This window comes from Paroedura picta, chromosome 1, assembly GCF_049243985.1.
Source record: "Paroedura picta isolate Pp20150507F chromosome 1, Ppicta_v3.0, whole genome shotgun sequence".
Classification (NCBI taxonomy): Eukaryota; Metazoa; Chordata; class Lepidosauria; order Squamata; family Gekkonidae; genus Paroedura; species Paroedura picta.
Genome location: NC_135369.1, coordinates 89,131,281 through 89,203,092, shown reverse-complemented (window position 1 = coordinate 89,203,092; position 71,812 = coordinate 89,131,281). Strand labels below are relative to the sequence as shown.

Here is a 71,812-nt window from a genome sequence, read left to right as displayed (position 1 = left end):
ACACTCTTTTTCCAACAACCCAAGAGACGACTCAACACATGGACATCACCAGACGGTCAACACAGAAATCAGATTGACAATGTGCTCTGCAGCCAAAGATGGAGAAGTTCTATACAGTCAGCAAAAACAAGACCAGGAGCTGATTGTGGTTCAGATCATCAGCTTCTTGTTGCAAAATTTAGGCTTAAATTGAAGAAAGTAGGGAAAAGCACTAGGCCATTCAGGTATTAACTAAATCATACCCCCACGAATATACAGTAGAGGTGACAAATAGATTTAAGGAATTAGATCTGATAGACAGAGTGCATGAAGAACTATGGACGGAGGTTCGCGACATTGTACATGAGGTAGCAACTAAAACCATCCCAAAGAAAAAGAAATGCAAGAAATCAAAATGGCTGTCTGAGGAAGCTTTACAAATAGCTAAGGAGAGAAGGGAAGTGAAAGGCAAGGGAGAAAGAGAAAGATACACCCAATTGAATGCAGAAATCCAGAGAAAAGCTAGAAGAGATAAGAATGCCTTCTTAAATGAACAGTGCAAACAAATAGAAGAAAACAATAGAATGGGGAGGACCAAAGATCTTTTCAAGAAAATTGGAGATATGAAGAGAACGTTTCATGCAAAGATGGGTATGATAAGGGACCAAAATGGTAGGGACCTCACAGAAGCAGAAGAGATTTTAAAAAGGTGGCAAAATTATACAGAAGAACTATACAAGAGCGAGCTTAACATCCCTGATGACCACAATGGGGTAGTTACTAACCAGGAGCCAGACATCCTGGAATGTGAAGTCAAATGGGCCTTAGGAAGTCTAAGCAACAATAAAGCTAGTGGTGGTGACAGCATTCCAGTTGAACTATTCAAAATCTTAAAAGACGATGCAGTAAAAGTGCTACACTCAATATGCCAGCAAATTTGGAAAACTCAACAATGGCCACAGGATTGGAAAAGGTCAGTTTACATTCCAATCCCAAAGAAGGGCAATGCCAAAGAATGTTCAAACTACAACACCATTGCACTCATTTCTCATGCTAGCAAAGTTCTGCTCAAAATTTTACAAACTAGGCTCCAGCAATATGTGGACCGAGAACTTCCAGAAGTACAGGCAGGATCTCGAAGAGGCAGAGGACCTAGAGATCAAATTGCCAACATACGCTGGATCATGGAGAAAGCTAGGTAGTACCAGAAGAACGTCTACTTCTGCTTCATCGACTATGCTAAAGCCTTTGATTGTGTGGAGCACAACAAATTGTGGCAAGTTCTTAAAGAGATGGGAATACCAGAGCATCTTATTTGTCTCTTGAGAAACTTACATGCAGGTCAAGAAGCAACAGTAAGAACCGAACATGGAATCACTGATTGATTCAAAATTGAGAAAGGAGTTCGGCAAGGCTGTATACTGTCGCCTTGCCTATTTAACTTGTATGCAGAGCACATCATGAGAAAGGCGGGATTAGAGGAGTCACAAATTGGGATCAAGATTGCAGGGAGAATTATCAACAACCTCAGATATGCAGATGATACCACTCTAATGGCAGAAAGTGAAGAGGAACTAAAGAGCCTGTTGATGCGTGTGAAGGAGGAGAGTACAAAAGTTGGCTTGAAACTCAACCTTCAGAAAACAAAGATTATGGCATCCAGCCCTCTCAATTCCTGGCAAATAGATGGCGAGAAATGGAGATAGTGACAGATTTTATTTTCCTGGGCTTCAAGATCACTGCAGATGGGGAGTGCAGCAAAGAAATTAAAAGACGCTTGCTCCTGGGGAGGAAAGCTATGGCAAATCTAGACAGCATCCTAAAATGCAGAGACATCACCCTGCCAACAAAAGTGCGTTTAGTCAAGGCTATGGTATTCCCAGTTGCAATGTATGGCTGCGAAAGTTGGACCATAAGGAAGACCGAGTGTCAAAGAATTGAGGCTTTTGAACTCTGGTGCTGGAGAAGACTCTTGCGAGTCCCTTGGACTGCAATGCGAACAAACTGGTCAGTCCTAGAGGAGATCAGCCCTGACTGCTCCTTAGACGGCCAGATCCTGAAGATGAAACTCAAGTACTTTGGCCACCTCATGAGAAGGAAGGACTCCCTGGAGAAGAGCCTAATGCTGGGAGCCATCGAGGGCAAAAGAAGGGGACTACAGAAAATGTGGTGGCTGGATGGAGTCACTGAAGCAGTAGGTGCAAACTTAAATGGATTCCGGGGAATGGTAGAGGACAGGAAGGCCTGGAGGATCATTGTCCATGGGGTCACGATGGGTCAGACACAACTTTGCACCTAACAACAATAACAAATAATTCTGTCTTTAATAAGAGTTTTTACTAATTACCCTGGGAAATATATTAGGCTGTATTTTCCTTGTTTCCATGTGAACCTCTTTAAAAATCAGTATACCGACTGGTATATGTAAGTTGTTGCTAAAATCAGCGGACTGGAAAACAGCAAATGTTACACTAGAATTTAAAAAAGGGATCCAGAGGAGAACCAGGAAATTGATTAAAGTTTACTCAGCAGACTCAGTCACACATTACAGAGTCCTTGTGCCTACTGCTTGTCTGCCACAATACTGGACCTTTCAATCACATTTCCAATCACACACAAAATTTTAAAATATATTAAAATTAATTAACCTCCACTCATTAGGGAAACCCTTCCAGGTCTATCAAGAATCCACAAGATTTCATGAAACCCTGGTCAAGAAAGCCTGCTCTAGACCATGAAGGCCTGCATTGGAGGAGGGACATGGAGAATGTACTTCTGCCCCTCACCCCTGGTACTGTTTCCCCAGTTTGAAATTATCCAAGTGTGAGAGTTTTTATTAATCCTGGTGGGCAAAACTGAGGCATCCCTTCTAAAAACAATAAATTTAGGTGTGTAGCTATGTTGGCCTGAAGCTGCAGGACAAAGTTTGAGTCCAGTGGCACCTTTAAGACCACCAAGTTATCTATCTATCTAAATTTACACTACAATGGTAATGATAATAGTAACAATGATATAACTAAACAGAGCCATGGTTGACCAAGTCAGGTGTATGAGATTCCTGGGAGGGGGGTTTAGTGGTTCCAGAGGTGTTGTTGGTTCCAGTCAATCTCAATATCAACTAAATGCATGGCAGAGAAGCTCCCTTTTGCAGGCCCTGTGGAAATGTTATAATTCTGTTAGAGTCCTGATCTCTTCTGGGAGCTTGTTCCACCAGGTGGGGGCCAGGACAGAGAATGCTCTGGCCCTGGTTGAGGTCAAGTGGGCTTATTTGGGGCCAGGGATCACTAGACAGTTTTAGGTGGTGCAGTGTAACGCTCTTTGACGGGTAGCCACTGCAGTTGTTGGAGGGTGGGCTGGATGTGAGACCTGCATGGTATTGCAATGAGGATCCTGGCTGCTGTAGTTTGGACCAGCTGTAGTTTCTGGATCAAGGCCTTCATAGAACAAGTTGAAGAAGTCCAGTCTAGAGGTGACGATCGCATGGATCACTGTGGCCAAGTGTTCCAAGTAGTGCACTAGTAATTTGGCTTGACGAAGGTGGTATAACCTCCATACCAGTTGAGCAAGAGGGTGCATGGTTATTAAATAGGATTGGAGAGAGGAGCACTGTTTTTGCAAGACTCTGCATAAGAGTTGTCAGCAGTTTGATGATCTCTCTCCTATTGCTACCCTGTCCATTGAAGGGCTGTCCCTTGTATTCCAGTGTAGGTGAGGCGGTGAGCTAGGAGCTCATGGTCTACTGTGTCAAATGCTGATGAGAGATCTAGTAGTACCAGCAGTGCTGACCTGCCTCAGTCCAGCATTGTCTCTACCTCATGGCCAAGCCAGAAACCTGACTGAGATGGCTGTAGAACAGACGCTTCTTCCAGGAGTGCCAAAATTTGGTCTATGACAGCCCCTTTCACCATTTTCCCCAGAAACGCTAAGTGCAAGATGGGTTGATAGTTGTCAGGCTCTTGCAGATCCAGAGATGTTTTTTTTTTCAGTAGCAGGCATAGTGTGCACACACACACAAACTTATACCCAGAATAAATGTGTCGATCTTAAAGGTGCCACTGGACTAAACCTTTTTTTAAAACTATAAAACTAAAGAGATGGACAGTGTCCTTTCATTTCCTATCTTTTCACTACAGTGATGGGTTCTCAGCTTTTAATGAATGTCACCCACATGTGTCAAATTTCTAAATAAATAAAGCATCTCAAACACTAAAGGCGATATTAAAATAATTAGAAGTAAGGCTAGTCTGTTATGATCCTCACAGATGCAGATGCAAACTCACTTAACAGAAGACATTATCCTGTTAAAGAATGAATACAATGAAACTCAAATGTCTGACACTAGAACAGGACCTTATTGCAAAACTGAGGCTATTATGTCAGGTAAATAAAATGGATTAAGGATTATGGATTTGGAGGGGAAGGATTGTGTAAAATACATCATCAGAGAGATTAGAAGGGATCTCTTGCTAGTCTTTTTATAAATGGGTTGGGCAAGCTTTGTCTTTAGTTACTTGGGCAGATCCAGAGAAGGAAAGGGGAAGAGAAGATTGGAAAGCACTGCTAGATAATTGTACCTCACATCATTATCAGCTACTTGACCAAACAATACAATATCCTTTTTCATGTCAGTGCCAATATGTTAGGCATCCACATGTGAATCACTTGAAAACAGGCGTTCATTGAGTTGTTTTGTGATTCTTCAGTATGGTGAAGATTTATTACTTTATAGGAACAAGTCTTGTTTGCTCCTGTACCACCTTCTTGGCCATTTCTGGGAACATCTGAGATTTCCTTTTCAAGTTTCTTGTAAACAGCTCTGCCTGAGGGCTGCTGCAGTTCAATGGGTCAATCAAATAGCAGAGAAGATAAAGAGACTCCTGGGTGTCCAAAGTCCCTTGACATGGGGTAACACAATGACCAGCTGATCAAACAGTCACATATCACCCAAGGCAAGAAACACTGGCGGAAGGAGGCAGCTTGTGGCTGCCTGTTGTTTCAACTTTTGTCTGACCCTAACCATTGCAGGTCTTGAATTGTAAAGGCTGGGGAACCAGGAGGCCCTGAGCATGATAACTTTTATTCTTCAATGGATATTTGGCTGTTTGCACCATGTCTCTGTGTTTTAAACACTGGGGGTTTCAACCTCTTTTTTTGCCTCCCCCTCTCCCTCTGTTGGAGTCACAGAACACAAAGTGGTCAAAACTGGGAATCATCAAATATAATAGAAAAGCACAATACTTTCTGTGTTTGAATTTGCCCATTAAAAATTGTTTAAAATTAACCCCATTCTGACAATGCAGTGGTGCTATTAGACTGTGGCGATACTGGAAGCTAAATTGCCTACATCACTCAAAACCCTGAAATCTGGTGTTCTAAATATCAATCTCTTCTACTTTTAAAATGATCGTGCATTGTGTCTCTTTCATGGCCAGATTTCAGTTTGTTTCAGTGCTGCTAAGCATCAAGTGAAAACTGAGGAGAATTGCTTGAATACTGTTTGCCTCAATAGGGGCTGGTTGTTAGCAGGGCTTCTGCAAGGGAATGTTCCAAGAAATCCAGCCAAAACAAGGCTGAATCCTGGACTGCGGTAATAGACAGAGAAGATTGCTTTGGAGTGGGGAGGTGTCAAAGTTCAGAGCCATAAAATAAGACAAGAGAGGCCCTGTTTGTTCCGGAGGCTTATGGTGCATTAATGTCACTTAAAGTACATTATTTATTGTACATTTGATCTGCAGAATAGTCAGGAACTTGGATTTGAAGCAGGTTTGAGTTTAAGCTTGGAACAAATATTTTATTGCTTTTCAAATTTGTCAAGAAATTTTGCATTAAACCTGGAGTTTGTCCCTTACATTATAATTCCTTTTCCATATTATGTATTGCATTTTCAGATGGCCCTGGTGTGGCCCATGGCTTTAAAACACAACACAAACATCAAGAAAAACAAAAATTGTTTCAACAGCAAAACTGTATATTTAAAATCCAGTTCATAAAACACCTTGCATTAAAATGTATGTTGGCAAATCAGCTGGCCGAATCAATTTTAAGGCCTTTAACGGTTTTTAAATTTTAATATCTTAATGTAATTGTATCATATAGCTATGCATGTGATTTTAAAATGACGGAAGCTACCCTGAGCTGGCCTGCTGGGAGGGGCAGAGCACAAATCCCAATATTTGGTAGACAAACAAACAAAAACAAAGATAGAGATAAAAGATCCAGCAAAGTTTTTAAAAAGCAGAATGTCAAGGATTTTGTGTGTGTTTTTATTGTTGTGTCCTGCTGTATTTTAAACACTGGCCTTTGCAGCAGTTATTCATCAGTGGAGAGACTGTTTTCGGGTTTTAACTATTGTGCTGTGGTCTTCTAGACAGTCATTTATTATCATAGTCATTGACCAAATCAAAAAACAAACATAAGTATAAAAACATTCAGTCATATGCTATAAGACATGAAATTGACCATGTGATACAATCTGGATTACAACATTAGGAGTTAACACAAAGTATTCATACAAAGTGTTACTGGTTTTGATAAAACATACATAAAATTACCATATATTTAAAATTAAGTAAATTAGGTGTGACCCTAAGCTCTTTCCTAATCGATAGCCAGCCATATTTGCCAACCTTCCATGTCAGCTTCTCATGGTTATCAGCTAACATAACTGAAAGAAGAGTCCTTCTACTAGGGTAAGAAGCAAGAATGGGATTAATACGAACCTCTCTGATAGTATGGTAGAGCCTACAGTCAAAGAAAACATGTTCTAAAGATTTTGGGATTCCCACTCCACATATACAGTTTTTCCTGGCAGGATCCAGTAGATGTAGTCTCAAGACCTGCAGAGGAGAGCACATTGTACCTTAAAAGAGTTAAAATTCTTCTCTAATTAAAATTCTCTAAACATTTAATATATGACTTAAATGTTATTCTACTGAGGGTATTTAAATCAAATGGAGGGCTCCTAATTCTGCTTATGTCAGTTTGCCTTTCTATGTCCAATATTCTTTGTTTTAAGACAGTTTTAGCCTGGGCGTAGTCCAGTGATCGAAAAAAATGTTCAGAGAATCCATAATAGCTCAATTTGTTCTTTATCTTCTTCTGCTGCAGCAGCAAAATTTTGACTTGCATCATAGTGTGGGCAAGGCCAGTTGACAAGTAAATCAATTTTAACTAATAATAAAAGGCCATAATCCACATTCTCACCTGTACCAAGACCAGGCCTGCTTCAAGGTGAATTGTGGTGTTTTAAAAAGCTGTTGGAACTTGAAAAATAGATCTTAGGAACTTTGATTGAGTTCTTTCAAGTGAAGTCAAATTTGTCTGCACACATACAGGTGGTCCACACAAGTGATGTAGCAGCATCATTGAAAGAACATATTGATATACCAGGGAACAGAAAATAACTCTAAAATATATGGCCATATTTTCAATTTACTTTTGAAAATGTATTAAGGGCTTGCTGAATATTTACTAGTTCTTCAGCCTTCCCTCATGCTCATTTTCCTGGGTGGTTAATTCCTGTTTCTTTTGCTGTTTTTTTCTGTTCCAAATGTGTGTTGCGCCCTTTAGCGGTTGATTTGATATGATACCAGTTTATAACCTGCATGTTTTCCTGCATATTTAAACTACAGAATTTTATGCAGAACAGAAACTGGTGTAACAAAACAAAATCAGAGTCCAGTGGCACCTTTAAGACCAACAAAGATTTATTCAAGAAGAATCATAGAATCATAGAATCATAGAGTTGGAAGGGGCCATACAGGCCATCTAGTCCAACCCCCTGCTCAACGCAGGATCAGCCCTAAGCATCCTAAAGCATCCAAAAAAAGTGTGTATCCAACCTTTGCTTGAAGACTGCCAGTGAGGGGGAGCTCACCACCTCCTTAGGCAGCCTATTCCACTGCTGAACTACTCTGACTGTGAATTTTTTTTCCTGATATCTAGCCTATATCGTTGAAGTTTAAACCCATTACTGCGTGTCCTTTCCTCTGCAGCCAACGGAAACAGCATCCTGCCCTCCTCCAAGTGACAACCTTTCAAATACTTAAAGAGGGCTATCATGTCCCCTCTCAACCTCCTTTTCTCCAGGCTGAACATTCCCAAGTCCCTCAACCTATCTTCATAGGGCTTGGTCCCTTGGCCCCAGTTCATCTTCTTCGCTCTCCTCTGTACCCTTTCAATTTTATCTACATCCTTCTTGAAGTGAGGCCTCCAGAACTGCACACAGTACTCCAGGTGTGGTCTGACCAGTGCCGTATACAATGGGACTATGACATCTTGTGATTTTGATGTGATGCCCCTGTTGATACAGCCCAAAATGGCATTCGCCTTTTTTACTGCTGCATCACACTGCCTGCTCATGTTTAGTTTACAATCCACAAGTACCCCAAGGTCTCGTTCACACACAGTGTTACCTAGAAGCATATCCCCCATCCAGTAGGTATGCTTTTCATTTTTCTGACCCAGATTTAGAACTTTACACTTATCTTTATTAAATTGCATCTTGTTCTCATTTGCCCATTTTTCCATTGTGTTCAGATCTCGTTGAACTCTGTCTCTATCTTCCGGAGTATTTGCCAGTCCTCCCAATTTGGTGTCATCTGCAAACTTGATGAGTAGTCCCTCCATCCCCTCATCTAGATCATTGATAAATATGTTAAAAAGTACCGGGCCGAGTACTGAGCCCTGAGGTACCCCGCTACTCACCTCTCTCCAGTCTGATGAAACACCATTGACAACAACTTTTTGAGTGCGGTTCTCTAACCAATTCCCTATCCACTTAACTATCTGAAAATCCAGATTGCAGTCCTTCAACTTATCCATCAGAACATCATGGGGAACCTTGTCAAAAGCTTTACTAAAATCCAAGTAAATGACATCAACCGAATTTCCCTGATCCAGCAAACCTGTTACTTGGTCAAAAAAGGAAACCAGGTTGGTCTGGCAGGACCTGTTGGAGACAAATCCATGCTGACTTCCTTGGATCACCAAATTGTCCTCCAGATGTTTGCAGATCGCTCCCTTTAATATTTGCTCCATTATCTTCCCCACAACAGAGGTCAGACTCACTGGTCTGTAGTTTCCCGGGTCATCCTTCCTCCCTTTTTTGAAGATCGGAATAACATTTGCTCTCTTCCAGTCCTCTGGGACATCTCCAGTCCTTAAAGAGGTTCCGAAGATGATGGACAAGGGCTGTGCAAGTTCTCTGGAAGAAGAAGAGTTGGTTCTTATATGCCGCTTTTCCCTACCTGAAGGAGGCTCAAAGTGGCTTACAGTCGCCTTCCCATTCCTCTCCCCACAACAGACACCCTGTGGGGTGGGTGAGGCTGAGAGAGCCCTGATATCACTGCTCAGTCAGAACAGTTTTATCAGTGCCATGGCGAGCCCAAGGTCACCCAGCTGGCTGCATGTGGGGAAGTGCAGAATCAAACCTGGCATGCCAGATTAGAAGTCCGCACTCCTAACCACTACACCAAACAAGGCATGAGCTTTCTCAGAAGAGTGCTTGCACTCAAAAGCTCATGCCTTGAATAAATGTTTGTTTGTCTTAAAGGTGCCACTGGACTCTGATTTTGATTTGTTGTGGTGCTTCAGACCAACATGGCTACCCACTAGAAAGTGATGTAATATTGAATCAACCACCAGAGGAAGAAAAATACATGTGGAACAGATAACACCCCCCCCCCCCGCAAAAGCAGGAAGAAGACTGGAAAATAAGAATTCAGAAAACCCCTTAAACTAATTTAAATCCAATTTTTAACCAGAAATATCTGAAATTCTCTTAATAACTTCCCTAGCCTGGAGCTTTTCAGTAATACTTTACTGCCTAGCGAGACACTGGATTCAGACCTGAAAATTGCCATCCTTTTGTACTTTTGTACTTTTGCTATTAGCCATCAGTAGCTGCAGACAGACACACTTACAATCCTAAATCTATTGAAGTAAATCACTTAGAAAGGTATATTCTGCTTTAAGACTGCACAGCGTTGTCAGTACTTGACAGTAGGGCAAGAAGGCAGAGCTCTCTGGCACAGGGAGGAGAATTCACTAGGTTTTTGTGGGCTCAGTGATGGGATCTAGTCCAAAATCTGCCTGTTCACCTAGGATGTACTGCTAAAAAGTGGTTAAGGGGGGGGGGACTGGCTTTGACTCTTGTTTTTCTGACATTTGGCTTGACAGCTAAACAAACCAACCATCGCTAGGCTGCCTCCGATTTTCAGAGTGGCTGCCAACTCTAGGTACGCTTCATGACAGGGCTGGTTGCAAGAAGTAAATGACACCCATAGCTTGCCATCTGGAGCCTCCAGACACAATTCAGGATTGAGAACTCCAGTCTTTAATGGCATGGGTCCAGATTATGGCAGAATAGTTCTTCTCCTCCTCAAATGGAAACAAATGGAAATGGAACCAAATGCACAGAAGAAGTCTTGACAGCTCTTGAGCAAGTAGACCAATTGCATCTTGGTGATGACTTGCCAAAGCTGCACATTTGCTCAGAAACAAAATTGGATTCCATATTTGGCCTTGAGTTTGTGTGGTTATGTGGCTGAAGCAAAATTCTATCCACTGCTCTGAGTAGAAATAATTATTTCTAGGAACCTTTGGGATAGGAAGGAAAGAAAGATATTTTTTAAATTAAAAATTCTGTTTCATTGACCCCTGCATCCTCATATAGAACACCACTGATCATATTGAGCCTGATGATGGTGCCATACCTAGTGTAAGATGAATTGCTAAAGAAGAGGATTACAGCCAAACATGACATAAGCATAGCTAGGGCTCCCCTATGCCCTCTCCGCAGAGAAAATAACTAACAAAAATTCCTAGATCCAAGGAAGGGAAGGAAATAAAGACATTTTAGCTATATCACACACTACTTCAGAGTTTTCTTCTGAGGAAATCTCCATGGACAGATCCAACTCACACAGACAAAGATTCAGGTCTAAAATGGGGAGACAGCACTAAAAATCAGAGTGTTTGGCAAGGCAAGAAGAACAAGACACTGGGATAAGCAGCAGAAGAACACATATTTGTACATTCACAAAAGGCATTCCTATCATCTCCCCCAATAGCTCTATACGGGGAAGTGTGTGGGAAACTGGTGGGAGAGGTTCATATCTTACCAAGAGGGAAACAGGGAGTAAACAAAGTATACCTTTCAGCCAGCAATAAACCAATCAGCCACTCGAGGACCTTTTCCACACCAGGGTGTAAACTGCACAGAGCTTTTATTCCAACCCCAGATCAATTCCGTCCCTTCCCTTTACACAGAATGCAATTTCTGTTTGGATTTGGGGCGTTTTAAAATTTCCTTCTGCAGCAAGAAGGATTGATCTGGAGTGACCCTACCTTTATAGTGTGATATCTTAGAGTGCATTTAATCCTGAATATATTATAAAATCGCATTGTTTTGAATCGGGGCTCTCCTCCATAGTAGAGGATCCGTGATTGGCCACAGGTGGTCATGTGACGAATTTGCCTTAAAGGAGAAGCCCCTAATTTCTCTCAACTTCTGTCGGTTCTGGATTTTTTCTCCCTTCTCTGCCTTTTTCGATCTTCTCCCCCTTCCCTCCAAGAAAAGAAAGAGGCTCCCTGCCTGGCTCCTCTCCCCCCCCCCCCTTCAAGAAAAGAAAGAAAGAGGCTTGGCTCCCCACCCCCTTCTGAACTACCCTAACCACGTGCAGAAGACTTTCCTGTTTCAATGGGGAGGGGGGAAGAGGAAGATCTGAGTTCAAAGCGATCTGAATTCAACAGGATTGACAATGGAATAAACAAAGTAAGTGCAGACTCTGTCCAGGAATCCAGCCAGGAGAGCCAGTTTGGTATAGTGGTTAGGAGTGCAGACTTCTAATCTGACATGCCGGGTTCGATACTGCATTCCCCCACATGCAGCCAGCTGGGTGACCTTGGGCTCGCCACGGCACTGATAAAACTGTTCTGATCGAGCAGTGATATCAGGGCTCTCTCAGCCTCACCGACCCCACAGGGTGTCTGTTGTGGGGAGAGGAAAGAGAAGGCGACTGTAAGCCACTTTGAGTCTCCTTCAGGTGGAGAAAAGCGGCATATAAGAACCAACTCTTTTTCTGGCACAGCACTCATCTGGCCATGGGGCCAACTTCTGCCTCTGAACAAGGTTGGTGCCAGTCCGGGGTTGTCCCAGGCCTGGTGTAATGCAGACCCTCATTTGCCCCACAGCAAGTGAACATGTATTTATCCCTTGCCACAGGGCAAATGACAGCCTCGGACCACCCCGGACCAGTGCCAATGTCATCCAGAAGTAGAAATTAGCCCCGCCACCGGACAAGCGCTGCACCGAGCTGGACTCCTGGTGCATATTGATGTGCCATACATGTGCCATACATTTACAAAAAGAGAATCTGGGATCCAAACCTGTCTTTTCTAAAAGTCCTATGCTTGCTTCACATTATTTAGAAAACCTTTAATTTAATCAAAGCCCTGATAAATACTCAACTGAGTCGTTTAAATAGAAAATAAATTCAGGAGAGCTAAAGGAAAATACTTCTCTTTTCAGTCTGTTAGAAGTCTGACCCCTCTTCTGAGGATGCTGATGGTGTTTCTCAAGTGTGATAAACAGCTACCTGGTCTCCATCTGTCAACAATCAGTTTGTCTGCTATGTAGTCCTTGCTATCCTTCAAAGCAAATTAGGGAACTTCATATCATACAAAAATGCCTAGCACAGACTTTATCGCTAACCACTGGAGCTCCCTTGGGAACTTTACTGTGGACCCTACTACTGATCAGAAGTAAACAGGACAACCTGTGAGTCCCTTGCTGCTTGACAAAGGTGTTATTTTCCTTTCCCTGACTTACAAGACACCATCTGCTTTGAAATCTTTAACTGTTTATGCACTGGAGGTTTCATGCTGGGCTGTAGGCTGAAGGTTTATTTGTGGCAGGTTGCCCCACCTCTTCCAGAACCCACACGGGGGAGCATTTGGCCTGGTGTGCCTCATCCCCTGATTTGTGCTCCTGCATGAGAACTGGGGCAGTGAAGATCCCATTGCATAAACGGTCTTTGGAATTTTTCAGTTATTTGATTACTGAAAGATGTGAAATGAGAACTACACTGGGGGGGGGAGTGTTCATTTATGCTTTGCTTATCACAGCCATGAGGTCACCCATTAGATGTCCAACAAATGTTTTAGAAAAAAACACTGCCTTTTATTATCAGTTTGCAACCACATTGTCTTCCCCTGGGATTTACTGTATTCGCTTCATAAAAACACAAGAATTTCTCAGATATGCCATGGATAGCAACTGGAAAGCTCCATCTGCGTTAATGAAAAAAGCCTGAAGGTTATGGAACCATAATGAGTTCTTCATTTTAAAAAAAGAGAAAAGAATCAGAGCATTAATATAAAAGTCAACTCCTCTAAGTCTGAATGCTGGCTCCATAAGTAAAGTTGTACTCTTGTAAAAAAATTCCCATAACTTACATGCTGCAGGAAACCTGTAGTTCAAATGCATAAATACCATATAGTTTTCTTTATTATGAACTTAAAATTAAAGTAGTTTTCTAAATATCAGTTGCCTTGAAAACCCTAGAGGAGGTCTCCATAAGTGGGCTGCAACTTAACAGCCCTTTCTACCACCTAAGGTGACCGGATTGGATCTTTCTTGGATCCAGATATCTGGGATATCTCCTGTACTGGAGCAGGGTTGTAATTTGGAGCTGTTGCTGGACCCAGGTCTCCTGTTGGATAAACAGGTGGCAACTGTAGACAGGGGTATTTCACTTAAAGACCCAGGTCAGGAACATCCTGGGGTGGAGGGAGAGCTTTCCACTGTGGTGCTCTCTCTGGAAACATTAGATTACTAAAATGCATTCTACATGGGGCTGCCCTTAAAGACTGGAAGCTACAGATGCTACAGAATTTTGCAGCTGGAATGTTGGCTGGTGTGAATCATCAGGATCATATCACTCCAGTCTTGTGCCATCTATGTTGGCAATTCAAAGTGTTTGTATGGGAGTCCAATTCAAAGTGTTTGTATGGGGGTCTAAAGCCCTACATGGTTTGGAAACAGTATATCTTTAAGGCCTGCCTTCTCCCATGTGAACCTACCTATCCAGTCCATCCACTCTAACAGCTCCTGCCATCTGAGGATAGACAGGTAGCAACCTGAGAAAGAGCCTTCCTGATCATGGTGCCAAAACTTTGGAACTCTATCCCCAGGCAGATTCATCTGTCTCCCTCTATTTGTCGTCTGCCAGCAAGTGAAGACTTTTGCTATGTTGGCATACCCCCAGTGACAGTTAATGACTCCTCCTGGGTTTGGGTGTTATGCATAAAACTATATAGTTTTATTATATACACTTTATTTAAAGTTGTTCCAATGTTGAAATGTTTTCCTGTTCTGCTTTCCACCACCTTGGGACCCTAACTGGGTAGAAGGCATAGAAATGTTTTCAATATAAATAATAAATTCTCAAGTGGAGCAGATATCTGTTCACTTGATTTCAGAGGAGGTGTCTGATATTGTCCTCAATAGTCGCCCATGTGTACTGACTAGTGCTGGAGACAGATCCAGAATACTGAGGAGAGGGAGAGCAGCCATTATATCTTCATCCCAGTAGCTTTTAGTGCAACCTGAGACCATTCCTGCAGCTAGCAAAAGTCGACATAACACCTCCTGTGTCCCATTTTAAGACTTTCCTCAGTCTACTTTTCATTATGCTCAATAATATCTTTTTTTCTCTCTCTTCCTCTATTTTTTCCCTTTTGCTTAAAAGCAAGTCTGAAGAAGATGACCTTAAAAGCATGATGACTATTTTAGGTATTTTCCACACAGAGACAGGTTTGCAGCCCTCCCTTGCAACTCAGGGTGGTTCATAGGAACCATGAGAACTGAATAACAAGATACAATGTAAGTTCAGTAACTGCATCAAACTAACAATAACAACATCAACAAGAATAGAACTGTTAACATTTTGACCATAACCCCCCCAGGTTTTTGTAGATCTTGATTGCCCCACTATGTGATTAATGAGTGGATCTGAATGGGAGGGGGTTCTGGGGCCCAATAGATGTTGTCAGTTCACTAACTTCATCCAAATGCCTTGTGGAAGAGCTCCATTTTGCAGGCCCTGCAGAACTGTGCTAGATCTGACAGGGCCTGGATCTCCTCTGAGAGCTCATTCCACCAGGTGGAGGACAGGACAGAGAATGACCTAGCCCTGGTTGAGGCCAAACAGGCTTCCTTGGGGCCAGGGATCACCATCCAGTTGGAGTTGGCTGAGCATAGTGCTCTTTGAGGGCCATAGGTGGTCCCTCAGATACACTGGGCCCAGACTGCATATGGACTTAAAGGTAATTATCAAGACCTTAAGCCTGATCTGGTATTCAACTGGTAGCTAGTGCAGCCATTGTTGTGTGGGTTGGATGTGAGCCCTCCAGGGTGTTCATGCGAGAACTCTGGCTGTTGCATTCTGAACCAGTTGTAGCTTCCAGATCAGCGATAAGGGTAGGCCCATGTAGAGTGAGTTGCAGAAATCCAGTCCAGAGGTGACCATCACATGGATCACTGTGGCTAAGTGTTCCGGAGCCAAGTAAGACACTAGTAGTTTGATTTGTCACAGGTGGCGCTACTATTGTGACCTGTGCCTCCATAGAGAGTGAGTTGAACAGAATCATGCCCAGATTTCTGGTGGAGTGAGCCACTGATAGTTGCACTCCTTCCAGGTTGGGCAATTGTGCTTCCTCATTTGGACCCTTCCTGCCCAGTCGTAGGACCTCTGTCTTTGAAGGGTTGAACTTCAGGTGACTCTGCTTGAGCCATCCCATCACTATTTCCAGGCCTCTGGATAAAGACTCATGGGGTGAATCTGGGCAGCCATCCATCACGAGAAAGAGCTGGGTATCATCTGCATATTGGTGGCACCCAAGTCTGAACTTACACACCAGCTGTGAAAGAGAGCACATAAAGATGTTGAATAAAATTGGAGAGAGGACTGCTTTCTGTGGTACTCCACATGTGAGTTGGCAGCAGCTTGATTGTTGCTCTCCAAGTGCTACATTCTGTTGCTCTACCAAGTGCAACCTCAGAAAAAGAGATCAGCCTCTGGAGGGCTGCACCCTGAATCCTGGCATCAGTGAGGCAGTGAGCCGGGATCTCATGGTCGACTATGTAAAATGTTGCTGTGAGGTCGAGTAACAGGAGCAGCAATGACCCACCCTGGTCCAGCTGCCAACGGAGGTTGTCCGTCAGGATGACCCATGCTGTTTCTACCCCATGGCCAGGCCAGAAACCTGACTGGGAAGGATCTAGGACTGAAGCTTCATCCAGGAATGCTGATATTTGGCCTGCAGCCCATCTGGGGCTCCTCTTCTTCCCACCCCCTCTAGGCCCATTATTGCCCAATGGAGGGGGCAAATAAACATGATCAACTATGGTCATATCACCTGACAACTAACATATATAACATTTATTAACTCCCACTCATTCAGGAAGTCCTTCCAGGGCTGTCAAGAAACCCCAAGGTTTCACAAAACCCGGGATGTGAAAGCCTGTTCTAGATAAAGAAATCGATCCCAATGTGGGACTCTTGCCCTGTATGTTTTTTTGCCTTTCCTGGCTATAAGGACCCATCTTAGTCCTCTCTGTAGTGCTCAGCATGTTTGTTTGTCAGACTCCACCTTCAGTAAAAGGAGGAGGAATTTCACATTGAAGCAAACCACACCACTATTATTCTGTAAGCACACACATCACAGTGAAATATCTGCCATCTGTTCAGACAAATTTCAGTATTAAGCTCCCAGTCATTTTGAAAGAAATGTTTCCAGGAGCTGCAACTGGCAAGGGCTGGTAAACATAATGGGAAAGGCAACAGCTGGGCGTAGTTTCATCAAAGAGAGTGGCACTTATTACTCCTAATGATTATATTTTCCATTACCTGGGGAAAAAAGGCCAATCAGTTTGTTTGCCTACAGAAATGTCGGTCTTTCTTTGTGCCACTTATAGTTTAATAATTTGGGATGTTTCATAATTTCTTTCAGAGATGATTATGGCTCATAATACAATTAAAAGATACAGCCAGAACAGACACAAAGAAGCTATGGTGGAAAGGTATACCAGAAAGTGAACAGTGTATTCTAATCTCCCCCCCCCCCCCCAGTAACGGAAGGAAAGAAAGTCTGGCATGATATTCGGTAGTAAAAGAACCTGAAAACACAATACCTCCAACCTCATTTGGTATAAACTATGAGCCTCTTGTGGTGCAGAGTGGTAAGGCAGCAGAAATGCAGTCTGAAAGCTCTGCCCATGAGGCTGGGAGTTCAATCCCAGCAGCTGGCTCAAGGTCGACTCAGCCTTCCATCCTTCCGAGGTCAGTAAAATGAGGATCCAGCTTGCTGCTGGGGGGTAAAGTGTTTTAGGAATGATAGATACTGAAATTTTGAGAATTGTGTATACATTTGTGATACCTAAGTATGTTTATTAGATATTTTTAGTTGCCACACAACCCAAAGGGTCTTGCAGAGATTTACAGTATTAAAACCATATAAATAAATTAAAAACAACATTAAAAACAGATGTTAAATGTGCCTAGTACCATACCACTAGAAAAAAGTAACTCAAACATGTCAATTAAACTCCAAAGGCCAGCCTAAACAATTTGGTCTTGCAGAAACTAAATAAGATGGGCAGGGCACGAGAATAAAAAATGTTTCTTTGACAATTAGTAGAAACTGAATATTTTGATGTTACTATTTCCACTATTCATTTGTGGGACATACTAGCTGGCATGAAATAATTTTGTTCACACTGTTTTTACTGACCTCATTTGAAGGACTATTCTATCATTTGGCCACCTATTTTCATTTGTCACATTGTCCAGCCCTATGCATCCATTACCATTATCGTGGTTACACTATGTATTTCATTCATCGTTAAGGGATCCTGGCTGAACAGAATTTATTATCACTGAAGGACTCGATATTAATACTGCCCCTGAAAAGGTGAAAGATTATTTCAAACCACACTACCAATTAAAGGCTGGGTGCTCACCTCTAGTCCAGTTGCTATTAGTTAATTACAAGTGGGAACCCACAAGGACTTACAGAAGGCATCTTAATTCCTCTTCCCCACTATTTCCTCTTTCCCTTTCCTGAAACTCCCCATAGCCTTTCTCCTTTTCTCACTTCCTTCCCTCCTTCTAGTATTGCCAACTTCCAGGTGGGGATTGGAGACCCCTGGAATCACACCAGATCTCTGAACTACAGAGTTCAGATTAACAGCTCCAGGTTAGGACATTTCTGGAGATCTGGGGGAGAAGATTTGGGTGAGGATGAGATTTGGGGAGGGAAACAATTTTCAGTCTGCTGGAATGTCATAGCATCCACTCTCCAAAGCAGCCATTTTCTCTAGAGGAACTGATTGCTGTCAGCTGGACAGCAGTTATAATTCTGGGTGATATCCAGACCCCATCTGAGGTTGATAACCCTATTTCCCCTGGAGAAAATGACTACTTTGGAGAGTGGCATCAATGGCATTTGATGTCCCTCCCCTCCTCAAACTGCACCTTCTCTAGGCTCTAGCCCTGTCTCCAAAAAATTCCTAACCAAGAGCTGGAAGCCCGACTTCCTTCCCATTCATCAGCTGATGTACATTTATCTGCCCTTGTCTTCAACTTTCCTTCTCCCCCTACCTAGGAAAGCTGTGATCCACTTGTCTGGTACTGTCCACTGGGGCAGACCCTCTTGCATGGTAGGGAACCCTCAAAGACTTGTGAGGTGGCATCTCACTTCTACTTTGTCCCCTCCCCACACTATTCCCATTTTTGTCCTTCTTAGCTATCTTCATATCCTTTCGTCTTTACCAGCCTCATTTTCTCCTTCTCAGCCATTCACCAGACTTCCTTTTATCTGCCATTCATCTTCAGCTATATTTATTATTTATTTACTTCATTGTTACCCAACTATTCTTCACAGTTCCCCTTGGAGAATCATAGAATCATAGAATCATAGAGTTGGAAGGTACCTCATGGGTCATCTAGTCCAACCCCCTACACTATGCAGGACACTCACATCCCTGTTGCTCATCCACTGTAACCTGCCACCCCTTTCCCTTCACAGAATCAGCATCTCTGTTAGATGGCTATCTAGCCTCTGTTCAAAAATTTCCAAAGATAGAGAACCCACCACCTCCCGAGGAAGCTTGTTCCACTGAGAAACCACTCTAACTGTCAGGAACTTCTTCCAGATGTTTAGACGGAATTTCTTTTGAATAAATTTCATCCCATTGGTTCTGGTCTGTTCCTCTGCGGCAAGAGAGAACAACTCTGCTCCATCCTCTATATGGCACCCTTTTAAATACTTGAAGATGGTTATCAGATCCCCTCTCAGTCATCTCCTCTCTAGGCTAAACAGACCAAGCTCCCCCAACTTTTCTCCATATGTCTTGGTCTCCAAACCCCTCACCATCTTTGTTGCCCTCCTCTGGACACGTTCCAGTTTGTCAACATCCCTCTTCAACTGGGGTGCCCAAAACTGAACACAGTACTCCAAGTGAGGTTGAACCAGAGCAGAGTACAGCGGTACCATCACCTCCCGTCATCTGGACACGATACTCATTTGATACTGCCCAAAATCCCATTTGCCTTTTTACCCACTGAGTCACACTTCTGACTCATGTTCAAAGTATGGTCTACTAAGACTCCTAGATCCTTTTTGCACATGCTCACTGGCAGTCTTCAAGCAAAGGCTGGATACACACTTTTCTTGGATGCTTTAGGATGCTTAGGGCTGATCCTGCGTTGAGCAGGGGGTTGGACTAGATGGCCTGTATCGCCCCTTCTAACTCTATGATTCTACGATTCTATGCCACTGCCAAGACAAGTCTTCCCCATCTTATATTGGTGTGTTTGATTTTTCCTACCTAAATGCAGTAGGAAAATTTGTCCCTATTGAACTTCATTTTATTCAGTTTAGCCCACTTCTCGAGCCTATCAAGATCATCCTGTATTCTGTTGCTATCTTCAGTTGTACAATAAAATCAGGGTCCAGTAGCACCTTTAAGACCAACAAAGGTTTATTCAGGGAGTGAGCTTTCAAGTGCAAGCACTCTTCGTCAGGGAATATATAGCAAAAATCAATTCTGTTACATCAGTAGACTGTGCTACAACCAAATCAGTTGTGACACAGTCTACTGATATAACAGAATTCATTTTTGCTATATATTCCCTGTCATATAAGAAGATCATAGTCTGACAAAGAGTGCTTGCACTCGAAAGCTCACGCCCTGAATAAATCTTTGTTGGTCTTAAAGGTGCTACTGGACTCTGATTTTATTGTGCTACTTCAGACCAACACGGCTACCCATTTGTATCTGTCTTCAATTGTGTTTGCTACCCTTCCCACTTTAGTATCATTTGCAAATTTAATAAGTATCCCCTCTAATCCCTCATCCAAATCACTTATTAATGTGTTGAACAAAGATTCTCTGATTGCCTAGCCACATCCATTCAGGGAATCCATTCCTTAAAGCTACAGGCTCTCATTTTATCACTTTCAGATTATTAAACTCCCACAGCTCCAGTCACCAGATATAAGTATCCAAAGTTTTGGCTCACTTTGCTATTAATTAGCAGTTATTACAGAAATAATCTTCAGCCGAACTTAAGGTAACAAGCAAGATTAATAGAGAATGGATGTCACAGTGTGACTTAATAAATTATTAGCCATTCTAAAGATTGTTGGAAAAGATTACATGGATTTTCTGAAATAACTCATAAGTAGAAACATTTTCTGAAAAACTTTCCAGAAAATTATCTCATTCTATACATTGAGTGTGATCTGATTTATCATGCTTGTTTTGATGTATTTTGTTAACAGGTTTTTAAATGGTCTCATCGCTAATTTTTTGTCCCAATAGCAACAATTACCTAAACTGAAAACTTTAATGAGGAAAAAATTTCAAAGTGTTACATTAAAACTTTTAAAATGGAATAATGCTTATAAAATAGTACAACATGTACTTTCATGGCATGTTTAAACTTAAGTAAAGCACATGCATTTATTTCCTTCATTTATACCATGCCTTTGTCCCCAATGGGAACCCAAGGTGGCTTACATCATTCCTCTACTCCTGTGATGTAGGTTAGGTCAGCAATTTGTGACTAAGATCACAGTGGTCACCCAGTGATCAGTTTGAGATTCTAACTGCTACAACCATACTAATTCACAAAGGCACTGAAAAGTGTTGATGCACTAATTTTAGAAGAAGAGCTGGGTTTTTTGTACCCAAAAGAATGTCAAAACAGCTTACAATTGCCTGTCTTTCCTCTTCCCACAACAGATAACCTGTGAGGTAAGTGAGGCTAAAAGAGCCCGGTGAGAGCTCTGTGAGCACTGTGACTGGCACTAGGTCACCCAGCTGGCTGCATATGGAGAAGGGGGGGGGGATCAAATCCAGTTTTCCAGATTAGAGGCTACTGCTTTTTAACCACTGCACCAGGTTGGCTCTTAACACATTCAAAGAATTGTGTGTGACATGCCATCAATGTGGTTGTTCATTTCAGCTTGGTGTAGTGGTTAGGAGTGCAGACTTCTAATCTGGTGAGCTGGGTGTGATTCTGCGCTCCCCCACATGCAGCCAGCTGGGTGACCTTGGGCTCACCACAGCACTGATAAAGCTGTTCTCACCAAGCAGTAATATCAGGGCTCCCTCAGCCTCACCCACCTCACAGGGTGTCTGTTGTGGGGAGAGGAATGGGAAGGCGACTGTAAGCCACTTTGAGACTCCTTCAGGTAGAGAAAAGTGGCATATAAGAATCAACTCTTCTTCTTCAATAGAATCTAACTCTCTTCCATGGAGGTAAATTGGCACTTCAGTTTTACTGTCACTCTTTGTAGCATTACTTCTTAATTTCTCTTCAGGTTACAATACCAATTCTACCATGTGAGAAGACACATACAAATAAGAGTTTTAGGTTTGGTTTTGAGTTTACCTGCATATATGATCAGTTGGATTATTAAGCGACAGTCACCTCCAGGATTGACTTCTGTAATTCACTCTATGTGTGCCAGCCCTTATCCTTAACCTGGAAATTGTGGCTGGTACAAAATGCAGCAGCCAGGGTCCTCACTGGGACATCTTGGTGGGCCCATATTCAGTCAGTGCTGAAGCAGCTGCATTGGTTGCCAGTTGCAGTCCGGATCAAGTTCAAGGTTCTGGTTTTGACCTTTAATGCCCTTCGCAGTCTGGGCCTCATATATCTGAGGGACTGCCTATTGCCTTATGATCCCCGCACGGCCTTGTGTTCTGTGGATACCAACCTGTTGGTGCTTCCTGGTCCTCGAGAGATTCGCATGGCCTCAACCAGGGCCAGGTAGAATAAGTTCCCGGGAGAGCTAAGAACCTTGCAGGAGCTTTCTTCTGCAGGGCCTGTAAAATGGAGCTCTTCCACCAGGTCTTTGGTTGAGGCCAGGGTATGGGAGATCACAAGGGCCCCTCTACAACCAAGAACTATCAGCATCCTTGGGAATTGGAGGCCCTGAGGTGCTGATGGAGGGGGAACATCGGAGGTTAAGGAGCAGGTTTATTTTTATAATTTTATAATAATTTTATAAGCAAGTTGTTGTTTGGTTTTTATGCATTTTTATGTTTTTATGTATTGGGGTTTTATTCTATTGTAACCTGCTGTGGGTTGTTTCTGAGAGCGGTGGGTAAGAAATATTAATAATAATTATTATGGTTATTATTATTTGTGGATTCAATTATATATTTACTCTCTCACATCAGTCCTAGGGCTAATCACCTGAAAAACATTAATTGCAACTTCGATACTGCCAACCTTGCCTAATACTGCATTGGCAATGGAATCCATGAATTGTTGTTACTTTTATGACACAATAAATCTTTAGGAGTGGGAAAAATAAAGCAGTGGAAAATTTCCCACTTACATCTCTTGTTGACAATGCCCCAAATGTGGCCAGCGGTCCAAACTTCACAGTTACAAGCTAGTGCTCTGGGAACTGAAAATACACTATTAAATATAATTTTATTGCCACTGAAAGCAATAGCTATTTTCTCAGGTTTACCTATTTCTTATTGTTAACCTCATCACGTCTGGAGTTTGGTGCTAGTTCTTCCCCCTGCTTTCCTGTTATTTGAATAAAATATGCAACATTAGATATTTTGATTTGCACCTCTCTGCCCTATGTCCAGTCAGGGCCCTGAGGTGTGAACTGGCAAGACAGGTGGTCATTTAGCAAATCCATGCAGAAACACGGGTCCCATGGAGAATCCTGCCATAAACTAGCACCTTACTTAGTAAGCAACGTGTTAATTGGCCCCGAGACAGAAGCTTTTGTATTCTGGGCATCCTCACCATTACAAAGGCCAATTTGCCAAGAATAAATATTTATTCTCAGAATAAGGTCTATATAAAAAGAGACAAAAATGTGATAATGTAGTTTCAGTATAATTTTGCAAGGCCTCCAGTCACTTAGTGCCTATTGTCATGAATTTCCAGTACTTACAGAAAACTGTAGGGATATCTCTGGATGTTGGAATGTGTAAGAACTGCAGTATGCACAGCTGAACAGAAAATATTTTATTTGTTTGTTATATTTATATGCCACCAATTCCAGCACAGCTGCCTCAAGGCAGCTTACAACAAACAAAATTTACAAAATAAAACAATAAAATCATCATCCTACCTTTCCAACTCCATCAGTCCTGACAAACCCCCAACCCCTGGCCCCTGATCATTTTTCTGGCTCCAAGGAGATAGTCAATGGCATATCAGAGGAGAGGAAGATCTTCCAACCCCCCCCCCCCCCGGCCTCAACCAAAGGCCTGGCAGAAGTGCTTCATCTTCCAGGCCTTGTGAAACTTTACAAGCTCCTGCAGGGCCCTCATCCAGGAGCTCATTCCAAACAGGCTGAGGCCAGGACCAAAGAGGCACCAGGTGGGCTAATGGAGAGATGAAGATGTTAAACAATATGGGGAAGAGTATCATACCCTGTGGGACCCCAAAAGTGAGTTGGTAACTGCACAATCTCTCCTCTCCCACCTCCACCCTCTATGTCCAGTTCCAAAGAAAGGAGTTAAATCACTGCAAGGCTGTCCCATGAATTCTGGTCCTGATGAGATGGTGGAGCAACAACTCCTAGTCAACAATGTCAAATGCTGCTGACAGATGGAACAGCACAAGAATGGCTGATTCACCTCAATCCAGCAGGCGGTGGATATTGTTGATGTGGAACACATCTTCTGGCATGGCCCCTAGGATGAAAATGGGTACAGTGGGTAGCCCCGACTCAGGGAGTGCACCAGAAGCAGCCAGGGAAACTTCTGGGTACCATGGCAGGCAGCTGGCTGGGGAACCCATGGTCTGTGTGGTGGGGAGGTGAGACAGAGCAGGGAGTCTTGGGGGGTGAGGGAGTCTACGTGGTGGGGAGGTGGGATAGAGGAAGGAATCTTGGTGGGAGGAGGGAGTCTGGGCATGTGTCTGAGGGAGGGGGAAGGACCAGGGAGGAGGTCAGACAAGTGAGAGGTCAGGGGGCAAGGACAGGGGGCAAGGAGTTTGTGTGTGTGCATCTGAGAGAGGGGGGACCAAGGAGCCACTGAGCTGAGGTATGTTCCACATACCTGTGAGAGTCTGGCTGTCACTACTTTGATTCATCAGGGCAACAAGCACCATCTCCACCATAGGGCCAGGTCAGAAGCCTGACTGGAATGGGCCAAAATTCATTAATCCATTAATTCATTAATTCATTAATTCATTTTTGACTGTTTCGTAATTATACTTTCCCACAAAGATTTTTCAGTAGGTAATGAGATGGTGCTTGAGGTCTGAAAATGGAGAGGTCTGAAGTTGGCTTAGAAAAGCGGTCAAAAGCCAGGCCCCGAGAGGATGTATCATGGGACTGTGATAGCAGCTCAGGTATTTTCCTTCAGGAGCCAATGCTGTGCTGAGAGAGGCTTACCAGTTGCTTGCTGTAGCCTGTTAATGGTGATAGTTCCAAGAGAAAGCAGGCTAGAAAATGAGTCTTAACACATTCACAGTCATTCTCTTTTAGGGGGGTAAATTATCAGCTGGTTTTGTGGTCTTTAAAGGGAAACGCCTGAGCTCTGTTTTAGTGTGGGAAGGAAGAAGCTGAGACTTATTTGCAAATGTCTTTGGAATCAGGGAAATGGACAATGTACACTGCAAAAACACGTTAGAAATGATAAAAGAACCTATTACAAAGGAAACATCTTGTTTGTTATGCTAATAGTGGTCATTTATGGTGGGGGAGGAATCAGAAGAGGAAGGTGCTGTTTCCTTTTTTGAAGACTTCACCCAGAAATCCCTTCCCACATCTGTTTTAGCTTTCACTGTGCTCCAGAACTGAAAGTAAACCTCCCTGGGGGAAAATAGCCTTGGGAGGATATTGAAGAGAACAAAGGTGGGGTGGAGTGGGGCTGGGTGAAGTACATACCACTTTTGCCAGATGATTCTCCACCATTCTCATTACTACTAGGAAGATGAGCCCACTTGCAGGAAAGGGCTATATAGAAATCTAATTAATAATACCATGGGAGGGAAGCTCGCATGTTTCTTTAGTTTTACTTCTTCTAAGATCTGTGGCTTCTGGTGGGCTACTCTTATTAATGGGGCCATGGTGCAGTATGAAAATTATTTAGCCTTGTTCTATTTACTTTGGTGCCTCTCCTAACTTCCCCCAACTCTTCTTTCATACTATAAAGCAGTGGTCCCCAACCCCCGGTCCGGGGACCGGTATCAGTCTGTGAATCAGTCAGCCGTGGCTCCTCCTTGTCCTCCTTCCTGGCTGCTGCCTCAGGGGCTGCCCTGGCACTCTGCCGCCAGCTCACCTTTGGTGCTCTCCAGTGGCCGCCATGGCTGGGGCTCCCCCTCGGCGGGGCACTGCACAGCTGCGCCCCCCAGTGGAGCAAGTGGAGCAGGGGCTCACGTGGTGGCGACGTCCCTCGGCAAAAGACGCCCCCCCCGGGCCTCAGTAAAATTGTCAAGCGTTGACCGGTCCCCGGTGATAAAAAGTTGGGGACCACTGCTATAAAGCATGCGAATGAAAGAGAGAGAGTGACAGCGAGCTCTAGCTGCTTCTGTGGTTGCAAAAAGGCTGCTGTATGCCATGTTTTTTTTTTTTTTTTGCACCTATGAAGAGAAAACACATACATTCTTGGGGCTAGGTTTTTGTTTCTATTAAGAGGCTGTTTTGAGAGATGCTTAAGCCATGTCCAGCTGGCCAACAGGCAGAGTTTGCAATGGCTTTGTTTTCTTTTGGATGAAAGGGTGTGGAAGAAGAATTTTCTTTCCTTCATTGTTCTGTGAATTAACTCCCCAAATTACTGCTGGGAGTTCCTCTGGGCTCATGTGTCCATGGCAAACACAAGCTAGCCTTCAAAAGGCAGCAGCATAGAAAGGAAACAAAAGATGTTATGTTTAAAAACACCTGCAAACAGACAAGTAGCCAAATGATCATCTGGTTTAAACTACATTGTAAAATATGACTAAATGGGTAGGAAGCACTTGGAAGCTGTTGCATTTGTGAATATAAATATATGGTTTAATGTTCAGTAGCTCAGACTTTCTTTTCCTTGGCAGATAAATTAGGCTGTTGCTTCCTGTATCCAGATTTGATGTCATTGCCTTCATCATTTTGTGGCTGTGGATGATGCTGTAAAAATTACCTTGTATGCATATTTGCAACTATCCAGAACAAACACAATACAATGAAAAACAGGAGTGACAACTGGGGATTTGTGGCAGTCCCAAGGAAATCTTCTTCCTTCACAGGCTTCCAATTTTTCCCCTCCTGTCTGGGATGGTGATCCCACTTCCTCTTTCATTGCCTTCCCTATCCGTCTCCTCCCAAACCTTTCTTTCCCCTCTTCCTTCCCCCATCGCAGCTTCCTTCCCCTTCATCGCTCTCCTCAGTGAGGCAATAGTGTGGTGTCCGGATCAGAGGTGCTTTCCTTTCCTTCTCTCAGCTGGCCAGTGGTGCTCAAAGGCCTGGACCATAAAGCACACCAGATGCACTTTCTGGTCCATCTCTCCCTTGCTTGGAAGGAAAGTTTGGACCACAAAATATATCCTGCACATTTATTGCTCCAACCCTTTTGCTACCACCACCAATGGCTGGCTGGCGTAATGGAGGATTGTAGGGGAAAATGCCTTTAACATGGATTCTAACACCTCACTGGCAGCAGCAAGATAGACTTGGAGCAGAAAGCTTGAATAGCCTTTTCACTTCAGGCTTCCTATCTACATCTTTTTCATCAGGATCAAACAATGCAAGATCCTTCAGAACTCATAGTTAGAACTTTTGAGCCTGCACAGAAATCACGTCTCCAGTTTTTTTTTTTTATAAATCTCTTTAAATGTTGGGAGTTTACAAATTTCTCCAAACTGTACATGGTCCCATTGTAAGGATTTTTTAATCTGCAGTCTGTTCAGAAATAGATATAAAGATTGAATGTGAGAGCTGATCAAAGACAACAGACTGAGTTGCTGACAATGAGAAGTGCTCAGTGTGTTAGCAGCTGATCTTGACCAGTGGAGCCATCTTGATTGTGATCTGTTCTCCAGCATGATATACATTTAATACCAAGGTATGGTTTGACACTGGAGGAAGAATCTTACTCACAAATAAGTTCCCAGGAAAGTGCCCTCATCAGTGCAGTTTTAGTGAATGAATTCAGAACTCTTACATGCTTCCTCTCCTCTCACCCACCTTTTCAAGTAGTCAGAATCAATAAATAATTTACTCCTGAATTGAGAGTACAATTCTGCTGTGCATCCCAACATCAGAGTTTCTGTCATGATGCTCTCCTACCCATCAGTGACTAAATAGGCATTCCTCAGGGAGGTGCAGAGGGAGCTATAAGGGCCTGGTACTGCAAAGCCTCATGCGTCCAATGCCCAGCCTAGTCCTAATCTTCAGTAACAGAGGCAGCAGAAAGCCCAGGACAAAGTGGCATAGTGGAAGTACTAGGCTGACAGCACTCAATGCCAGGGTAGAGCTAGAGCACTGAGGGTGATTCCTTGCTAGACCTTGCTGGTATGCAGAAGCACCTCAGAACCTCCAGCACTTGTTGGCAATACAGGTGGGCTCAATTGCTTCCAAATGTACTTACATTGCAACTTTATTGGACCCCTTGGTTTCCAATGCCACAATCCTTGCCTCCAGTCCTTGCCTGTATTGCAATATGCAAGATCTGCAGTGTGCATAATTGAGCAGAATGGAAAGGGTGTCCTGCAGGGGCACAAGAAAAGATGTATATTTAGCATAGACCTGGTGGTTTTTGAATTATCCCCTCCAGTGTCCTGATTGGCTCAACAAGAGACTTCCGGGTCTTTAAGTACACTTCCCTCCTGCTTGCCTCCAGAACAGCAATTGATCAGATTAATGACTGCAGACAACAGCTAATACTTAGCCGTCTGGATAAGATGATTTTATTTTTTAAACAGCCTGGTGCTCTGCTCTCTCTGCATATTGAAACTCTGCCAACAGCCTGAAATGCACTCCAGTTCTGTAGCATGAGTCCAGGCTGTTGGGGAGATCAGCAGAAGCCTGAGGCTAGAACAATCTCAAACCATGAATAAGGTGTTGTTTGTTATCCTAGGTTTGCTTTGTGACAGAAGGAAGGGAAAAACCATTGTTTGGCAGTTCAGATGAAACACCAAGCTAATGATTTGTGTTGTTGTGGAAGCCATTAATTGATTGAGCACACAAGAGAGAAGGGAGTGCAATCAATATGAGTTGTGCCAACCCACAATTCAGGCTGTGATATAATCTACCTGTAGCATCAGCAACCCAAATTGTGACCTGTGCTGCAGTAATGGTTCATATAAAGGTTATCCTGTGAGAGACGTTTGTATACAGGTACAGCATGATTCATTTTTAGGAAGATGGATCCATGTTTGTCTTGATAATTCCCGGTCAGCAAACTAAGTTGTGGAGTGTCATAGACAGGGAGTTCCTAGAAGGGTTTTGGTTGGAGCTTTAAAGGGTTAAGCTTGGAGAAGGGAATGGCCTCAATAAAATATAGTGCCATCTTACAAAGCAGCCATTTTCTCCAGAGGAACTGATCTCTGTCAGGCCCCAACTGAAGGCTGACAACCTTAGCATTGACTTATAAAATATTTTTTGCCTGTATCTTGTGCATTTGGAAATGTTATGCTCATTTGGACAGGAAGAACAAGCAGACTCTTCTCAATTGGCATGCTTTAATCTAAAGAAAAAATACTTTAAAAAAGAGCAAATATGCACTTAATATGTTTGTGGACAGCCTAAGATAAGTAGGTTCTTGAGACAGACTTTGAACTGGCCCTTTGTTTATGGGTAGGGTATCAATGGCCTGGCTTTACTCTTTCACCTGCTGCCATAGTGCTTATTTGCAGGAAGATGATTTCACCCTGGTGCAATAGAGACTTATTTACATTCACAGCCTGACAATGAGACTCTGAGAAGCCCTTGAGTGGGCTCCTACATGCATTCAAAGAGGTATTGATTTCTAGGCAGCCCCGGTAATAGCTGACAAATTTCTGCCTTAGGGCATGTTAGAGTGAGCAAAGCATTGCTTGGATTAGCTGTTTACTTTAACAATTCTGTAAAGTTTAACTAGAATTTACACCCCCACCCAGCTTTTCAACATCTGTTACTTCAACATTTATTGTACCTTAAAGTTTCTGAATCACCAAGGCAATGTCATTGTGCTGTGATTGTGGTATGGATCCAGCAGAAGGATTGGGTTCATCTTCAGTAGTTTGCATTGAGTTGTTGGGTCATGTCCTACCCATTATGATTACCATTGCTAGAATGAAAAACTAGGCTTCAGGATGGTAAGTGGTTTATATAGTCAGTTTATTGAAGGAAATGGTTGAGCTTCAGCCAAGTAACTGTGTGTAAGGTTGCAACCTTGGGGCTTGATGTAGCCCTCAGTGCTAACACCCAAACAAAAACTACTTTTGTGTAAAGATTTTGATCTATAAAGAGCCTCTTGTGGTGCAGAGTGATAAGGCAGCAACATGCTGTCTGACTCTGCCCATGAGGCTGGGAGTTCAATCCCAGCAGCCGGCTCAAGGTTGACTCATCCTTCCGAGGTTGGTAAAATGAGTACCCAACTTGCTGGGGGGTAAACGGTAATGACTGGGGAAGGCACTGGCAAACCACCCCGTATTGAGTCTGCCATGAAAACGCTAGAGGGCGTCACCCCAAGGGTCAGACATGACTCGGTGCTTGCACAGGGGATTCCTTTACCTTTTTCCTTTACCTTTGATCTATATGTATCATATAACTTCTAAATCAAGATTAACATCTGCATAGTTGGGGAAACAAAGGCATCTTTACAGTTCCTATTGCTGCATATGCAACACCTTCAGTATTGTGGAAGTAATTGATGCTCTCTGTCAATTCTTTCTTATGCTTCTTGTGAGTTTTTGAGAGATAAATCTGCTCTTTTTTGTGAGTATGGGTATTGTGCTTAAGAGTCCATGTGTGTACATGATGCCTAATATGTGATTGGGGAAGGATGTCTGCATTGGAGTGCAAATGAATCTTCTTACTTTCACAGCATACTGTTTGGTCCCCCAGAATCACCCACAGACAAGACTGGGGTGGTCTCTGCATATTTGAAGAACTTCCCAGGTATGCAGAAAATACAGCTTATTACAACTGACCAGAAATACAACTGACCAGAAACACACACCCATGTAAAAACTGCTGTGATGTAAGCTGAAAATTCTGTGTTACTATTGGCTTTGGAAGGAAGAAAGGTAAACAAAAGGCTGGTGTCAATAATTCAGAATGGGTCTCCCACTGTCTCATTGGCTTCACTTTCTGCCCAAATCTTACTGGGCGACTTTGGGCAAGTGACTGTCTTGAAAATTATCCTGCTTTTAAGGGATGTTATGAGAATTCAATGGAATAAGCTCCTGCCACTGCCCTGCAAGTATGAAAAAGCCCACATAAATTTAAGCCTTTCTACAAATCATGTCTCTTTGCCACTGACCATGATTTGTGGTGGCTTATTCTAGGTAAACGAAAAATGCATAAAGTAACATTCAAGCTGCATTCTAAAACATGATCTTATCTGTTGGCTATAGGCAGGACTGCTGCATCCCATTTGTTATCCGTATATTGAAATATACAGAGATAAATAAGAAGAACTGGGGCTATCTAAATGTTCTTTTCCACAGAAGCTGCCTTACCTCTTGGGACACGAGTCCCATGCTGGCAAGTACATCCATGCCCATCCTACTAAAGATACAGAGTCAGAATTTAGTTTGTTTGCTTATTCCTTGGTACCTTAATCTGGTCCAGTCCAGTCATTTTAAGTGTCCTCAATACAGATAAGGAATTATAAGGAAAATATTGGAAGGTCTACTAAGCTGTGCTTTAAAAAAAATCGTATTTCTTAATGAGTTTTGTCCCTTACTATACTATGCAAACCCTCTTATTTTAACTGTCCAGTATAATCACTTTGGGGACTTTTCTATACCATGGAGGTTCTTTTCAGCAGGCATCAAAGATACCTAAAAGCAAAGGGCTAAACTATTTGAGGGTTATTACTTTTCTATTAGCATTCATAGATACAGTCTTGAATCTTTGCTTTTAAAGAAGGAAAGAGGCCAGAGTCCATGAAATATATTGTGGATAAGGTGGACTAATTGGTCTCAGAATTGAAGCATATGGCTTCTTTCAAGATATTGACTTTCTAAAGACTTATTTGAAAGTAAACATTTGCAATTCCTCATGAAAGGCACTTTCCTCCCATGAATCCTCTTGACCTCCGATGACCCAGCTTCCCAACTATACAGTGCTTTACACTTGGGGATGATTAAGTTTTAAGAAGCCCCCCCCCCTACATTCATCTCTAAGGGATGACAGACTGGAGAGCTGGCTTTAAAAAAATAACAACTTTGATCATAAAGATCAGATATACATTGCACCATGCTCTCTCTGAGAACTTAACATCTGCACTTTAGGAGAGAACAGTCTTCATTGTTATACACATCATGTCTCAATTCATTAAAGGAACACATACATAATATTATGAATTGTGAATATAGTTTCCATTAGCTGTTAAAAACAAATAAGTAGACACACACATAGAAATTACATTTCATTGAATTTAGACATCATTCCTTGGATGTTTTAAATACGAGAAAGATATGTCATGTTTACCTTTCAGAATGTAGAACACATATAGCTACTACTAGTGGCTATGATCCCAGAAAACCTCTGCTACTCTTAGGGGCTGTCACTCTAGTCCTAATTCCATATCTGGTGACCATCTTGCCACTCTGAGTCCTGTTATTCCAGTTCCAGAACAGTTTATCTGGGCCCAGAGACATTAATTGAAAATCCACACTGCATTTTCATTGCAACTATTTTGAACTGTAATATATTTCAATGGAGCCCATGTAAGTTAATTGGTATTTCTAGCTCTCATTATGTCCAATGCCTTCAAGCCTCTCCCATTGTTTTCAATGGGAAATGGTGTCATTCCTTTTAGTACATTCCTATGCTGGATACTACTATATTGCAATGCTTCTGTACGGATTTTGCTGGCCTTTCAATCCTTTCCCTTGCTTGAAGTGTGTACTAGATACCAGTCCAGGTGAGCTGGCATTACATCTCTTTGATTGCACTGATACTGCTGGGCACTCTGTACCTTGTACTAGTTCTGCTGGGCTTGCAAAAATACCCCACCATCTGTTTCTACTGCAAAGATTCTTGGGAACTTTGATTTTATCCTGCTGGGCTTCTATTGCTCTTGCTTTTTTGCTGCTATCCTCCTTCTTTGGGGGATGTAACATTGACTCCATAAATCCAATCTACACATAACTCCGAGGGTACGTAGGAGAGTCAGATGGAGATCTTCTGTTAGTTTGGTTTCTCTAGCTTGTACAGGATGCATTCTATACACTACTGAACCTCTTGCTGCAATTCCCCCAGAAACCAGTCCAGTTTGTATGAAGCCTTTTTAATTTGTGATGGTTCATGGTTTGGTTTGTGAGTTCACCATGAACCAAATTGTATTTCCTTGGTTTGCGCCCATCCCTAACTTCATTCTCAACACAAAGCTCCTAAAATAGTTGATCACTGAGTGCATAGGCTTTAATTTTATTCTCTGTGATAATGACAGTGTGTACTGACTTGTGCAGGCAATCACTGTGGTTTTTTTGTAACCAGATGTTGGCAATGAGTTTCACACTGAAAGGTAAAGATGTTTGTCATTGATTTTTTCATGGTAATGACTAGTCATTGATAGTACTCTATCAGTTGCACAAACAAATATACTAGTAAATGCTGATACAATATGCAGGTATGAACATTTTGCTAAAGGGGAAAGTATACCCATACATTATGGCCATTTAAAACTGAAGGCATTTTTACAAAAGTAGAAGATATTATCACGAAAACAGAACAAAAATTAGAAATAAATAGCCTCAGCTCAAAGTAATAAAGAAGATGGTTTTAATATATTGTCTCATTTAAATACTTTTGTTGTTTTTTCCTTTTTTGCTGCAATGCTGCTACTTGTATTGTTTTTTCTTTTTCTTTTGACAGTTCTGAATAAAGACAATGTGTTATATTTTCTTTATAAAGGTTTGTGTAAAAATATATCCAAATTTTTATTTACCATATTCTTCCTCTTATTGGAATTTTAGAATCTGTACTCTAAATTTCTCCACAGTTACCCAAATCTTTCTTTCCCCCCTTAAATTTTCCTGAACTCCCATGTTTTTCTTTTGTGAAAATAATTACTGAAAAATTTTACCTCATTATATAACCTAGAAATATTAATATTGAGTGAGCTGTGATAAAAAATAACACATATTACCAAAATAAAAATATGCACATCATAAACAACCAGTTTAGTAATGAAGAACACTGGAAAATAAATACCACACTTAATAGTATTATGTTAAACTTGAAATACGATGGAGATAAAAACCACATGTGGTGATGACAGTTTCTCAAATTCCTGCCACCACCTTGCCTAGTAGCATCCCCCTTGGGTCCCCTCAAGGGGGAAGTACTGCCCATTTGGAATGGCTGTTTTAAATGAACTAGACTCCCAAAGCTGAATTTATGACAAAATGTCAGGTAAAATCCAGAGTTTCCCCTCTTGAGTGATGCTGTCACTCAATCCCAAGGCTTCTTAAATTGCCTTGAATTTTTAAAATCCAATTTCAGGTTTTTGGTTTTTGTTTTAAATCCAAACTAAAGGAAATTCTTTAAAAGATGAGATTGGGGATGGTATGCGTGTTCGGTGTTCTGTTGGCTCTTGAGTCAAATCTCCAATAGCTTTTGGGGGTGTTTCAAAAGCAGTTTGGGGGCATTTTTGAAAGGGAAACCTGAAGGAATAAAAGGGTGACTAGGTATATGTGATTAAATATGGATAACAGGCAGGGATCAGCTATGTTTCAGCCAACTAGATCAGGCTTCTACCTAGATCCAACTTCCATGAGGACTGACGTAGCCATGAACTAGAAATGGTATCGAATCTGGAAGGAATACAAAACCAATGAATGGTGATTAATGTAGTAATGAATAACGTTCAACAGAGTCTCTTTTCTCAGGGTCAAAACTGCTAATTAAGAAAACCACAAAGCAACCAATTCTCTTTCTTTCCATGCGCCTGTATTTTATAATATCTGGAGAGAGTATAAATCAATCTGGATCACACAGATGCAAATTCTTTTTTTTTGTATGCATGAGTTTATGATAAAATGGGGAAACAGATTTATTAGGTGGATGCACATTTCTCATTAACAAACAGAGAAGACAATTCCTTCTGATTATTTTAATAGTACACTTTGTAGTCAATGTATTCCACACTGATATAGAAACCTAATATACTATCCTGAAACACTGATTAGGACTTTTGTAATGACCTGCATGGTATCCCAGTGAAGTAAAGCAGCTCTAAGAGCCATTTCAGAATAGTAGCACCCCCCTTCCACTTGTTATCAGTTCCAATCTGAATTCGAGACCAATTTGCCAGTTTTTAACATGCTTGGGTATCTCTTAGGAACTCAGTCCCAAAATTCTTGGCATCCTATCCATTCTGGCCAGTAGCCTGGGCAAAACGTGGGGAGTTACGTCTCCTCTTCCAGTATCCTTTTTCCCTGCTGGAAAGCATCCCATAGTTGTCCTAATAAACAAAGGAGATGTAGCACCTGGGCTTCAAGGACGTGAGGTAGAAACAAAATGTGTTGTTCCACCAGTTGATTCACAAGCCTGTGCTTGTCTCCTATCATGTATGCTTGATGTAAATTTCCAATAACTTGCATGCATATCTGTAGAACAGAGTGTTGTGAGGCACAGCAGTTTCATGCTCTCTTGCCGCTTCAAAGCTTTTTGAAGAGAGAGGAAATATTTCTGGACAGAGACATGACAATCTTAGCACTGGGATCAGGCTCTAAATCTAGATCTTAGATCCATAGTTCTGTAGGTCTTTTTTCCCCCTGAGTTCTGATATTCAAAGATTAAAGTCTGGTCTGCACATGCGACAGAATAAAAAGGTAAAGGTATCCCCTGTGCAAGCACCAAGTCATGTCTGACCCTTGGGGTGACGCCCTCTAGCGTTTTCATGGCAGACTCAATACGGGGTGGTTTGCCAGTACCTTCCCCAGTCATTACCGTTTTACCCCCCAGCAAACTGAGTACTCATTTTACCGACCTTGGAAGGATGGAAGGCTGAGTCAACCTTGAGCCGGCTGCTGGGATTGAACTCCCAACCTTATGGGCAGACAGCTTCAGACAGCATTTCTGCCGCTTACCACTCTGCGCCACAAGAGGCTCTATGCGACAGAATAAGAGGGTCAAATTTGGAAGTGATGATGGATTGGGTTATATCATCTCAAGCAAGTAGGGGAGCTATTTTCAATATCCCCATGTTAAAAGGTATGGGATAGTGGATTTCTAGTAAAAGGAAATGGTTTATGTAATTGAATATATCCCTCCCCTACAAATTGTAATGGTATAATTTGCTACCTGAGTACTGTGCTATATCACTGCCATGCTTAAAGGTTCAAAATAAAATTATGAGCAGTGCTTTCCCCTGAAGATTTCATTTGGCCCTATACTCTTTCTAAGTGCCCATTGAACTCCTGGACCAAGGTTTGGGGGGCGGGGGACTCATTGGGCTCCCGCAAGATGAGAAGCAGGAAGGTACCATTTCACCAAGAGTTCATCTACCACTGTGGCCTGGATTTTGAGCAGCATTTCTGCTTGCTCCTGAAATCTTGTACATGTGGAAACACCAAAAACGTATAGCACATAGCTCTTTTGCAAGGTCACCTTGGATTTCCCCCTGTGCAAGTCAAAGTGCGAGGTATACTTTTGCACCACCATCCTGATAATGACCTTCTTGATCTTGAATCAAATCATATCACACTTCCAAACTGGGCAGTATTGAGTGCATCAGATCAACCTTTGATTTTTGTACAGAGAACAGAGGCTTGGACAGGCTGTGCCAGCCTTCTCCCCAAGGCTGCCCTAACTGTCATGTCCAATTGTAACTTCCCTCACTTTGCCTCAGAACACCTGTCAAGCTGGCAGGAGGCTGGTGAATGCTCTCCCCCCCCCCCTCCCTTCAGGCCTGCTGCGAAGGAGCCTCTGACAGCCCCTGACTGAAGGGAGGGAGGTATTTCTGAGAGCAATGCAGGAGAGTCTGAGGGCATGGGTGAGAGCATTCCTTCTGAGGGCGGGGAACTTTCCCCTTCTGCCAAACAGTTTGCTGAAAGAGAGGCCACAGGAAAGCCCCTTCTCACTTAAAATACTGCTTTGGCTGGCCTAGGTGCTAGAGGTTAGAAACAGCCAAGCCATGTGTATTTCTTCTTTGCAACTCTCTGCAGATTTGAGGCCTACTGCACAGCGTTATTCTGGATGTTGTTGCGGAGGTTCTTTTGTCTCCTGTTTCACCTGCACAACAACCCTGTGCAGTAGGCCTCAACTCTTTCAATTCAACAACAACCTGTGTGGGAGGCCTTAAATGTTTCTTCTCCACCACAACCCTGTCCAAAGTAGCCCTTTCTGCCTGGGGAGCTGATCTTTTTACTCTGCAGGTGAGCTGTAATTCCAGGAGCTCCCCAGGCACCACCTGGAGGTTTGCTACCCCTGGTATGGAAATATTCCTGGAGGTTTGGAGGTGGGACTTCAAAATCATACAATGCCTCAGAGTCCAGCCTTCAAAGGAGCCATTTTTGCCTGCAGAGCTGATCATTATAATCTAGGGATGAGCAGCGGTCTAGATACTAAGGTAGAGCCTTGCAGGCTGCAGTTGGGAGGGAGTGGTGCAGGTGTGTCCCTCCTGGGCTATAGCCAGCCCTTACCAGCAACTGTTTTTATTCTGGGGTGCAGACAGGCAGACCAGCATCAGTCCTGTGAGTCTGGAAAGTGAAGGAAGATCTAAATAAAGAATATTTCCTGCCTGAAACTGTAATATTTACAGCCTGAAAATAGTGAACAAGTAAATGGCTGGAGAGACATGGGGACTGACTTGACTTTTTCAACCTTGGCCTGGCAAATAAAAAAAACAGTATAAAAAACCTTACTAAGGTCAAGACTGTTGTGCACAGAGAGACTTCATCTTAGTGTTGCCAGCTTCCATGTGAGGCTCTCTACCCTACCTCCTTCACGGGAAGTCTGCTATGGGGAGAGAAAGGGAAGACGATTGGAAAATGTTCTGAGACACCTGAGGCCTGCTCTGTCACTGCAGCCCATTCCCAGTTCTCTCAGACCTCTCACAGCCCCACATCCCTCACAGGTTGCCTATTTTGGGGAGACAAAGGGAAAAGGTGTTTGTAAACCGCTTTGAGACTCCTTTGGGTGGTAAACAACAGGGTATAAGAATCCAGTTCTTCTTCTAAGGAGCAACCATGAAAGAGGCATGTGGGCACATAACATTTTATCAACAGTGAAAAAATGGAGACAGAAGGATCAGAATAGACACCTGTGTACTGTGACTACCTGTGTTAGGGAAGAGGGACAAGAAGGGAAATGATGTTGAATACAGAACTGGGAGGAATTGGTTGCCATGTAATCCCCCCCCCCTAAGAAGAGTTTCTAGTTATTTTCCCTTCACATATCTGAAGACATGGCTCTGGAAAGCTCCTAAAGGTCAGTCCTTTCCCATATTCAATGAACATTCCAAACCACAGGTTCTTGACACCCATATCTCCACACCCATGCCCTCATTTGACACCACACCACCACAACCTCTCACACAACACACACATTCCACCCCATTCCCTTATAGACTGGACAACTCCTCCCCTTCCTCTTCCCACCACCAATCTCTAGCACCCAGTGTATTCCTGGATACAATGGGCTTTGCCCCTAGAATTAAATAAAACTCAGTCCAAAAATACCCCTCAAACCTTAAGTAAAATTCTAACTTTGCATCTGTAAATGACCCCAAATAACTTCTATTGAAATAATTGCTATTATCAGATAGGTGCTGGCTTTTTAAATTTTTAATTAAATGCTTTTGGGACTGCTTTTCCCCTAGCCCAGGACTTTGGAGGGTCATATTGATGGTTTGTTGTCTATCAAAGCATCAGTCAGAAGCTGAGCAGTTTTCTGCTGGAGACTGCATTACATTTCTAATAGAAAGCTTTTGTCACTGTACAGTGATTCATTTCCTGGAGACCCAGGCCCTGAGTTGGAGGAGTCTGCTTTCTTCATTACATGTATAAGAATTGCTGGATTTTAGGAAGGAAGCTAAAAGTCTTCTTTCCAAAGAGTGCATTGCATGTTACTATAATATGTTTTAATTCATTCCACTCCGTGAGAAACGACCATAATGAATTCAAGTTGGGGAGCATTTGATTACATGCTGATTTTCATATCTTTACACTGAGTAGGGGAGAGTACTTCCCCCCCACCATAGTGTTGTTCCAAGCCCACATAGGTTCTCCTTTAGAGCAAGAGGAAGAAGAGGCCAGTTCCCACAGCTGCTATGTGGCTACAGGGAGCACATGAAAACATTTGCAAATGCATGGAAAAATAATGTGTTGTTTGGTTCTCAGTAAGGTAAATTTTGTTATTTTTCAACATAATCCATGTTCCAGCATTACTGGTAGGAAAACATGAGTTGAGGGAAACCATACGGGTAGGGTTGGGCTCAGTGACAGAACATAACTTTGCATACAGAAGGTCATAGATCCATTTACCACCCAGGAAGTATGTGATGTGAAAGACCTCTGCTTGAGATCCTGGGGAGCTACTGCCAAACCAAATAGATAATGTGGACCCTGACAGGCTAATGGTCTGACACCATATCAGACACTTTCATATGTATTTATATATGCCTTAGAAACATTCTTCAGGCTTTGAGAAACCTTAAAAGTGGCGCAATTATGTAGAATATGGTTGGGATGCATAGCTGTTTAGGGCCCCTCCCCTTCCCATCATCTCTAGGCCCATCATTGGCCATTTTGGGAGGGATGGGGGAGTTGACATGATCATATATGGTCATATCACCTGATAAATGTTTAACACATTTAATAAATATATTAAAAATAGTTAATTTCCACCCATTCTAGAAACCCTTCCAGGGTCATCAAGAAACCCCAGGGTTTCACGTAGTCCAGGTTGAGAAAGTCTGCCTTAGAAGGAAGGCTACAAATCTAATATAGAATACAGGGTCTGTTAGATCTCAAGTGTGTTCATCCCAGTGCACCTTCCCAGCAGAATTCTGAACTGTGTCTTGATTGCATTCCACAAAAAGACCACGTTGACATCAGAATCCCTGGGCCATTTCCCACTTTATTGCCTCTGGGGCTGGTTGTTGTTACTTACTAAAGCCTGATGTTAGAATGCAGGAAGTTTTGAGTGTGGATGTCCCTGAAGTAGCTCAAGTAAAGTTATTCTCTTTCTGTTTCTGTATATTCATTACCAAAATGGGGAAAATACTCTGTGGGCAAAATATAACATGTAGCCTTGTTTTCTCTGAGCCAACTGAATGCAAGTCTGGAAGTGAGTTCTGCCAAGCCTCCATCAAGGTGTGTCAAGAAAACCAAGATGACACCAAAAGGACTAGGAAGGGATTTAAGAGAAGGAAGGAGAAATTTGAGCTGAAAAGAATCTGCCTGTTAAATAGCAGCTGATGTTTGTCAGCTCCAGCATACCAAGAATGTAGAGTCAGGATAGGCAAAGAGAGATTGCCCAATAAAGTATTAACTCTTATCTGATATGGAAGTATTGGTAGGTGCATTCACATTTTACCAGGTACGTAAGATACCCTAGGGGAAAAGAAACTGCAAACAACAGAGCAGAATCTTGGCTATTTTAAGCAACCTTTTGACCAGGATCATTGAATGTTTTCAATACTTTACTGGAATCTGGGTAGGGCGAAGAGACCCTCCTCACCCAAAAACAGGTGCATTTGAACTGGCCAACTAAACACTGTCTGATCAACAAAATGGGAAGACTGGAGGAAATTCATTCATGGTCCCCCAAGCAGGAAGCTCTCATGAATACGTTGGGGGGGGGGGGAGTTTTCTATTCAATAAGATGGCAGTTTTGTGTCCTGTGGCACCCTGGAGTGGAATGACCTCCTGTCAAAAGACATCCCCAGTCTTTTGTCATGCAAGAAGAGCAGAATTTGGCAAATCCCATTATTATGTACAGTAAGGACAAAGGGAACCTACAAAGGCTCCTGCTTCTGAGCACTGGAATGCAGTAGTATCTCAGCTGTACAACAGATGTGTGTAGGCTTTCCAGTAAACTTGCCCTGATTTTTAGAGGGACAGTGCCAGCAGTTAAAGAATGTGTATTACTGAAAAAAGCAAAACCATAGTTTGGCACTGTAAATACAGTCCTTGGTTTGGAGAAATCCATGTTCAAAATCCCTGGTATCCTGGATAGCCTTTGGCAAGTCTTGATCCAATCCTCCAGCTTAATCTAGCCCAAGAGATTGTTAAAAGCTTAATGCTGCTCTGTGGAATAAATCAGACAAAAATGGCTTTTTTCTTTTCTTTTTACAAAGCAAAATTTTCCTCTCAAGTATGGTTCCTCCTGTGCTCCATCTTAAAGGCTATTACAATAGACAGGCTAGGGCTTTACATCATCTCCAACTGGATGACCTTTTGTATTTTGTTTGAATCTAGCACAAGAGGAATGCTAGTGACCTCAAAAGCCTATTGTGACATTCTGGTTCTCACAAGGGTGTGACCTTTCTGTCACAAATAAATCAGAGTGTTACCGGCAAAAGCAACCTCCAGATATTTGTATTAAACAGATACTTTCTATATATATCTGCTATATCTTCAAGGAGTGGGCATATATATATACCACTTGGGCTTACACTGCACAAACACATCTACACACACGCAGAAACAGGCAGAGAAAAATGTAAGTTAAATTTTAAATGTTTAAATGGGCTGATAGGGGGCATGATTGATACATGATGTTTGGCTGCCCTAGGCAAATAAAGGATGGATGGAGTCACCGAAGCAGTCGGTGCGAGCTTAAATGGACTCCGGGGAATGGTAGGGGACAGGAAGGCCTGGAGGATCATTGTCCATGGGGTCGCGATGGGTCGGACACGACTTCGCACCTAACAACAACACCAACACCAACACCTTTGTATTTTAGCAAACTTTGATCAACAGAACAATATCACATCAGCACATGAAGTGTCCTTACGGCTGATTCACTAGTTCTTCTAGCACTGTACTGTGTACAGAACCTGGGCTCCTTAGCTGAGATTCCAGTGCAGTGCAGTGGTTAAAGACAAACAAGGAATGCAGAGACCTTGGCCTCTGTGATTCTGCCCCAAAGCTCACTGGGACACAAAGCTCATCAGGCCAGTAACACACTCTACCTATCACACACTCTACCTATCATACTGCACAGGGTCCTCATGAGGATCAAATAGAAGAGAACTCCTCTTCCACTGACAAATTGGTTAAATACAGTTTGGATCCTATTACCATTAGTTTATTGGTAACTAGACATTTGCCAGAACTGAAAAAAATACCAAAAAATACCTTTCTAAGCCAAATATAGATTCTCTACTCTGTTTTGGGTACTGGTACAGCTGCCCTGAATAAAAGCCAAATTTTCCTGGTCTTTATTTGGACATGGACAGTTATACTGATCGGTTTTCTGTTTCATTCCCCAACACACACACTTCTAATCAGGAGGGAGCAAAAGGGATCATTGAAATGGCTCCTGACCATTTAAACCTAGCAGCTTGATGGTTCATCTGTCCGCTGTTAAGTTTAAATGGCAGTCAGCTATTTAATCCATCCATTTTGCTTCCCCATTTGAAAGAAGGAGAAGTGAAAGGGAGTCCTGAAATGGCTGCTGGCCATTTCAACGTAGTTTGATGAGGCCAGCAGCCATTTAAACTCTTCCTTTTGGTCCACCCCTTTCAAAGAGAGGGAAGTGAAAGCAAGGGTTTAAATGGCTGTTAGCTTTTAAGTTTAAATAGCTAGGAGCTGTTTTAGGGCTTCCTTTCTCTTCTTGCCTCCCCAAACATGTACCCAACCTGCTGTAAGGCTTGCATCCATTCCAGTGATCCTTGTTGCTTCACTCTATTTGGAAGGGGAGGTTAGCAAAAGGGAGGCTTTAAATAGCTGCTGATAATTTAAACTTAACCATTTGACAGGTCTGACCATCAGCTAAAATTTTAATGGCCAGCAGCCATTTAAATCATACTTTTTACTACCCTCTCCCCTGCAAAGGTTCAAATGGGGATCCCCTGCAGACCCCAAGCCCATCCTGTGGAAAGGATTCTCTCTTGCAGCTGCTTTGCAGGCTCTGCAATGTGTGTGTATGTATGTGTATGTGAGACCCAAAGCATTTAAATAGATCTTGCTCAATTCAAATGCCTCAGAGCTGGGGAAAAAAAAGCTTTTCCTAATATTTTCTGAAATTTGGGGTCCGATATACCTGAACCCCTACCAAAAAAACCTCAATTTTCTTTTTGCACATGTCTATTTGTAACTGGTTGACAAATTGCACCCAAAGTGTGCTTGTTCATGGTTCCTAATCCTCTTGGAGAGGCATGACAGGTGAAGTTCATCAGGGATCAGATCTGAGCCCTATGTTGTTCAACATCTTTATTATTTTATTCTTAACTGCCTCTCTTGGCATAGCCATCTTGGGACAGTGTACAACAATTTAGAGAACAATAAACATTAAAATAATAAGAGCGCTAACTAATGACATTTAAAATCATTAACAGTTCTTATGCACTATAGCTGCCAGTCTATGTTGTTAGATTAACTCTGTTCCCATCTCAGTTCCAGGGTGGGACTTCTGTGAAGGAGGGCCCATTGGGTGTTCTGCTGCTCATTGGCCCCAACCAAATACCTGGCTGAAGAGCTCTGTTTTGCAGACCAGAACTGTGGAAGCTCCTGTAGGGCCTAGAGCATATCTTCTGGGGTCTCATTCTACCAGGTAGGTCTTTTCTTCCACGTCTTTCCAGACCCTTCTGCTGCCTGCTTCCTTGTCCCCCACACTGTCTTCTGAACCTCACAGTGAGTTTCTCCTCCAGGTTGTGAACAGGGATAGGAAACCAGGATTGCCACCATCATTGTGTGAAGCTTGCAGCCACAGGCAGTCTGCATCAGAAGAACTATAGTGCTCAGATCATGTGAAATGATAGTATTTGAAGGATTGTCATGTACCAGATGGAGGGGAGTTGTCTTCTGTTGCCCCAGATGGTGGGAGCAGAACCAGTGGGTTGAAATTAAATCAAATGAGTTTTTAGCTAATCATTAGGAAGAACTTCCTGCCAGTTAGAATGGTTCCTCAGTGGAACAGGCTTCTACGGGAAGTCCTTCGGTGTTCTTAAAGTAGAGTCTAGATTAACATCTGACAGCAACGCTGATTATGTGAACTTAGGCAGATCATGAGAGGGAGGACATGAAGGAATGAATCAGTGCTCAGCTCTCATTCTTACAGGCCCAGGGTAATACTGATCACCATTTCAAGGTCAAGAAGGAATTTTCCTTAAGGCTAAATTGGCCAGACATCTGGGAGGGTTTTGTTTTTTTCTGCCTTGCTTCAGGCATAGAACAGGTCCCTTCTAGCTCTGTGTATGTCTGAGTTCCCTGGAAGGAAGGGATAATTGTATGATGTGCTACCCTAACTGGAAAAAAATAGCAGGAATATATGCAGACTGGTAAACAGACACATAGATAGAAGCGACATATACTGTATACTCAACCACTTGGTCATGCTCCCTTCTGAACAAACATTTAAGTATTAGCAAAAGGTACTGGTGGATGTGAAATTGTTTTCCCTTCCTGCAAGTACAGCTGTGCTGATAGATGAAAGAGGGGTGGCAATTTTGTTCCTCCTTCATGCTTTAGTCCACATGGGTCTTACCACCCCTCTATAACATTCTGGGGTATTAGAAAGGACGTCAGAAGTGGTGGATTGGAGTAAATATCTCCACTTGGGTTGCTGGATCTAACTAAGAGAGTTTACCACAATATTATTTTTTTCGATTTATTGCCTGTTGTTTATTTCCTTTACAACTGTTTTCTGTGCCCCAGGGGAAATCAGAAAGTTTTTGATTGGTTCTCTGGAATGCTGTGATTATCCAACCAGCCTGTAAACTTCTTCAGACGCCTGTGCAGTGGCTCTACAAAACATTTACAGTTTATACAGTTGGATTGGACTGGAAGAATAGATTGGGTTTGCAAAGAAAGCAAAAGCAAATCAGCTTCCAGTAAGAAATGTATGCTATTCGTTTCTAACCCAGTCCATAATCTTGGGTAAGAAATTAGTTCCTTATCACTTGGACTGATAATAGAAAGTAGGATATTTACTGAAGCACAAAAATATAAATGCCCATTTAAATATTATAGAAAATGTGCTCAATATTTGTGTGTTGAAGCATGTCTTCTATAAGATGCAAATAATACCTCATCTATCCAAGAAGGAAAAGGAAAGCTTACTGGGAATTTATACATAGCCAATTTTCTGTTGATCAGTCTAGGAGATCTTCTTGGCACTATTATCATCTTAAACTAGGATTTCAGCATATTTTACCAAAAGCAAAAGGAAAGTCATTCTCATTCTTAGTTAAACAAATTGGTACCATTAACAGAGAGGGAGAGAGCTCTGAAATCTGCCCTCACATTACTGGACAAAATGTCAATTGTATAAGACTGCAAACCTCTCCCTGATAGAAAAAAAAATGGGATGTGAAAAAGTAGGAGGAAGGTTTTCTGTTTTTAAATATACCTTTAAAAAGAAAGAAAAACAATTAAAAAAATCCTCAAAGTGCTAAATGTTTATCTGCTTCCCTGTGCACAGGTTATCCTTTCAACAAATCATTTTCATTTTGCATAGAAAGATGCATTTGCCAAGTGAAACCACCTGCAGTTACAAAGTCCCCAGCAAGAAATGACTGATATTCCTGATAAAGGATATACTAGGCAGATTTATGAAACATACCAAATTTGATCCTTGGCATTTCCAAGTATCTCAGGCCAAGAATCCTTGAGCTCTAGAATTGCTTGGTGTTAGTGAAGGTTTTGCCTTTTGGAACTGTCCCATTGCAAATTTAAATGGACTCCGGGGAATGGTAGAGGACAGGAAGGCCTGGAGGATCATTGTCCATGGGGTCGCGATGGGTCGGACACGACTTCGCACCTAACAACAACAAGTGAAAGTTATGGTGGAGCCTAAATTTTTGCAGTCAGCTGTTGTATGAGTCAAGACAGAGACCGATTCCACATGAGTAATATGCCCCATGGACAGCCTTTATTGCTCACGGGTTCTAATGCTGCTTCCATATGACGTTGGCAGCAACCCATGGCTGTGCAGGGCCTGGTGCAAGTTTTAGGTAGATTTGCTTCGAGATGAAGGAAATTGCAAAATCACGATTTGCCACTTCTTGCTGCACTGCAATCTGGGGCGCAAACAGGGGCAAGCCTATGTGGAGAAACAAACACTCAACAGTCTTGGTAGTGTTTTGCTCACGCTCACACCCACCCACCCCTCTCCATTTCCAGATCGATAATTATTTTTAAAATAAAGGTGCAGTCAGCATTACTGCGGGATTGCAAACCTATGTGCCATCAGTAAAAACTGCAGGGCCCTCAGCTCTTCTGGGAGCTCATTCCACTAGGCCCTGGTCAAGGCTAGGCAAACCTCATGGGGGCCAGGGATCTCTACTGTTCGTACTCTCAGAGCATAAAGCCCTCCAGGGGGCATGGGGAATTAAATGGTCCCCCTATGTCCAGTAATAAGATGGATATAGAAGGAGACTGTAACAATCAATATTGAAAGGCAAGTTCTATCTATAATCTGTATTTTATTCCATTTTAAAAAATAATAACACACACACACCCACACATATATAAATCTTATAAATGACAGAAAACATGTGTTTATCCTGCTGGCCACTTCTCCAGAATGAGCTTTTCCTCCCAATCTTCCCTACACTTCTTATCAAAAATCAGATTCCTTCCTTGAGAATGCTATAGTTTAGTGCCAGCACCTTCCTTTTTTCATAACCACCCGTGGGAATCAGGAGAAGTTTGCACCCATGCTTCTTTATTTTGAATTCCTATAGTCATTTATCCCACAAACACTGTTGGTATCAGCTGTATTTCTAAAGGTCATCTGGTGCAGATAGATGTACAAACCATCTCTGATTAACATTTTGATCACACTCCAAGGTTAATCCTTACAATTTGACGAATCTCCAAACAACTGAAATTCATTCTGAGATGATCCCTTTGCCAATCTCAGAAACATTTTGTGATTGAATCTGTACCCAGGGAGAGTGTGAATGGAGGGAAGTCCCTAATCCCTTGAGCAGCTGTCACTATAGGTAGAGTTGGGGAGGGGTTTGGGCTGTGGAGGATGCAAACACATCTATCATCCTCTAAATCCAAATACTTCACTTGCAATCCCTTTGTATTTATGCTGCACACAAGCCTGTTTGACAGCAACATGGATGGCACTTCATTTGGGAGGCTGTCAGTGTTTACACAGGAACCTATGAGGCAGAAAATGATTAACCATTTAGAGCAAAACAAAAATCGACATCTTGATCTTCCCTGCAGCCAGCAGATTTCGACCTACTAGTCCACCTGGCACTAACATGTTCTGATAGCTTTGGAACCATAATATCTCTTTATATGCACCTCCCAACATATGCTGCATTTTGACGATCTGTTGGCTCAGACGGTGGGCATTATGGTTTCATAGAGGCTTGGTTACCCTCTACTTACTACCAGTTGGTGCTTGTGTCTAGGCTGTTAATATCCTTTGATTTTGTGCATGTAAGACTGATCTGCTTATTAGATAAAAATATAGGGAGGATTTCTGAGAACCAGAGACTTTTCAATGCACTTGAAAGCTCTTATAGTATTTGAATTCACTTTAAAAAATTCTTGGGAACTCCCTCCTAAGGGAGATCCATCCGTCTCCCTCCATCCGTCTTCTGCCAGCAGGTAGAGACTTTTTTTCATTTGTTTTGCTGTACTCCAAATGACAGTTACTGACCCTTCTCCCTCATTCTGCTGCTGTTGAAACCATGTTTTTATTGAATTATTTTCTAATTTAAATGTCATTTTTAATTGTTCAAATACAATTTTTTAATGTTTGCCACCTTGGGGGCCCTGATTAAGGAGAAAGGAGACATTGACATGTAAATAAGTCTCTACCATGCACTGTCCATGGTATTTGGGTTTCTGAGTTTGTTTGCAACTCAGTGAAAAACAAATGAAAGATTATAATCAACAGCAGTGGGGGCGGTGGAGGGGAAGCCATGTGCAAATAACAGCTGGTTAGCAGTCATTCAAACAGCTATTTTTTCTTTCGGCTATTACCCTCAGTAAAGAAGAGAAAGCCCAAAGCAATTAAGAGGATAATAATATGCAATAAGTCCTATAGAGTAAAACAGGCCAGAAAACCAGAGACTGCACAGAAAAAAATATGTCTTTAAATGGAGCTGAAAATTTAAATTCTAGCTGAATAGAGCTGAGGTGGACATTTGAAAGCTTTTTAACAAACCAAAAGCACCTTGTGACCATTCACCAATGGGCAGGTCTGAGGAGAACATGCTGGCAACATTGACTAACCGGTTATATAATGTTTCACATCAGATCTTGGCACTATCCCATTCTTTTCTGGGAAGAAAAGCCTTTTGTTTAGCAACAGTAAAAAGTTAAAGGTATCCCCTGTGCAAGCACCGAGTCATGTCTGACCCTTGGGGTGATGCCCTCTAGCGTTTTCATGGCAGACTCAATACGGGGTGGTTTGCCAGTGCCTTCCCCAGTCATGACCGTTTACCCCCCAGCAATGTGGGTACTCATTTTACCAACCTTGGAAGGATGGAAGGCTGAGTCAACCTTGATCCAGCTGCTGGGATCGAACTCCCAACTTCATGGGCAGAGCTTTCAGACTGAGTGTCTGCTGCTTTACCACTCTGCGCCACAAGAGGCTCTTAGCAACAGTATACAACAACAAATCCAAGTTTGCTACCAAAGGATGGATCGAAATTCACTAAGAACTTTGGTGATCAGTCATGTGGACCATGACATACAAGAGGTTAACCAAAGGTGCTATGAGGAATTTCCTTTCCTTTCAGTGGCATAGAAGGAATTCCAGTCACAAGTTCTGTATGATAACTGCATAAGCAGTACAAGAGGTCTTTTTCAAGTCCTGTGCATTTACTCAGCCGTTAAGATTTAGGTTATGGCCTGAACAATTAGCTTTTCTTTCTTGTGGTCAGGAAAGCTTTTTCTTTTAGCAAAAGTGGCTTCTAAGTTTCAGGTCAGATTGGTAAGTGGCTATCAGTATCAGTGTGCCCAGTTTTGGGGTGAATGAAGGAGCTGACCTTTTCAATAAGTAGCCAGAATCATGGATTGGGTCCAGCCCTAAAGGTAAAGGCAAAGGTATCCCCTGTGCAAGCACCGGGTCATGTCTGATCCTTGGGGTGACGCCCTCTAGCGTTTTCATGGCAGACTCAATACGGGGTGGTTTGCCAGTGCCTTCCCCAGTCATGACCGTTTACCCCCCAGCAAGCTGGGTACTCATTTTACTGACCTCGGAAGGATGGAAGGCTGAGTCAACCTTGAGCCGGCTGCTGGGATTGAACTCCCAGCCTCATGGGAAGAGCTTTCAGACTGCATGTCTGCTGCCTTACCACTCTGCGCCACAAGAGGTTCTTGCGCCACAAGGTCCAGCCCTACCACCTGCCAAAATTCTTTCCCCTGCAAATGCTTCATTCTGGAACTAAAGCAGAAAATGTGTTCTAACTCTGAGGTACAGCTGTCCTCTCCTTTCATTTCCTTGGTTGTCTTTGTAACAGAAACTTCCAATTTGTACAATGTTAACAGCATGATCCTTATCAGAGTTGCCCTCTTCTAAATCCATTGACTTCAGTGGTTTTTTGAAGAGTGCAATTCTGATTAGGATTGCATTGTGGCAGAAATTCGCAGATCTCACTTCAGGACTGAGAAAGATTTTTATTATCCACTTTCATGATCCCAGACATAAATCTATAACTGGTGGCTGTCATCTGTCATGGTGTAATCAGCTTGGCAGATTTCTCCTTAACATCCTTTTGCTGCTTCTTCCTTTTTAATCTTTGGAACTATTTGTTCTCATAGGAAAGTGTAGGCTTTTATCTTCTGCAAAGAGAGCACTTAACTACCTGATAAATTCCAGTGATAGATGACCCTTAGTCTTGTCTAGCAGCTATAGCAGACATTGTCTCTTGCAATCCAGTTGCAAGCTAACGTTATTTCTTCTGCAGGCTTTTACGATATATGCTTGTTAATTAAATGGGAAAACACATCTCTCACTTTCCACTAGGTGTGAGACATATAAGTGAGCCACTAATTATGCACAGCATTTTCTGTACAAAGGCTGCAAATGGCCAACTCGATCAATATCCACATTTCAAAAAGCCATATCTTGAAACAACCAATTCCCCTCCCCCCTTTGGTTTGTTTATTTATTTATATTTGAATAATGTCCCCAAAGTACTGCCAGAAAACATTTACAGTTTACTTTCTATAAACAAAAAAGGGACCCAGAATAGAAAACCACCCAAAAATCTACTACTTCCCCACACCCCCTCTTGGTTAGATTCTAAATCTCATATTACAGTTAAAAGGAAAGAAAAATGCTGAGGTAAGGAACCTCATGGGTGTAATGCCATAGTAATTTGGAGATCAACTATAATTCTAAAGGAGCTCCAGGACTCACCTGGAGGCTGGCAAGACCAATTCTGCCTCACAGCCAAGCATACCAAATGCTTAGAAATGTAACCTAAATGTAGTAAGTACATTTTTTTCAGTGCTAAATTATTGTGTCCACTGAATCCATACTGGGATTATGTAATCCATTTCTGGATCTGGAATAAATTACTTTGGCAAGGACTAAACAGTTAAGGATCTTCCACAATATGATCACACCAATCCAGCACCTTCTTGAGGTGCTCCTCATCCTACATGATTTTTAATGATTTTAATTTTAAAGTCTCCAGGCACATTCACCTTTGCTCACTCCAGCAATAAGCAGGGAAGCTTATTCAGTTTGGTTTATTGGAACAGTGGTCCCCAACCTTTTTATCACAGGGGACCGGTCAATGCTTGACAATTTTACTGAGGCCGGGGGGGGGGGTAGTCTTTTGCCGAGGGATGCCGCCGCCTGAGCCCCTGCTCCGCTTGCTTTCCTGCCAGTGCCCCTGACTTCCCGCTGCCCGCTGGGAGGCGCTGCCAGCAGCAACTGCACAGTGCCACACTGAGGGGGAGCATCACCCACCGCGGCTGCTGGATCAAAGGTGAGCTGGTGGCAGAGTGGCAGGGCATCCCCCGAAGCAGCAGCCGGGGAGGAGGACGAGGAGGAGTCGCGGCCTGGTACTGGTCCCCAGACCGGGGGTTGGGTAACACTGTATTGGAATATACATTAGATTAATCCATAGTGGATTACACGTTCCAAGAATGAAGTTATATACACTCTCGTACCAAGATAGTAAGGTAGACAGTTGCGAATGCTGGTAATTTCATTGTACAACAATAGCCATGCAATGCAGGACCCCATTCCAGGTCAGGGTCATAGTATGGAGGGATTTAGCCCTTCCCTTTGTATGTTTTTTTAAATTAGGAATGGTCCCCTGACTGTTTTAACCCTGAATGGAGACGGAGCGCTCTCTCTTCGCCTGTCTCTTGTCCCTTTCAGAGCTAATAACAATCATTTTGAGTGGCAGAACCATGAAGGGGAAACTCCCTCCGCAATGCAGTCTCAGTTCAAATTGGGACCCTGCATGGCTGCTATGAATTAAGTGGCATTTCTGCATCTGATGCAGTGGCTATAGCTCATCAAACCACAGGGTTCCATAAATCTGTCAATCTTTAAAGTGCTACAAAACGCTTTAAAGATGGACATACGCTTCTGGGTTTTTGCCCTTCGTGGCACCACTTATATTTTGGCTCTAAGGAAAGCAAACATATTTGGGCAAAAATATGGGCTAGTTGTAGGTATGATTGTGTGCTTGCAGCTGGCATGAAAATCAGTTGGGCTTGAGAACTGGGGTCTGCCCAGTGCACTAAAAACAACAACAACAACTAAGGTATTGCCTATAAATGAATAATTCAGTTCCTTATACTGAGGAAAGTGACATAACTTGTAGGGTTCTCATTAGAAATGTCTTATCTACCAGCTAGAAGTAACATTTTATTTTCTCAAAACATAAACTGTATTATGGGCAAAGACTTCTAATAAACCTATGTGGTGAATCAGTGATAGACTTAGCTTGCAGAGCAATCTAGGAAATCAACTCCCTACTTAGCCATGCGATTCATGGTTCTTGACATCTCTGCTTTCCCTCATAATATGCCCCAACCTTACCCCAGTTCTGCAAGATGGGGGACTTTTGTTGTCTGTAAGTCTCTATGTTACTTTGACAGCCACAACTTAATTTCCTGAGCTTTACTGAGAAACCTTAAATTTTCTGCCAGACCCTAGTTTCCCTCTCATTTCTTTTCTGCCTCATTACAAAACTAAAAGAATAATTTGTGCCTTAGCTTAGACCGATCACAATCCTCCTGTCAAGCCTCCTTACACCTCCACTGTAACTGTCTTGCTACTATATCACTAATTCTTCCTCCTCCAGTAGAGGGTTTGTGTTTGTGTATATGTGTATGTGTTGTGAATTCTATCTATGGCTACATAATATAGTGACAATCATGGCCCTCTATGTATGTAGCAATGACATTTGGAGGGAGGGGGGAGTAAAGGGGCAGTGGCAGCAAATGTGGCACCAGAAATTAGTCTGCCACCCCAATAGCTTGTCATATAGCCCCAAACTCTTTAAAAAAAATAAAACTAGCCATGTTCAGAGAACTTTTGTAGTGAAATAGGTCATAAAAGTTGCAATTGACATGGGGAAAGGTGAGCAGAAACTTTCCCCTTGAAAACCAGTGATCTCCTCCAATGGCAAGGATTATTCTACAGGAAATATTCCTTTTTAAAACTTGCATTAATGAAGACAATTTCCTTGTAAAAAAATGCAAAGGAACCAGACAGCTGTTTATAGCAGTAGATCATAATAACATTTATTGAGCCTGTAGTAAGCAAAGTGATAGAGCTACTATGTTCTCACACAGAGTTTGCAGTTTTACTTCTTCAAAAAAGGTATTTCGCCTTTAATTTCGCCTCTTGAATTTAAGTGGAAAACAGTCTCAGCATTTTCCTCTGAGCTACACATATTTTCTGACCCCAAGCATCAAATATAAGCAGCATGTCTCAAAGAAATCAGTTACCAGCTACCTGACAGGATATGGCCATGATGGAACTTTTTATTGGGTGAGCTATATTAAAAATGGATGAGTAGCAAGCAGTACATGAGTTCTTAAGTGAGCTGTGACCTGTACTGAGTGCCTCACTCTGATGAGAGCCTCCAAGAAAGTGGCTGCAGACCCATGTTTATCAGTTAAATCCTTCCCTCCCCCCACATTTTATAAAATCTTCCCTATGGGAAGGTTGCACATCTTCCCTATTATGTGTATTAGACAGGACCTAGTTGAGCAGGACACCTCAGCTAAACACTTTACATCTATCAGAATGTCCCCACCCCACCCCCACCACCCCCATGGGAGGGGATATAAAGCCACACCAAACACACACATGGATTTAAAAAACAGAAAAAGGAAGTGAGTAATCGGATCATTTATACAGGCATTAGCAAATGAAAAGGTACCCTGCCTTGAGAGCTGGGGGTTTAATCACATTTAGTTTAACAAAGTCAGTAAGTATCTATCCTCCTTTGTCTTGCAAAGGAAGGTAACACCAGCTAACAAAACAGATGTTTTCTCTCCCTCAGACCATGGTCATCACTTTCAGAGAAGCAGGTTGGAATCTCCTAATCTTCTTCTTGAGGGCCTTTGAAGCTTTAATGCGACAGAGTTTGGGGATTGGAGGAAGAGGCTTGGAGGAGGTCTGAACAGCTGCCGATTGCCTGACTGAAGGATTGGCCCAGACCAGTTCATGCTCCTCACCTTCATCATAATAGTCAAGGGTCAGGCCGCTACTGTGGCTGCTGCCTTCTGAATCACTTTCACTGGACTCGCTGTCTCCAAAGCGGTTGGTTGTATAGTCGCTGACCTCTCCTTCACTGGTCTCAGCTATGGTGGAGTGGAAGAGTGAAGCACATTCCGCGGAATATTCAGAATGGTCAGATTCACTTTTTGCATAAGTTCCAGGACGAAAGGGGTAGTGGTGCTTTGAGTGAGACCTCAAGCTTACAGCACGCATGATCCCTGCCCTCTTTGCCTGGTGCCTTGGTGGAACCAAGGCCAAGCCACTAGAAAGACTGGCAACTTGGGTCTTTGCTGAGATTTCTACTGTGGACTGCCATTTGCGCTGTTTTTTCTTGGCAGCTGTGTCGATATAAGCTGCTTCAAAGGAATACATGGTATTAGCAGATGTCTGGTATAGTTCAGGCCCAGTGGGTACTTGAGGGACTCTAAATGGCACAGGATATAGACTAGATTCTGAGCAAGACCTTCCAGTAGCTTCTCCAGCAAAAGTTGGCCTCCTAAGAAGGTTCCTTGTTCTGTGTTGTCTCTGAGGAAGATTCCACTCGATAGGGAGCCTGGTAGCAACATGGTGAGCACTCCTTGGCTTTTCTGCATAAAAAGCCTGCTTCCCAGGCCTCATCACCTTCTCACTGTTTCTCCTCTTTACCTTCACATTTTTCATCTTAGAGTTAGCAAACCTCACCCTGACATGATGGGATTCTGCAGGGACAAACTTAGCATGAACAAATTCCCCCTGAGGCAATAGTTCATGACCTCCTACTTTCAGTGCACTGAGGCTGACAGATTTCTTGTGAGTTTTCTTGACTGGGGTCACACTGTTATTGGGGGGGCTCAGGCTAGAATCATCAGTTGCTAGCTGTGAACTAGAAGAGCTGTGCTCCAAGCTGCTTTCTCCTGCCTCTGTCAGAGGAGAGTCTCTTACAGACAAGTTGGCAGGAAAACAGCCATTCACAGCCGATGATGACTCTGCATGAAGCATGGTGTCTGTCTGCTCTATATTCATACAGTGTGTAGTCCCCTGCTGTTTGGCACATTCCCCTTCAGGCATCTCCCTTTGCAGCTTATCTTCAGCTTTGTTATGACGCAGTGAACTCCCTTGTTTTTCCAGCTGGCTGCTGCTGCTGTTAATTTTCACTCCACCAGCACTAGGGATTATAATGAGTCTCTGGTGCATTGTGGATGCCTGGTTCTTTGTTGGACCCCTGTCACCAGCATCCACCTGATTATTTCCTCTGTAGCGTGTCAGCTGGAGCAGTTTGTTGATGTAGCCCCCTGGCCTGGGCTCTATGACCGGCCGAGTCCTAATCAAACTGGGTCCAATTGCATTAGATGCCATTCTGTCAGGCAAAGGATGAGCCTCTGATTCTGGTGGTGGTCCCACCAAAGAAAAAAGTGGACTTTGTAAAGCTACAGCATGAAGTGGGCTGGGATAAGGATACACATCGTTCCCATTCTTAGAGACCAAGTCACTCTGGTATTTAGGGTCTACACAATAGAGCTGGATTTCCCCTTCTGAGCAAACCAGAAAGGACTTGGGGTCTGTTACTCTGAGGAATCCAGCATCTGCTGCCGTCAGTCTTTCAAGGTCACCTGGATGGAAGAATTTTTATTTATTTATTTTTAAAAATGAATGCAAAAACATATTAACATATAGCTATAATCAATATCAGACCAAAACCCTTTTTATCTTACTCTATAAGCAAACTTACTGAAAATTGCAGGAATTCTAAAATGTTATAGCAATGAGCATCCTAGTTCTACATTTTATTTGATTGATTGAAACACCACCTTAGTCATAATTGTCATAGATCAAAATATTATATGGTTTTGGTTATAACCAAACTTCCAAAAATAAACTTGTGAATCTCATCTGTGGATTTGCTCAAGAAGACATGTGGAACATGATATATATGAATAAGAATTCAGAAAACATTTCCATCTTTAAAATAAACAGTAACCTCAGAATGAACTTGCATGTCTGCAGGAAAAATTGAGATAAATTGTCCAAGACATATTTAGCAGAATCTGTCTTTTCTTGACTGGTGAGGGCTTGCTAGAAGAAAGAAGGGAATTTATTGGAAAGCTCATTAATGCCTCCTTAGTTAATGACAATTTTCTGATTAAGAAGCCCTTACTAGACAGTTATAGCTTTTTCAAATCTGCCCTATCTGAGGAAAGTAATCAAATAGAAGAAGAAGAAGAGTTGTTTCTTATATGCCGCTTTTCTCTACCCAAAGGAGGTTCAAAGAGGCTTACAGTCACCTTCCTGTTCCTCTCCCCACAACAGACATCCTGTGGGGTAGGTGAGGCTGAGAGAATCCTGATATTACTGCTCGGTCAGAACAATTTTATCAGTGTCGTGGCGAGCCCAAGGTCACCCAGATGGCTGCATGTGGGGGACTGTAGAATCGAACTCGGCATGCCAGATTAGTAGTCTGCACTCCTAACCACTACACCAAACTGGCTCTCAAATAGGAGGAAGGAGAGCATTTCCAGATCTTTCTGAAAGACTTATTTTTCCCTTGCCTCTTTTCAGTTCCGCCTTGAGGGATGCTTATGGAAGAAAGAAAACTTTATTTATCCTAGTGGCAGTCTCCACCTTCAAGAAAACACATAAACTTATTGGCAGAATTTTATACAATGGAATTTTGTTAAGATACCAGGAGTATGGAGTTGCCATTAAAGGGTCAACAATTAGACTGAACAAAGAAAGCAGTTATTGCCAGTTAGGAATTTGCATCTTGGTAGTCTATATTATCACCTATGCTGTTCTACATCTATGACTGGTACTGCACAGGGAATAAAGCCCATCTTACTGCTCGTCAAGTGGCAGGGCAAATTCCCATGCCCCCATGGCATTGGTGCCAGTCTGGCACTGGCTGAGGGCTTCCTTGAATCAGGCCTGTGGTCTCCCCATGGCAAGGTAATGCGGGCTCTTCTGAAGTCCATTTCGGGCTGCGGCCACCATCAGCAGCCATATCAGGCCAGACCTGTGTGGACGGGGAAGAGCCAAGCCTGGAAGGCCTCCCGGAAGGGAAAAAGAAATGCCTAGTTGGCTCTGCAGCACTTTGCAGTGGTGCAGAGCCGAATAGGGCATTTAAATTTAATTTTTTTCATGAAACTGGGATTGTGTTGTTACACAATCCCACTTTTGTGAAAATAACACCCTACCCCCACCACAGAACCTTTCCACCCCTGCTCCCTGAAGTTCCCTAAAAGAACTTGCAGATGTCATCTCTGAACCTCTGTCCATTATTTTTGACACTTCTTGGAGAACAGGTTAGGTGCCAGACGATTGGAGGCGGGCAAATGTTGCCCCCATCTTCAAGAAAGGGAAAAAGGAGGATCCAGGTAATTATCGGCCCATCAGCTTGACATCTGTACCCGGCAAAATTTTGGAACAAATAATCAAACACTGTCCTTGAGCAGCTGGAACAGAGAGCTGTGATTTTTAAGACTCAGCATGAGTTTCACAAGAACAAGTCATGTCAGACCAACCTTATCTCTTTTTTTGAGAAAGTGACTACCTTGCTGGATCAGGGGAAAGCCGTGGACATGGTTTATCTGGATTTCTGTAAAGCTTCTGATAAGGTTCCACATGATATTCTTGTTCACAAGTTGGTAAAATGCGGAATGGATCCCAATTCTGTCAGGTGGATCAATAACTGGTTGACAAATCATACCCAGAAGGTACTTGTTAATGGTTCAGCATCTTCTTGGAAAAGAGTGACAAGTGGAGTTCCCCAAGGATCTGTCCGGGGACTTGTGTTGTTCAACATATTTATAAGTGATTTGGATGAGGGATTAGAGGGGATACTTTTTAAATTTGCAGATGATACTAAACTGGATACACAACTGAAGACAGCAACAGAATACAGGATGATCTTAATAGGCTCGAGAAATGGGCTAAACCAGTGGTCCCCAACCTTCCTTCGGCTGGGGACCGGCAGGGCAACTGCCGCGCCTGCGCAGCCGCGCCCGCACAGCACGCATGTGCGAAATTGCCACGCATGCACAATTTTGGCCGCGCATGCACGATGCGCGGTGCGGCCCTGATTCCCTCTCCCCCCCCTCCCGCAGTAAGAAGCTTCCTGGGCCACAAGCTTGTGGCCTGGGAAATTTTTTACTGCGGGGGGGGGGGTGGGGGGGGAACCGTAGCCCAGCGCCCTGGCCTTTGCGGCTCGGCACCGGGCCGCAGACCGCAGGTTGGGGACCACTGGGCTAAACTGAATAAAATGAAGTTCAATAGGGACATATGTAAAGTTCTGCATTTAGGTAGGAAAAACCATAGATACCAATATAAGATGGGGGAGACTTGTCTTGGCAGTAGCATGTGCGAAAAGGATCTAGGAGTCTTAGTAGACCATACATTGAACATGAGTCAGCAGTGTGACTCAGTGGGTAAAAAGGCAAATGGGATTTTGGGCTGTATCAAACGGAGTATCATGTCCAGATCACAGGAGGTGATGGTACCACTTTACTCTGATTCGGCCTCACTTGGAGTACTGTGTTCAGTTTTGGTCATCCCAATTGAAGAGGGATGTTGACAAACTGGAATGTGTCCAGAGGAGGGCAACAAAGATGGTGAGGGGTTTGAAGACCAAGACATATGAAGAAAGGTTCGGGGAGCTTGGTCTGTTTAGCCTAGAGAGGAGACGTCTGAGAGGGGATCTGATAACCATCTTCAAGTATTTAAAAGGGTGCCATATGAAGGATGGAGCAGAATTGTTCTCTCTTGCCCCAGCGGGACAGACCAGAACGAATGGGATGAAATTAATTCAAAAGAAATTCCGTCTAAACTTCAGGAAGAAGTTCCTGACAGAGCGGTTTCTCAGTGGAACAGGCTCCTTCAGGAGCTGGTGGGTTCTCTATCTTTGAAAATTTTTAAACAGAGGCTAGATAGCCATCTGACAGAGAGGCTGATTATGTGAAGGCGAAGGGGTGGCAGGTTATAGTAGATGTGTGATTGGGATGTGAGTGTCCTGCATAGTGCTGGGGGTTGGACTAGAGGACCCATGAGGCCCCTTCCAACTCTTATCATTCTATGATTCTATGATTTTATGTGGAGGCAGAAATCGCGGGTAGATGAACCTTTGCTATACTTTGCTATTGATTTTTATTTTTTGTTATTAACTACTTAAACAATTTACTGCAGAGGCTGTATATGTTAATATTTTAAAGTTACAGACATGCAATTCAAGTTTTTAAACATGTTATTGCCACCAGTTTCTTAACTACCGTGTCTCCTAAGTTTCATCAGGATATGAAAATAATCACCTGTAGAAACAGGTCTTGGCCTGGACCTGGTGGGAGTTCCTGAAATATCCGGAGAAGCCTTGATTTGGTATTTATCACTAGAATAGATTCCTTGCTTCTGGAGCTGGTTGTGCACTGTGGGTTCATCTGCAGATCGGGGACGGTAGTCAAAGACACTGAGACAGGTTTTGGGGTGCTGAGAACTGGGCAGCAGACTGGCATAAGAAGAGGAGATGGATTCACTGAAGACGGATGTACAGGAATTGGATAAAGAGCAGGAGCCACCATCACTCAATTCATAGAAGCCTGCAAAGTTAACAAATATATATATCAGAAAGCCCCCATTGGGTTCCATTGCATACAAGGGATCATGTTTTGGACATTTAGACACAATGTTAGTATTTACAATCTATGTACAACACCCAGGAAATGAATCTGCCCATTTTACCTGAACTGGGCCTGCTGTCACTGTCAAGGTAGTCAATGGAGGTCTTGCTAACATCCAACTTTAGCTCACTAATTTGTTGGTCCAGCTGATCCAGGTGGCTTTTCAGTCCAACATCTTGTCTTCTCAGACGTGACTATTAGCAATGGGAGAGGGAAGAAAGAATTTTAAGAGTTTAAGATTTAAAGACCAGTTAGTGTGTTTTATTCTTTTGCAACAAAATTAATCTTTAAAGAAATAGCACATTCCTGAAAATGGTTCACTGCACAGGACAATCTAGAGGCACTGGGTATAAACAATTAAAAGAAAATGATATCTCTAGATATGCAGGCAGTCCACAAACCAATATATCTGACACCTACATAAAGCAATGTACTATTTTCTATTGTTTCTCCATTCATCCCCATTTTCTTTGTCTGTTGGTTGTTAAACTTTCATACCACCCAATAATGTTAACCTCCATACTAGACAGACACAGACAAAACCTCAAGGAAACTATAGGAGCAGCCACTGAGATAATATAAAGAGTTGTGACTGAAAAGGGAAAATGGCTCTAATTTTTGGATTTCAGGTTGAAGTTAGCAAGCTTCAAAGAAAGAAAGCACAGTGCTGATTAAAATACTCCATAATCTACCTCAATAGGTTAAGTTCTCTTGCCCTCACTGGAACATTTGGAACTATTTCAATTTCTATGAAATATTCACTTTCCTAAAGAGAAAGCATTCATAGACATCAAAAGACCTAGAGGTCAATAAAGCCACTGGACCTAAGTGGCCTTACAACTTAATTGCAGTGGTTTAAACTTTAAATCATTTCTAGATCAAAGACAAAACTATTTGTATGTTACTGTTCTATAACTTGTTCTTTTTTTAAAGGAACACTAAAATTGTTTAGCAGCAGATTTCCAGATTAGGTTTTCTATCCTAAATTTAACTGAAAATAAGAGGATTGGGGGATCCATCTTTCACATTTCAGGAAGTCAAATATTCAAAAGTGCTAAATTCTAATTAATATTATACCACAAAAAGAGGCTGCTGATTACTCCGTTGGTCCCTGAATCAGCATGCTATCACTAGGCAATAAAAATGTATCAAGCCATAACTGGGAATATCTAGGTTGAACTCCATGAAGTTTACTAGTCTGTTTAGGGCCATTCATTCTCAGTCTGGCTGATTTGACAGGTTTGTTCCAAGAACCCTGTACTCCATCCTGAGCTCCTTGAAAGTCAGGCAGATAAAATTGTAATTGAAGAAACATCATTATATAAACTGTGTTTTTGATCCAAAGCCTTGTTTTCATTTATGTGCTGTTTATCCAATTGTAGATGTGGGCCTCTGCTGTGGATTCCTCAAGCCCTAGGTGCTTTTTGGTTCATTAGATACTGATCTTGCATGAGCAGAAGCTTCTAATGCTGGAGGAATGTGCTTCACAGCAGAGGAACACCTCTTCACTGTAGCCCAAATGAAAGCCAGGCTCCAAAGGCAAGCCTATGTGTTCATCCACAAATCATGAAAAATTTGCTAACCTGCAAAACTTCCTACATCTACTGCTGCTCCTTAACACCAGCTCTGCCAGCTGTCTAGAAAACACAAAACTCAAGCTAGGTGATGAGAGTGGCCAAATACACCTTTAAAATGTTATTCCTTGCTCAGAATCGTAGCTGCCTAAGAAACCATTTGGAGGGGCAAACTATCCTACACTGAGAGAACTGAGTTGGTCGTCATCATTCTGCCACGTAGTAAAGAAAATTTTATTACATTTTAGGTACAGATCTATAGCAAAACCCATGGAAGAATGCAAGCTAAACTGTCATTTGTATTAATAACACTCATCTGTCACTAATATCTATGTTATGCCACAACCCCCTGAGCATTTATACAACAGTGCTTTACAAGAAACACTGTCTCCTGAAGTTTCCTTCCTGTGGGGTATTACATATGTTACTGGGCCTGTTCTAACAAGTTTGCATTAGCCCACCATCGTTTGTTGCACTTCAAAACCGGCAGCTAGAAAGCTAGAAAGATACAGATTTAAAACTTCTGCATTACCTTTCAAGATTCCCAATGTTGTTTTTAAATGGTGGAAAGGGGGGGGGAGTACTTTATATTTACCTTCAGGAAGTCCCAGAGTTTCGTTTTCATGGCTGGAATTAATTGCTTAATGATTAATGTTTTGCTAGCCAATTCCTCCCTTTGTGGTTTCTGATTAATGGCACAGAGGCCACAAAGTGTTCAACAAGCCTCCCAGGTATTCAAAAATAATTTATTGCTTTTCTAGACTGGTATGTCCGTGATTTTTACAGTATTTTAACCAATATAGCATGGTTACACCAGCCTTGCTAACTAAGTTGACCAGATTTTAACATTGGTAAAGCGGGACACCATTGACCGGGGGGGGGGGGTCTTGATTAAAAATTTGGTCTCTATGGAGCAACAAAATTTTTCAGAGAATGCATAGAATGCAAAAATATTATTGTAATATATATATATATATATATATATATATATATATATATATATATATATTTACTTGCAACATTGCAATTTTCCAGGTGCCCCCAGATGTTCCTCCAAAAGTGGGACAATCTTGTCACCTTATTGCTAACCCTTTCATTGTCTCCCACCACTGAGATGGAGCTTGCTTCTGGGAAATACCACGCTTCTCATTAATTTCTGAAGACCAAACATGGTATATATTCATTCATCTGAGTCTTGGGCATCCCCAAATATAATCCTTAAATTGGAATAATAACAAGAGTCTTGGGACATTTTAAAGATTAACACATTTTTACTCCAGCGTAATTTTTTGTGGACTAATGTCCACTCCAAAAACTCTAAAAAGAAAGTATGAATAGTATCAGAGAACATAGGCATTGCTTTACTATTAAACAATTCAGATGTGAAATCTGTAAGGATGCATTGCTTTGCAAGTCAACTGAAGGCCCATGTCAGAAGCATCCAGCAGTATGTGAGCCAAAACCCCACATGCTCCACCCCCCCCCCAAAGTTCAGTAGGATTTTGAGAAAGTCTGAAGTCCTTTATACCCTCAAAGGCTGTACATCCTAACATGCTTGCCTCAACTATGATTTTTGTAAAGAGCTGTTTAAAAAACTGTAGAACATTCTGCAACAGTACATGTATTTGGAATAAAGCATCCCATCTATTACCAGAATGACATCACATATATTAGTGTAGCTCATGGTGCAAAGGTCATAGCTATAGCTAGGAGACCATTTTAAAATATCTTCTTGACAGAAGCTTTACCCCTGACTTTTGTAGGTTAACAGTAAACCTTGAAAATGTTGCTTTGGACACTCCCCCCTGCAGCTGAAAATTCTCCAGTAGGAAAGTATTAAATGCAAGAAGCTGCATTGTACTAAATCAGACTATTGGCATACCTGACTGGCAATGACTCTCAGACAAAGTCTTTCCACAGGTTCTGAGATCCTTTTACCTGGAGATCTCAGGGATTGAACCTGGGACATCCGTATGAACACACACATGAAGCTGCCTTATACTGAATCAGACTATTTGTACATCAATGTTAGCATCATCTACTCAGACTCGCAGTGTGAATCTCCAGGGTTTGGGAGGAATGGTGGTAGCTTTCATATCACCTGTAACATGATCCTTGAATGGGAGATGCCAGGGATTGAATCTGGGACTCTGGTTCGGCCTCACTTGGAGTATTGTGTTCAGTTTTGGTCACTCCAGTTGAAGAGGTATGTTGACAAACCAGAGCGTGTCCAAAGGAGGGCAACAAAGATGGTGAGGGGTTTGGAGACCAAGACATATGAAGAAAGGCTGGGGGAGCTTGGTCTGTTTAGCCTAGAGAGGAGACGTCTGAGAGGGGATCTGATAACCATCTTCAAGTATTTAAAAGGGTGCCATATGAAGGATGGAGCAGAATTGTTCTCTCTTGCCCCAGAGGGACAGACCAGAACAAATGGGATGAAATTAATTCAAAAGATTGAATCTGGGACCTTCTCCACTCCAAGCAGATGTTCTACCACTGAGCCACGACTAAGTTTGGGCCCACCTCTAGAAAACTGATAAAAACAACTTTAGAACACAGCTGAACTTGCAGTAATTTAGCTCCCAGTTTCTGGATCATAGATGGACAGTATTCTAACTTCAGGGTTAGGAGGAATTTCAGCGACTTCAGCCTCTCATGTCATTGCTGAGGTTCAAAAAACTTCCTACAAAAAGTTTGCACAACTGCTGAAAAGACAGAAACCTAGAATGGTAGAGTATAGAGGAAGTAGTGAGCAAGCTCGGGAGACCAATGCCCTGGCAGCAAACTGAATTTCCTTATGCGACAAACTCTGGTGCTCAGTGTTGAGGAGTGGAGAGAAGGTAGCAAGTAAAGGAGGGAGCAGGTGACTAAGTGAGTGAGTGACTGGACGTGGGGCTGCAGCTATCACCACTACCAAGCCAATTTTTCTCATGAAATACCCATTATGAAGCTGCAGTTGCTCCTGTGGGATCCTTTATTGCTGGATAAAATCAGAGTCTAGTAGCACCTTTAAGACCAACAAAGATTTATTCAGGGCATGAGCTTTCGAGTGCAAGCACTCTTTGTCAGGTACTCGAAAGCTCATGCCCTGAATAAATCTTTCTTGGTCTTAAAGGTGCTACTGGACTGATTCTATTGTGCTACTTCAGACCAACACGGCTACCCATTTGAATCTATCCTTTATTGCTGGGTTTTGGATGGAACCAGCACAAGTGGGTTTCAGGAGAGCAGGCACAAACTGGCAATTAAATATATGCAAAAATGGTTAAAGGCAAAGGCTCCATCCTCTTCATTTCAGCAAGCAAAGAATCAAACCCTCTTTGAAAAGCCACCATTTCCCAAAGCTCATAAAACCACCATGGCATCCTTACAGCTGTATCCCTGCATTTTAGTTCTCTGTCTTATTAATTTTAATTCTCTATCCACCCTCTGCTGAGTCTGATTTTTATACCCCCTCCAAACCATCAAAATTGTTGAGTGCAATCATCCCCCTTCCCCCATCTACATATACAACTGAAGTATTCAGGTTAGCAGATAGAGAGACGCTAGCAGGCAGGGGCTGCTTTGAAACAGGAGGGAGGGAGAGATCTCTGAACGATTTGAAGCCTCTCAAATATCCAAGAGGGTGAACCATCCTTCAAATTGTTTCCTATGCCTGTGGCTTGCCTTTTTCTGCCACATGACTCTGACAGCAAACTAATTGGTAGGCAATGTACTAAGCTGTGGAGCTAGGTCATGTGAAGACCTTATGATGATAAATGGTATGTCAAAATCAGTCTTGTCTCCTCTGGGTGGTAGCAGGGCCTCAGGATGAGGTCTTTCACATCCTTTTGTTTAACTGAAGGGGCTAGGGACTGAACAGGGGACCTTCTGCATGAAAATCAGGCACTTTACCTTTAAGCCAGACCTTTGTTGGCTCTAACTAGTAGCTCATCTCCACAATCACAGGTTTCACATCATCTGCTCTCTAATTTTTGTAACTGGAGATGCTGGGGATTGAAGCTGGGGCATTCTGCATCCAAAGCAGAGCTCCTGCCACTGAGCAACAGCCTCTTCCCAGCTAGATAGTGTACTGAACTCTGAAATTGCACAAACCTTCATTGTAACAGAGAGTAGACAGATGGGCTGGGATAAAGGTGAGAAGATAGGATAAGGAGGTTATTACCAGTTGACGACTATTAATTGTATAACATCATCAGTAGCACTATATAGAGTGACTGCGAGTGCTATGGAGCCTGCCCAGACTTTTCCTGGTGCCTGCTTATTGTCTTTGGAAAGTGGGGGAGGGGGCAGGCGGGGCTTTTGCCCAACAAGGCTTCTGATTGACCACTGAAACTTTGACTGCAGATATTTTTTGGCAGCAGCTGATGAAGAGGGGGAGATGATGTAAGGCAATGAACTTTGGAAAAGGATGTGACCTCACAGAATGGGGAGGGGGGGTCTAAGGTTGCTGTTGTTTCCACCCTTGTACCAGTTGTGAGAGTAACAACTATAGGCAATCCCCTTCTAACAATGAAGTGAGTCCATATAGTTCTTATGATTCAAGTAGAAATCTTTGCCATTCCCAATAAAAATGAGAACACAGTGAGCTCATCTTGCAAACCCTGCCAAATCTTGATAACATAATCCTCCATTCTGATGTCTTATTTGGAACTGGAACAAAATACACACACAAATGAGCCACTGCAGGTGTCAAACAGGAATGGATTGCTTTGGTCAGAGGTCACTGGGTGTTTCTGTTAACCTCACTGGCCTTGAGCAAGCAGTAAATGCCTTAAATCATATTCTCCTTTGGGCAGAATAAAATAAACTGCAGTCATTAGTTAAAATGATCAATGACAGGTAATCAAGTGCTTGGTAGTGCACTTGTGCTGCCATTTTTACTCTAATCAAGATATGCTTACTTCAATGTTTCACAAGTGGGGCTTAAGCATCCCTTGAAGGTTAAAGCCAATTTTCACTCTGAGATGATTTCTGATAAAATTGCCTACTGTTAGTGGAATACCCTTTGTGTTTTCACACCTGATTGATAACTGATGGCCAAGGCTGACACCAATAAGGGGGAGGAGAGAGTTCTGAATTAACTTGGTGTTTACTGAAGTGTGTAATTGCCAGTACTGGAGAGATTAAAGTCTATAACATTTTGATTGCATTCTTTTCTCTTTTTTTCTAGGAAAGAGTTCCAGTCCTAATGTAAGGAATAGAGGGAGTGGGGGCTCTCCTACCACAAAAACATACAGAAGTAAAAAAAAATTAGGGTGATACCATGAAAATTCTATCAGTTTTTCCTTTAATGGTATATTTTGTTCCAACAACATCATATGTAAGAGCTGCCAACTAAAGTTTGTCTTGATCCTTTTAAATAATACATACAATTATGAACATTTTACATATATATTCACACAACATATGTCAGATGTATGCTCCTTATGGAAATATTCATCTGCATATTATAAACTACGGACACACATACATACAATATTTGAAAGCAGGGGTGGTGTAATGGCTAAAAGTCTACGCCTCGAGAAAACCCCCAATGCACACGTTACCTTAATCACAACTTCATTAGTCTTAGGCAGGTCACTGAACCCCAGCATCAATGCAATGTAATAATAATACTGATTGTACAGATTTGTTACATATAATGTCAAGATAAATGTGTGTGTGTGTGTGTGTGTGTGTGTGTGTGTGTAAAGGTAAAGGTATCCCCTGTGCAAGCACCGAGTCATGTCTGACCCTTGGGGTGACGCCCTCCAGCGTTTTCATGGCAGACTCAATACGGGGTGGTTTGCTAGTGCCTTCCCCAGTCATTACCGTTTACCCCCCAGCAAGCTGGGTACTCATTTTACCGACCTCGGAAGGATGGAAGGCTGAATCAACCTTGAGCCGGCTGCTGGGATTGAACTCCCAGCCTCATGGGCAAAGCTTACAGACAGCTGCCTTACCACTCTGCGCCACAAGAGGCTCTTTGTGTGTGTGTGTGTGTGTGTGTGTGTGTGTGTGTGTGTGTATATATATATATATATATATATATATATTTCTTTGTTTTTAATCACAAAACAAAAATCCTACAGTTTGCAAGTAAAAACTCTAAAAAAAACCTGCAAGACTGATATGAAAGCCATCATCAGAAAGCAATTCACTTTTTCAGGTCTGCAGATAATCCACAATCATGCCACTTCTGTGATTATATTGTGTGATTATTTTATAATGTACATAGTGAGCTATTGATGAACATTGCATTAGTGATATTGTGTTTTGTGTATTGTTATATTAAACAATTTCAAAATTTTAAATAAGAAATTATTTCAGTCTAACACTCTGTTTATTTTTTTTAATGTAACCTTTTTACTATTGCAGATTAAATGACAAGTTGTGAGTGAGATATTGTACACCAGTCTGACAAAGAGTGCTTGCACTCAAAGGCTCACGCCCTGAATAAATCTTTGTTGGTCTGTCTTAAAGGTGCTACTGGACTCTGATTATATTGGACACCAGTTATGCTCTCCTAAGGCCCTATTATCCTTAAACTAGCTCTGATGCTACAGGCACTGCAAATCTTTAAACTGGGTCTGCACTGTGTCAAGAAGTCGAGGATTCTGCCTGCCATAAAACTTTCTTTTAATCGCCTTCAATGTGTGAGTTCTAGTGTTAGGAGAGGCAATGAAACAACACTGTCTATGTATATTCAGTGCTTTTACTGCTAGTAGTCTGCACATTAATAAATAAGTATGCAAGTTAACAATGGTTATGTGTGTTTCTGCCATCTTTGGATGAAATGGTTGACCTAGAAGAGCTGACCCTCAGTAGAGGGAGTCCATATAAATGATCTTCAGTACCCTTTCTGTTATACCATTTTTGAGTCGATCATTTTATTTTAATCCAAGTATTCTTTGATAGCTGGACTTGCAATAATAGGAAGTAAACAACAACAACAAAATGACAAAAACAAAAAATGAGTGCCATCAAGGTGCATCCCTAAAAAACATCCAGCAGTGCTCAGTGCATGGTATAGATCCATGATACCAATCCATTTATATACAAAACTGGTTCAATCTATTGGATGTACACTACATCAGTTTATACTGAAATAAATTTTGTTCATCTCCAAAGTACTATTGGACTTCCTGTTTTATTTTGCTACTGCATATTACCATGGCTGTCCATCTGGAATTAACATTCTACAAGCCTATCACTGATAAACTCCAGATAGTAAGGCTTTCGGCATGCCTTTGCACTATTCTTCTCCAAAATAAAATGGAAAGAGATGTGATTGGCTGCTGTCACTGCCTAACTGAGGTAATGGGTTTAAACCAGTGGTCCTCAACCTGCGGCTCACGGCCCGGTGCCGGGCCGCGAACGCCATGGCGCCGGGCCGCGGCTCCCTCTCCCCGCCCCCCCCCGCAGTAAAAAACTTCCCAGGCCGCAAGCTTGCGGCCCGGGAAGCTTCTTACTGCGGGAGGGCGGGGAGAGGAAATCAGGGCCGCGCCCGCGCATCTGCGAACGCGCCATGCGCGGCCAAAATTGCGCATGTGCGGCACTTTTGTGCATGCACGAAAGTGCTGCGCATGTGCAATTTCAGCTGCCCATGATGCATTCACGGATGCGCGATGAGCGGGCATGGCCCCCGCATGCACGGTGCGCGGGCACGGCCCGCTGCCCTGCCGGTCCCCAGCCTCAGAAAGGCTGGGGACCACTGGTTTAAACTACAAGTACAACGATATAGGCTAGATATCAGGAAAAAATGTTTCACAGTCAGAGTAGTTCAGCAGTGGAATAGGCTGCCTAAGGAGGTGGTGAGCTCCACCTCACTGGCAGTCTTCAAGCAAATGTTGAATACACACTTTTCTTGGATGCTTTGGGCTGATACTGCGTTGAGCAGGGGGTTGGACTAGATGGCCTGTATGACCCCTTCCAACTCTATGATTCTATGATTCTATAACCCTAAATCAAATTTTTGGATTCAAGGCAGCTAACAGTGTTGCTGTTAAAGACTTAAAAAGTACACATTTGTTAAAACATTCTGCAGAGCAGCCCAATTGCTTCTGTATGCCAAGTTCAATCATTTAGTCAGAAACAGCAAACGAGCCTTCTCCTCATCACACCCCCCAACAGACTATAATTTTAACTCTGAAATGCCAGAAAACCCAGCCCCAACTTCTGATAACTTTACACATCTAAATTTGTGCAGAAGAGACTATAAAAACTTGATCATAAAAGGTTCTAACATGCCTGAAATATGGAAGTTCTCCCATGAATACGTAGAAGCATTCTCAATTAATGGAAAAATTCTAAGAAGAGTCTAAGAAAATTCTAAGAAGAAAAATTCTATGAAGTTCCTGACAGAGTGGTTTCTCAGTGGAACAGGCTTCCTCGGGAGGTGGCGGGTTCTCCATCTTTCAAAATTTTAAACAGAAGCTGGATAGCCATCTGACTGAGAGGCTGATTCTGTGAAGGCTCAAGGAGGTGGCAGGTTACAGTGGATGAGCTATATGGTTGTTAGTGTTCTGCATAGTGCAGGGGGTTGGACTAGATGACCCAGGAGGTGCCTACCAGCTCTATGATCTAAGATTTCTATGCAGTTCACTTCAATAATGTTACTTCCAAGGAGTATACTGTAGATATGTTTTGGCCTGCCCTTTTTCCCCCCACTTTCCTCCCACTTACTGCCCCCCCCCCAGCAGGTAAGGGATATTGGGGAACTGCAAAGACCTTACTGAAATCTCCCTTGGGGAACTTACTGAGATTTGCCAAAGCCAAAGCTAAGATGATCTTTTTAAAGGATCTGATGCTTTCTTAAAAAAAAAAAATCAAGTATTTGCTATAACCAATCAAAGGCAATTTATTTCCCCATGCTTTCTCACTGACACCAGATGCAAGGCAAGGCATTACTACATGGAGTGAGAGCTGTTTCATCGTCTTCCTTCATAGAAAGCCATGTCTACATGACAGCCAGACACATGCACCATTCTGTCACTTTAAGCGTAAGTGGGAGAGGGTAACGTTGCATAGCCCTTAAATGCTGAAGATGCAGGGATTCTTCCCGCATTAAAAAAAAAGACTTGTAGTGAAGAGATTTATGGTGGCATAAACTTCCCTGGACTGGAGCCCACTCCATCAGATGCTGGGCTCTGGTCCACAAAAGCTTATGCCCCAATAAATCTTTGAGGCGTCACAAGACTCCTCATTGTTTTTGCTTCAGCAGGCTAACTGAGCTAGACCTCTGGAACTGCTCCTTATTCACAGGGCGGTCTCTTGTCCTGCAAAACTGCTTCAGTGAACACCTTGCTCTAAATGCACAGGTTTACACCACCCTTCTCCAAAGGGCTCCCAGCATGGGCAATTTTTAATGATTTAAAAAAACTTCTTACTTTTAAGTAATAGTATGTTTAATGTACAATACTGCGATTTTATCTGATGCTACCCGTCCTGAGCCTATTGAGAAGGGCAGGTTATAAGACCAAATTTCTTATTATTAAAAAGTGCGATAAATAGCAAGCGTCAGAGGCCGTATCCTTCTGAAGCGGAGCAACTAACAAACCTGGGACGAGTCGATGTCCCCTTAAAAGCTATTCAGAACGGGCGGGGGAAGATCCCGCTGCAAGGATTCACGAACACTTCCAACCCGGCGCTCGGTTGAGCATCCGACCACCCCTTTCCTGTCCCTGCTGCGGCCGTTGTCCAGGGACCGCGTCTGCCGGAGGCGTCCGCCCGCCAGGCAGGGTCGCTTACCAGTTGCTCCTTGAGGGCAGCCAGGGTGGCCTCCAGCCGCTGCTCCTTGCTCTGCGCCGGGCCGCCTCCGGCTGGGCTCTGCATGGCCAAGGCCCCGCTCACCAGCGCCCGCTGCCTCTCGCGCAGCACCTGGAGCTCCTGGAGGCCGGCCAGGGCGGCTTGCAGCCTCTCGCTGATCCGGCAGCGGTCCCAGCCGCCCGGGCGCCGCTGCTGCTGCTGCTGCTGCCTGGCCGGGAGCATCTTCTCCGGCGCCTTGACCCCGCTGCTCAAGCCCAGGCCATAGGGGCCGCCCTCTCCCTGCGCCTCCGCCGGAGGGAATGGAGCCGAGGAGCCACTGCGGCTGGGAGGGGGGCGGCGAGGCGGCAGCTCCACACCCGCCTCAGCACGGGGCAGTCTCGGGCCACCATCGCCAAAGGCGCCGCCGCCGCCGCCCAGCCAACCAGCGCGCCTCTTCATTCATGGCCTCCCGGAATCCCCGCCCCCTTGTTGGGAAGGTTCCTCGAGGCGGCTGGAGGGGAGCGGGACTCTCTCAGGGTTGACGCCAAGCGGATCCCAAAGAGCGCAGGTCGGAGCAGCCGAGGCATGCTTCTGCTAGGGAGGAGGATGTCCCTCCGTTCTGGAGCAAACATGCTCCGGATTGCATCGCGACCCTGGTCAAATTTTGCTCGTTCTTCGACTTGCAAAAGCAAGTTATTCTCTGACTTCCAGATACCCCTCACCTTGGCTACAAGCACCTCGGAAAGGAGTATTATTGGGGAAATAAATAAACAGGTTACTTCTGAGATAAATAAGTAGTTTGGCCGCGTATCCAAGAATGAGTTTAGGATTGACAGAGCATCTGTCTTGCATGCAGAACGTTTCAGCAGCTCCAGTTTAAAAAGGAAGCACTGAAGGCAAAGATCGGAGCCCTTGGCTAGCTGCTGCCAGATTAAGCAGTATCAGGCAAATGGTGCAACAGTGACTCATCCACAAGGACAGCTTCAAGTGTAGGATTGTTCCTTAGGTGCTAAACTCCCCCCCCCCCCAGGTCGCTGAGGAAAATTCATGATTCAGCACGTATTCAATCTGAGTTTGCATGTCCAAGTCAAACACTGTTGTACATTACACACACACATACGCTAAAGCATGAATTATGTAAAGTTAGGATTAGGGTAGGTTTTACAGTCTGGATCTGTCAAACAAGAGGAAAAAGAGGGAGCCAGGAAAAAGAATTTATTTCTTCCCTTTAAGACTCATCTCTACAAAGGGGGTCTTAAAATCAAATCAAGTTTATTTATACAGTCATAGACAGGAAAGGTCTTAACATCAGGAATGTCCTATGACACCTATGAACCAGGAATGCAAATGGTT

At 42.8% G+C, this 71,812-nt stretch overlaps 1 protein-coding gene across 1 annotated transcript; it reads right to left on the bottom strand.

The window, feature by feature from the left end:
* Nucleotides 1–52,507: 52,507 nt before the first annotated feature.
* DACT2 (dishevelled binding antagonist of beta catenin 2) lies at nt 52,508–71,059 on the bottom strand. The gene is made up of 4 exons (XM_077347153.1): nt 70,463–71,059; nt 59,218–59,350; nt 58,791–59,075; nt 52,508–55,103 (listed from the first exon to the last, which is right to left on the bottom strand). Exons 1-4 carry the CDS (start codon nt 70,916–70,918, stop codon nt 53,293–53,295), a joined length of 2,685 nt encoding a protein of 894 aa, XP_077203268.1. The 5' UTR covers nt 70,919–71,059; the 3' UTR covers nt 52,508–53,292.
* Nucleotides 71,060–71,812: the final 753 nt, after the last annotated feature.

Coding starts and splice junctions, on each gene's coding strand:
- DACT2 (XM_077347153.1), bottom strand. CDS start 70,918: ATGAAGAGGCGCGCTGGTTGGCTGGGCGGCGGCGGCGGCGCCTTTGGC. Junction 59,076..59,217: donor TGACAGCAGGCCCAGTTCAG/GTAAAATGGGCA, acceptor TTAACTTTGCAG/GCTTCTATGAATTGAGTGAT. Junction 55,104..58,790: donor GCCAAGACCTGTTTCTACAG/GTGATTATTTTC, acceptor TCTTCCATCCAG/GTGACCTTGAAAGACTGACG.